This window comes from Diuraphis noxia, unplaced genomic scaffold (genome assembly GCF_037042655.1).
Source record: "Diuraphis noxia isolate RWA-SAM2 unplaced genomic scaffold, SU_Dnox_SAM2 contig0002, whole genome shotgun sequence".
In the NCBI taxonomy this organism is placed as follows: Eukaryota; Metazoa; Arthropoda; class Insecta; order Hemiptera; family Aphididae; genus Diuraphis; species Diuraphis noxia.
The window spans coordinates 67,412,900-67,473,847 of record NW_028301712.1 but is presented as its reverse complement, the minus strand read 5'-3'; the positions used below and the strand labels follow the sequence as shown (position 1 = coordinate 67,473,847).

The 60,948-nt window shown below is 29.9% G+C and overlaps 3 protein-coding genes across 4 annotated transcripts in view; 2 read left to right on the top strand and 1 right to left on the bottom strand.

The window, feature by feature from the left end:
- The first annotated feature begins 576 nt into the window (after nt 1–576).
- LOC107165788 (uncharacterized) lies at nt 577–23,069 on the top strand. Of its 2 annotated transcripts, none has more exons than XM_015514181.2 (6): nt 577–812; nt 3,694–4,159; nt 7,830–7,938; nt 20,585–20,917; nt 20,982–21,250; nt 21,459–23,069. In XM_015514181.2, exons 2-6 carry the CDS (start codon nt 3,705–3,707, stop codon nt 21,952–21,954), a joined length of 1,662 nt encoding a protein of 553 aa, XP_015369667.1. In that variant the 5' UTR covers nt 577–812; nt 3,694–3,704; the 3' UTR covers nt 21,955–23,069. The 2 variants fall into 2 exon arrangements, with proteins under 2 accessions (XP_015369667.1, XP_015369668.1); XM_015514182.2 differs by lacking the exon at nt 577–812 and adding an exon at nt 844–1,121.
- Nucleotides 23,070–25,030: 1,961 nt separating this feature from the next.
- LOC107165784 (uncharacterized) lies at nt 25,031–38,176 on the top strand. Its single transcript, XM_089221118.1, has 9 exons — nt 25,031–25,357; nt 25,740–25,889; nt 26,138–26,344; nt 27,238–27,369; nt 27,669–27,875; nt 27,950–28,216; nt 29,510–29,787; nt 37,653–37,731; nt 38,138–38,176. The coding sequence occupies exons 1-7, from the start codon at nt 25,154–25,156 to the stop codon at nt 29,708–29,710; spliced, it is 1,368 nt and encodes a 455-aa protein (XP_089077244.1). The 5' UTR covers nt 25,031–25,153; the 3' UTR covers nt 29,711–29,787; nt 37,653–37,731; nt 38,138–38,176.
- Nucleotides 38,177–53,044: 14,868 nt separating this feature from the next.
- Nucleotides 53,045–60,948, bottom strand: part of LOC107165783 (proton-coupled amino acid transporter-like protein acs) — a 20,061-nt gene continuing 12,157 nt past the window's right edge. Inside the window, exons 6-10 of the mRNA XM_089218741.1 lie at nt 60,721–60,805; nt 59,079–59,351; nt 57,848–58,026; nt 56,734–56,906; nt 53,045–54,333 (exon numbers count right to left, since the gene is read on the bottom strand). Coding sequence (XP_089074867.1) covers nt 54,092–54,333; nt 56,734–56,906; nt 57,848–58,026; nt 59,079–59,351; nt 60,721–60,805 — 952 coding nt within the window. The 3' untranslated portion in view covers nt 53,045–54,091. The remainder of the gene's footprint in view (nt 54,334–56,733; nt 56,907–57,847; nt 58,027–59,078; nt 59,352–60,720; nt 60,806–60,948) is intronic.

Genomic DNA, 60,948 nt, shown 5'->3' with positions numbered 1-60,948 from the left:
AATAATATTAAAGTTATGACGAGATACAGTGCTTAGGAAACTTGAAAGTTTACGTGGCTTTATGTATCACCGGCGCCATCTTTCGCGATACTAAAATAATAAAATATGAACGAGTATAACGCGACGTCCGTCCGGTGGATGTCGTTTGCTGTGCTACGTTTTCGGCGTGTTGTCGTCGCCGGACAAAATGTCACGGACAACACAACGTGCATGCACGACCATGAACGTAATCGAACGACCCACTCCGCCATGGCGAGTTCCGTTTCTCTTATCAGACATCGCCGTCAAATCGACGTCGCGATATCGCACGATAGTCGCTAACCAAGTCACTGGTCTAGTGGTCTAAATAAAGAAAAAAAAGACAAACGGGAAGATACAATCTAAAACCGTTGAAAAAATATGAAAAAAAAAACAAACGAGTTAAGGTGGTTATTTTAGGGGATGTCAGTGGCCAGTGCAGGGCGACGGTCGTGGATCACAATAATTTATTATTTGACGCGCGCGATTATCGCGAAACAATCGATTATCACGGTGCACGCAGCTCACGGTAACAACAATCTCCGCAGCTGTTCGGGCCCGTGTCGAGTGCTCGTGCGCGTCGTCGTGTCCGTGCAGTGCGTTTCGATTTTGCTAGTCGCGCTGTCGTCTATGCCGTTCGATGTTCGATGTCTCTGAGAAGTGACAACCGATAACACTAATTTTACACGTCCGCCGTGCGAATCCGCGACTCCGTCGTCGTGTAGTTGTGCGCGCATCGTGCTAACCGCGACCATCCATCGACCGGAAGCAGAGTCGTCGTCGCACGTTTGATGGTGAGTAGTTATTACTCGGCTAATAAATTAATATCCGATACCTAGGCGCGGATGATGGACGAGACGCCCCATGTGATAAACCATCTTAATTTACTATGCACCTATCTTTTCTTGTTTGGTGTTTGTCGCACACCGAAGTCATCAATTGCTAATAACATATCACCCGCGATCGGCGGTAATTAAAAACAACGATGAGACATTCGATTTTCATTCTACGCGAATAAAATGTTGGTGGGACCAACATCAAGTACCTACACAATTTACAATTCAGCTGACCAACGGCTAGCTTTCCGCTGGAGGATAACGTTGGTAGGCAGTCCTAGTACATAATTATGTCTTCACTTCAGACAGTTGTTCATTGTTGCACTCCTACTCTAGTAATGGCTAGACATGGAGCTATCGTATTGCTGAACATTTTCACCTTTCAATGATTCAATAGATTGTGCACTACTCAATAACGGTCGAAACACTAGCACTTAAACAAAATAAAACTTAAAAGGTACATAGGTACCTACTCTTAGGAGAATGCTGTAATAGTTTAATGTAGGTTGATCAATCCGAGTATGTGTTTGACTTCCAGATTTGTGGACTGACCAAAATCTACTAAAATTATTTCTAAACAAATTTTTAATGACCACAGTTCTCGAGTTAATATTTAGACACCCATGTTGTATTATTTTTAGTTGAGAAATAAAACTTTTAAATATTATGTTACACTACATCTACCTAATAAGTAGACGGTACTATTATCAGTAATTAAATTATGAAATATAGGTACCTATCTGCTATAATATGTTACTCTGAAATTTGATGTAGGATCATAGTATACTAAGTAAGTTGCTCATCTACCTTTTAAAACTACAGAAATTAAAAATTGCTATGTGCATAGGTACCTACTTAAAGCAAAACATATAAAAAAACAATATACCTATTTAACAGATAATTATAATGATTGTTTTCCCAATTAACCAATTAGGTACTTAGTATTTATTTAGGATATTATGTAAAATATTTTTTACAGTCATAATTTTTCTGGTGTGGGTAGTAATAATTGTTTTAAATAAAAATTATAAATTAGTTAGATCAAAATATCCTTTTATTTCTATTAAGTAGGTATGATAACTTAAAATAGATCTAGTATCTAATATTGACCATTTGAAGTTCTTATATCCATTATAGTAAAAATATTATAGAAAACATGATATTTTATTTCAGAGTAGGTATTAGGTATATACATGTATATACCTATCCTAATTTTTTGAAAAACAAGTATAATTTACCAAGGTATTTGTAAAAAATATTTATATAAATCATTTTCATATAATCTGGGGATTTTTTCCTATGGTTTGAGATTTTTATTCCAGGATTCATGTTTTTCTAGTAAAATATTATCATTTGTAAGTACCTCTCTAGTAATAGTAAAATAATATAATATTAATTAAATAAGAATGATTATAAGTTATTATTACCTTTAAGAAGCACCTATTACAAATAGGCTCTTCCAGTTTTTTAATCACATTTAATTTTAAAATATTAAGTATCAGAGTGTATGTTACCTATACAATATTAGTCCTCTCCCAGAAAAATTTCCCTATTATCAGTATTATCCCTTTGCATATAAATACCTAGCCTACCTAATGGTTTGTTTTTACTATTTATTCTGCATTTATTATACTTATATTCAATTAATCCCATATTGATTTCAGAGTTAATATTTTCATTTGAATTAAGTAAACAAAAATATCACTCTAATGTACAAACTAGATGAAACTTCTAATCTTTTAACAATACCAATACCTATCATACACTTTTTAACCCATTTTATAATGTAGGAAATAAACATCATTATGAAACCATAAAATCAATTCACATTACTCAGAATATTAAATACTTAGGTACCAATATTTATTTTTTGCAAGCTATTTAAAAAAAAAAAAGTTTGTACTTTGTTATAAATTTTAATATGAAAATAAAATGAAATAAAAATAACATTGCATGAAACTTAATAGCTATATATATATATATATATTAATACTTATAAAATACATTTTTAAATATATGAAGTAAATCATTTATGTAAAGTGAAAAGTAAAATCAAAATAACAATGTTCAAAAAAATTAAGAAGATAAACTCGAAATAAATTTACTTTTTTTGTCACTAAACAAATTAATGATTAACTTTTTATCGAGCTTTCTATTATGTCTTTTTAATTTTTATAACATTCAAACTTAAGACATCACACTCACATATTGTGTTGTTGTTTTTTTTTTCATTCATTCGTTCCTTTAGGAACGTGTTCCTTAATAACACTGATTTCTGGTAATCTACCTACCCACCATATTTAAGATGTTATGCCTCTTAGTTCATACTCAACATTCTAGTCGACATTCTAAAATTTAAATATAGGTTATAAATTATTGTAGGTATTTAAAAAAAATTATAAAATTAATTGCTTATTCAAGGTATTCTTTCTCATATTTTATAATTGATATTGACTGGTTATTATATAACAACAGCCCTGTGGACTTACACATTAATCTGAATGACCTAAATTTAGAGAATAATGTTGATAGGTGTGATTTGTAATTTTTATTATTTTATAAACTGAGACATAAAATTATTTTAATTGATAATCATTAATTAGTATCATAATACTTGATATTGTACCTGCTTATTTAAATTGGTAGGTTAGAATTATAGTTTTATGATTTAAACCAATTCAATTGTTATTATTAATAAATACGTTTAATGTATTGTTCATAACTCATACATAGGTAAAACTTTGGTAGAAATTGGTTATAAACTCTTAGCTAAACATTATTTTAGTATTTGTACCTAACTCTATTTTACTACATTACTTACTTTAATTTTATGTTCTAGTGTCCTTCCTTATGAGTTGCAAACGTGATACCATGGCTGATATAATGGTACATTCAGCTGATAACTCGCCTCGGCGTGAGGTGTATCGATGTGGGATGCTCTCTCCAGTACTAGGTCCACGTAGTAGTTTTCGTATGAACAGTGAACTCAAACATAGCCGTAGTGATGATCTAATATTACAAGGTGCTCCTTATACTCCACCTGATATGCAGCACGGTATTAGTGATGCTGCATTTCAAATTCAAAAAGATGCTTGTGTGGTGTATGATGATGAAGTTAATGATCATAGAATATCTGTTGCTTGCTATGAATCACCTATCGTTGCTCCAGAGTCAGATTCAACACCGCTATTGAAGCTCACTGGGGATTTTTCATCAGAGGGTGCTAATAAAAGATGCAGTGTAATTGATCGCATTGACCCAGAAGATAGTATTGGTGACATCATATCTCAAAATGATTTTTACAGGTAATAATAAGCTACAGTTTAATATTTTAAAAAATATAACTTTTTTTGCTTCTTGTATGTATTGCACATTTTTTTTTTTAAGTATGTAGGTAGTTGATTGTTATTAATAATATAACAGTTACAGTATACAAGTATACCTACTCAATAACAATATTTTTAGTATACAAATGTTAAATTAAACATTAATATTCTGTAATAAAATTAACTCATTATTAATAATTTACTATAAGACAATTTTTTTGAAGACATTTGTTTTAAAGGTATTGAATGCTAACTATTATACCATATTTTACCTAGGAGTGATTGTTATATCTACATAATAATATAATATTGCATTGTAATTGAGTTTTAAAATGAGTATAGCAAAAAAGCTACTTATTTAAAAAAAAAAATATGAAGAATTGTGTTTAATTTAATAATTTAATACTATTCTTAATGTATAAACACATGCTTTTACAAAAATTTTTCTATTCATAATTATTATTTAATCTATATAATTATTTTGCTAAGCTTTATAAATTTTACATGTTTTTTTTTTTTTATTAATAGCTTTTAGTAATAAACTATAATAGCTCGACAGTTGATACAGATAAAATTATACAAAAAATAAGACTTAATCTAAATAAAAACAAGAAAGAATTGATAACAAGAAAAAGTAATATAAATTAGGTGACATAAAACTAGATAATGTAACCACCTTAAATAGTAAAACCAGCTTCCAATAGAAAGTTAATTATTTTTTTAATGAGCATTTCAGTCTTAGTATTAAGTATTGAAGGGTGAGTGGGTGGTCGGGTGGAATGCTTAGAGATTTAATATAGTTAATCAGGGACGTACACTTGGTATATAAGGAGGGACAATCGAATAATAAGTGAGATGTCACAGACGCTTTCCGTTGAATGTAAAGTACAAAGTGGAGAATCGTTAAGACCAAGTTTATAAGCATGTTCTGAAAGAAGCGAGTGGCCCACACGAAGTCAGTTAAAGTGGATAATGGTAGACCTTGGTAAATCTAGGTTATAAAACCAAGTTTTTTTACTAGATACACTGGGGACAATGGTTTTGTATTTAGATGCAAAGTGGGCTGGTAGATTATTCCAATGGTTAGACCAAAGGCTGGTGATGTGATGACTTAGTAGAGGGAAAAAAATCAGACCAAAGTATCTGCGCAAGAGGAGGAAGGATAGTATTGGAGGCAGCTTAGGCGAGCCCATCAGCCATTTCGTTCCCGTGTATGCCGATATGGCTAGGGATCCATAAAAATTGAATATGGTGATTGGACTGCTTGAGAATGTATAAAAATGATTTAATTTGAAAAACAAGAGGGGATAATTTAAAATTAAATGGATTAGATATAAGAGGTTATAAGCAGGACATAGAATCAGAAGCAATTAAATAACTATTAGAGGCTAAATCTGAAATGAATAGAGAATGCTTCGAGAATAGCATAATATTCAGCAGTAAAGGAAGAGGACATTTTACATGTTAATGGTTTCTTTTAAATCTTAGTTTAGTATTTAATTTTATACCTATGCTTATAAATGATGGGTAGTACGATATGACATTGCAATACACCTAACTCTAATAATATGTAATATGAATTTCAATATTCGCAAAGCACTCCTAACTATTGTGAAAAATAAATAACAAACGATTAATTATATAATTATATAATATGACTAACATGAGTATTATCCTTGAGGATAATGACAAACGCGTTTATAACCTTAGGGTCTAACTGTGTCTAACTTTACTAGTTTTGAGGTAAGGTGTGCTACTGTTGTTTTTTTTTTTGCATTAATAAAATAAATGTTAATGTTCAAAAATTTGAAAGTAAAAATATTCATCTGAAGATTTGAATTAGATGAATTCAAAACTAGTTCTTCTTATACATACAACAATTTACAAACACCTATTAATTCTATTATCATTCTATTGATCTATTGATTGAATAAATTATTAGGCGAAGGGTACAATTAATGGCAGTTTGATTTAGCTGTTGTATTGTCATAAACTCATAAATATTTACCGCTTAATTTTGTGATATTTTGATGAATTCCATGACACAGACTAACTTAGTTATAACAACCAAGAAATAAGTGTTGGACTTAAAAATTTTAAATTTAATTTTAATTTTAAATTTTAATACGCCATCTTTATTATATTTAGCAACTGGGAATATATTGTTATCTCGAATGTTATAATGTGTTGTATTTATTAATAATTAAAAAAAGAAAATTACTTCGTTATTTTGATTACCTTCATGAGTAATTTTAATTAAAGTATATATGTTAGTATACGTATAATGTTGGTATGAACGTGTTAAGTACCTAATTATTTAAAAAAAAATTGTATATTAGCGTAAAACTACTACAACATAATATTAAAACTGTTATTCTATTATTTTATTTTATGCATTGATATTTATTATGTAATAGTATACTCTTCAAACTATTTAAATTGTTGATAATTATAGAATCGAATATAAAAAATAAGGTTAAATTATTATATAGTATTGTTAGCCTAATTATTTAGTCTCATTTTTATTTGCGTTAACTTACGTAGTCGACATATAAAAAATGTTTTTTCTGCATTATAACATTATAAAACTATATAATAGTACCTAATATTAGAACAAATAGTAAAACACGAAAAATGTTCCTAGTAGCGTACATGCTTACAAATGGATTGATTTAGTGATGTGTAATATGCACTTGATATCATATTTGTATGATTTTTCTATTTAAAACTGTTGGATACACGTACAATAAATCTAAAAATCGAATTTTTACGCTGGACGATGAAAATTGTGACAAGACAATAAGACATGCTCTGTCGAGTTCATTCATGTTACGTGAAATCAAATCACAAGGTTAATTTGATAAGATTTCAGGTAGCTAAATTCCAAAGCAGTTCTATGTAATTTTGCAAATGAACATTGTTCGGTTTCAGAGTAGTTTTGTAGCTTTAAAATATATATTTTAAATTACCATTTTTGAACGGGTGTGAGTACTATATTACAGAAATTAATTTGACACTTGAGTGTATTTACAGTTTATAAAACAAAAATATATTATAGAAATCATTTGTGAACTTTATGAACACAATATTGAACGTAAAGCTTTGTTATGGTTTATACGAAAATAGTTAAAAATTCGTTGAAACTTGAACAAATTCTATTTGAAACTCAAGTTCTGCATAATCATAATAACAAAAAAGTATAATTTACATTTGATTATTTATTTTTATTTCATGGTCGTCAATTTCATAGTGGAGTGTTTTCCTTACTTATAAATTATAATATTTTGAAGTAAGTAAGATGATAGTCTATATTATATTGATAAATCAAATAGCTATAAATGGATGATGGACATACAAAGTAGTGGTTGGTTAGTAGGTTGTAACTCCCCCCCCCCCTATACAATAACAAAATAACACAATTTTCATTGACTTACATTATATTATATTTAATATAGAGTAATTAGTCATTGACTTCGTTGACTATAAATTAACAGCTCAAACAAAATAAATAAATAAATAAACAGCAACAATAATTATATAATGTACCTCATTGTCTGCAATGTATTATTTATAAATATTATTTTTAATGAACGTTCATTTTTTACAATAAATAATAAAGATATTTCATTTGGTTTGTATTTTATTTCAGATTTGTTCTGTTCAAACGTCACTACGAGAAGTACCTGGACATATCGCGGAAATACGAAGAAGCTCGAAGCTTGGCATACTACTTAGAAGAAAAATATCATGAGATCAAGGTGAGTTTTTCTCTTCACATTTACGATTATTGTTCGGGTAATTGCCTAGAATAATACAAAATGAATATAATAATAAATAGGTCAATATACTCGTACATATTGTTTGATTCTTTATTCGTGGCTATAAACACTTTCACTATTCCTGCAGTGTTCGGTTTGAGCTACAACACCCACAATAATTTAAAACCACATTAGGAGGCCAAAGATGATGATTATATTCGTTTAAACTAAGCCTAAAAATCAACTCTACACTCTTCAGAGTGATGGTTTTCGATGACACTAATATAATATTTAGGTCATTGGCTATAATTACGCGTAAGACCAAAACAGGAGAAAGCCTAATACAACGTTATAATTTGATGTCTTCGAGTTGTTTCCAATAAACTTAGGCATCTCCACTAATAATTCTAGATATTAAGACGAGTGCCTAAAAACTTTGATAGCTCGAATACTAATTACTGATGAAGTAGAGGAAAACCAATTTAATTTCTGCTTCCTTAAATATGACTGCTGTTTTTAGTTTTTGAAACAACTAAACTGTTTGTTATTAATTAATTCTCAGCTAAATACAAAAAAACACTGATAAAAGTTAACAGCATCATGGTTTATTTTAAAAAAAAATGTATCATTACGCTCACATAATAATTGACGAAGGCGAGTAGTAATAATTGTTGTCCACAAATTATGTAACTGCGAACGCGAAGTGAGAGTTGTTCATGTACTACCTCTACCGTTATTCATCAGGAAATCCTATAGATCAGTATTTCGTACTCAGCTATAACATTATTATGTGTATGGTTTTGCTGACCTATTCACCCAAGTCATTGTTATTATACAATATCATTAAAAATAACTATTTTCGAATAAATAATAATAATATAACACACAAGTAGTCTTAAATGCATGCGTTTCCAAGGTAAAAACGACGATTGAAACTGTGGGTCTCAAGCTCGATCGTAGAGGAACTATAATGAACGAAAAAATAAATAATTTTATAATCAGTAATGCAGCGCTAAGGCCATTTTCTATGTTTCTAAACAGTCGTGGTGTGTACACTGCCTTTAGGCCATGTACTAGCATGATCGTTTTGTGAGAGATTGGCTTCTTATGTGACCCACATATTTTGACATCGCGTATGCGAAATAGATATCGTATTGAGAAAAGATCAGTAGTACTGATGGTGGTTAGACTGCGTTTCATATAATATGCTCAAATAAAAGTAGGGTAGAAATCTATTTTTTCTGTGCCATTTTGCGTTCCTCGAAGAAAATATTAAATAATGTCAGTCGTTGTGAATAATCTAAAAAATACGATGGGACATGAATTCAATTTTACGATAAGTATTATATCTTTCAAACATATTTAAAACTATGTTCTATTCTAAGCTTATATCTTGAAGCCCATCGACGGATCTACGAGTTTCGGTGCGATTTCCGATTAATTTATGTATCATAAGAAAAATATTTACGTTTACTATAATGTATGGTTATGAATGTAACGTACAAAATAAAATATAAATAGATTTCCAATTTAAATTATTATCTTATAAACTAAAATTATGAAATCTGGTTCTACATATTATATATCTGTACTAGTTCTACGAAGACATTAGGGATTCTATATTAGTATTTCGTAATTATATTTTATTTCAAATTATATATTTAATGCAATTTTCTCTGGTAGACTAGCCGAAGACAACACATGTGGGTATCACATCCTCTTAAGTGACTTACGAGGAACTATTATATGATAATTTTATTATAATTCTAACATTATTCTTTGACGATGCGGCCACTCTAATAATGTTTCACAAACAAAATATAGTAAAATAAAGTAACCAATAACATTATAATAAATAATAATATTATGTCAACTACAAAAATCGAAGATTGTTTAAAATTAAAAATACAATTTTTTAATGTCTATATTTAGATACCGCCTTATTGTCATATTGTGTTAAAATAAGGGTTAAAATTGTTGTTTTAGATATTTACAAAACAAATGGCTTAATAATGTATAAAAGTATACAACTACACAAGTGTAGATTACAAAAATATTAAAATAGATTGTTACTACCAAAATAAATGTTGGATTACAGTGTTAGAAGTTAAAAATATATTGTTCTAACAAAATATGAATATTGAAACTATAATTAGGTATTTATTCTTTTAATTTTAGATATCACGATAATATTGACGGATATTTTGTAGGTCTTAACTTATAAAGTTATAACTTATAATTATTAAATATTGATCTGTCTGTATAATATATTATTACTAGGGCTGGGATTTCGATGCACTTAGCATTGTTTTTCAAAGCTTACTGTGCAATGCTCATCTTGTCACAAATTTGTTTTATGTACATTTGAATAAGAATAAGAAAGTTTATTTTGCATTTTTTAGTTTTTAGGTCATTTTCTTAATTTTTTAGGGCATTTTAGAGTTTTTGGAGCATTTTTTGAGTTTTTGGAAACCAAGTGCATGAATTTGAAATTTTATTTTAAGATTTTTACACCAACATGGTTTTTAAATAAATATAACAGATTATAAGTAGGTACTCGTAATTCGTATTATATTATCGGTTTGTCGCCATTATCGGAGTATTATCGAGTAACCTCTACCCGCATTTCCTGTTAAATAATCTTAAATCGGTAAAATTTTAGTTCATAAAAGCAATTTTTTAAGGGCATTTTCGGGTTTTTTTAGGGCATTATTTAGAGTTTTTAGGTCATAAAAGCATTTTTTTAAGGACATTTTTCGGGGGTTTTTAGGGCATTAAAATCCCAGCCCTAATTATTACTATTTGGTCGGCGTCATTGCTTTTTAATTTTGAATACACTTTAATGAAAATAGACAAATATTCACAATATTCTCAAAGACAATAATCCACATATGACAAGAAAACAATATAAAACATATTATACCGGACTCCGTGTGGATCCTTCGTTATATTCAAATTATATTATTCCTCTTAATGACAAAAATAATATTCCCATATTAATAAAGTTAGTGTTATTGTCTGAAACAAAGTTAAACGCTCTATCCAAATGGTTCCGGAAAACTACAACGTGCTCGTGCGGGAAGTCGGACTAAAGTAATCATTTATCTATTACTAACTAAGGTGGGTCGTTTCTGTTTTTAGTGCGTAGTTTTTTATTTTACAGCGAAAGGACGTATACATGTTCAATAAATAAATCGATTTTTATTGTGGGCGTCTCTGGATATAGTGCTATAATATTTCGTTTGTTCGATAGTCGATCGGATTTAAAACTTAATTAGTGTAATAGAAACGTCAAAAAAAAAATTATGATTTTTAAGATTTAATATTATGTTTGTTTCTTATAAAATGCTTAATATTATTGTTGATTAGTGGCAACTTTGTATATTATACTGAAAAATTACTTATTACTGATTAACTGGTTAATTAATTTATGTTAGAATAAATTCAAATTTAACGTATTATATACCTATGTCCTATATAAGCTATAACATATGTATATTATATTGTATTTTATTTAAAAACTTTATGCAAATGTTCTCTAATATATATATTATTATATATTATTCATAGTTACTCGGCTAATATTGGCCATTAGTTATTAGTAATAACTTATTAGTTTATTACTTATTAGTTATTATTGGGCATTCAAATTGCATTTAACTTACTGTAAGATTTATGCTTAAATTAGGTTGTATAATTAACTTCCTTTAAGAAATTTATAATGTTAATATTTGATTGAATTTCAGGTTGTAAGGTTTCTCCCAATAGATGTAGTTGGGTGTATTTGTTTCTTGAGTCTTCGAACTTCAGGCATTAACTAAATATATGTTCGACTGAGTATTCCACTCCACATAATTCGCATAAAGGAGAGGTTGTTTCTGGCCATGAGAGGTGGTGTGTGTTGTAAATGTGTGCCCTATTCTGAAGCGATTTATTATGGTTTCGTGTTCTCTAATATTATTAATCTTATTAGTTTATTTTTATAGGTAATACAAAATATTGCATTTGTCATTTAGTTTTATTTTTGAATTAATATAACTACAAACTGTCAAGGATTTTGAAAGAAATAATTTACATACATAATGATTATAATAATGTGGCTAGTAGACTACATTGAAAAATTTAATTGGACTAGTATAACACACAGTAAAAATGAGAACCGATCATTATTTATAATGTCGAAATATTATTATTATTTTTTTCTATATTGATTAAGCATCAACTACAGAGGTTATAAGATTTAATATTATTATTACCTACCCTTATATAATTTAATAGTTATTGATTAATTTTTCATAATTATTTGATATCAATATTGGTAATATGACAAAAAACATTCATCGTTAAGTTTTTGCTTTTGTGTCTATGTTTATATATTATATTATATGTTATATTATATATTATCTAAAATTTTATAATGAATAGGGCCCGAAATTGTATGCATTTGAATATTTTTATTTATTAAATAAAAAGTAGTTGGTGTAGGTCCAAATTTAAATCTTAACCTAATGTGTTGGTATTCTAAATTAAATGTTGCATATTTTTGTATATTCAAGCATTTTTCTAAGATATGATACAAATTTATGAAAAAAATAGTATTAACTTATTAATACTAATACTTAAAGTTATGTTCTATGTAAAACCTGCAAATGTGATATTAAAAACTTTGCTAAAAATCTACGTTAATTTTTATTTAAAAATGTATCCAAATCTTTAGAAGTACTATAACTCTCCAGGTAACTTTAAAATATTGTATTATGTGGATGAGTGGATATTCAAAATGCAACACGCAATTGAATACATCATACAAAATACAATTAAATTATATCAACTAGTCATTTAATACATTTTTTTGTTCAATATTAATTATTTAATGAATTATATACATTTTTAAACTATAAATAAATTTAATTAAAATATTTTTATTGTTCACATACTTATTTGAATGAAAATCAGTGCATATATACATGCATATTTTGTACATTTTTAATGGGCCCTAATTATAAAATAGATACATGAAAAATGTTCTTGTAGTTAGCTCACAAAAATTGTTAAGTAAGTGCTGCATGAAAATGAAGAGTAATTGTTTGAAATCATTTATTTGATACAAAACGTCTCACACGTGAAATGTAAGTTCAGTACCTTTTGGGGTACCTATAGTTTTTTGTGTAAACAATTTTTTTTCGATAATCCATGTACTTCGTCTGCTATTAAAACTTTTTGATTGAATTTTATGTATTCATATATTTTTGGTTTTCGATATTATAACCTGTAATTTAACCTGCTGGTATGTTTTTATTTTCAATTTGAATCCGGTGAAATTTGCATTCATATTAAAAGTTTAAAAAAAATAACCTATTTGTTATATTTTTATGTTGCTATACAGATTCCAGTAAAATAACTAAATTTTGAAAAGTGTTTCAATTGTGGGTAAAATATAACATATAATGGATTACATATGCTTCGATTCGAAATCAATACGTTCTTAATTCAACCCAATACCAAATAAAGTAATAAATAATAATTATTAACAATAACATCGGAAACATTTCAAATTTTAGACCATTTATTTTGTATCACGGTGTATCGTGCACGAACTCTCCATGGTCAACTTTAATAAGTAATGACGTACCTACATTATATTAATATTTTTGCTGCATGATAAATCGTGTAAGGATATCCTATAAATCCTATAGCGATATTTTAAAATATATATATAATTTGTATGCACTTATGTTAAATTATTTAAATATTCGGTGTGCATCCGTAACGGGAAATCGTGTAAGTACTTCCGTTTTTTTTTTCAAACGCTCTTATGGTAATCAGTATATAATATTAAACGAACAATAGACAAGTGCAAGATGATTCTGTGTTTAAACAAAATGAAAACATTTTAACATAAGATAAATATAAGATTTAAGCATGTTGTTTAAAGTACAAAGTACGGTACGGTACTATATTATACTATTGTAATAAAGGTTGTAATAGCTGTAATATTTAAGGTTATTGTATTCAAATAATGGTATATTGTATGGTTTTTAGCTTGGAAGTGTTGTTAGGGATTTCTATTATATTATTATTTATTGTATTATCAGTTATATTATGTTGTTGTCAATTAATGAAGCCAAAAATAAAAATTACTGCTTTTAAACATTATACTCAAGGGCATTTTTTAATCACTCTCCTCATTTTAGAAAAATGCATACGTAACGATAAAAGTTACATATTATACAAAAATAATAGTGTATTTCGACTGCACACACAACATACGTAAATATTGTCTACGTATACAAATATAATATGGAGTACGTCATCCGCTCATTCATATCTATATGTTTGTTTGAACTTTGCTACAAAAGTTAATGTATTATTTTCATCGATTGTATTTTTCTTCACGATTCTTAAACATTTTTTTGTAAACCGAGGAACCGTTGATTTCTGTTTTACCGATGCTGACAAAATTCTGTTCCAAAATCTTCGTAATTTAATAAATATAAAACCTAATTTTGAATAAATTTACTATCTATCCTTTGAAAAAAAAAAAATTCAAACAGTGCATATCATCATAATATATTAGTATACATTCCAAACATTAATAGCAGTAGTTTGTTTTGTGTTAAAATGCGTAGAAATTCTATTCAAAATGATTTATTACATTTAAGTTTATCTTAGTGTTCCTACTATTGCAGCAAAGTTCAATAACTTCAATTAACTTTGCATGTATAACTGGAGAATTGCAGCTATAGACGTCGATTGTTCAATGGTTGATCGATGTACATACAAATATCGTAGATAATTATAATACAATAATAGCAAATCGAGAAAATATGCGAACGCCTTGGTGGTAATGCGGCAGATTTGACCAAGATTATAGAAATAACGATCAATCAGAAAACTTTCGAGAAAAAAAGTTTTAAAACACATTTCTTGATCAACCGTCGTACTTGTACATTTGTTTGAATTTGTGCAGTGCGATCAACCAGGCGATCCGAGCGTTACGTATATTGTACACGGATTTTGTCTGTTATGCGACATAGTATTGTATATCAAACTGTGATGAACTCATCAAATCATATATTTATACAATTATAGTGAATTATGTATAATATATAATACTAATGATGACGAGATTTTTCACTCGCAACCTATAAAACATATAAATCTTTTCAACTATGACACAACTTTCTCGATTATCTTGATAGTTATAAATGTTATAATAATTCAAATATACTACAATTAAATGTATGTTATTTTATTTTTGTCTTATATCTACCTTTTGTTGCTTGAAATTATTTATGTTAAACAGGACAGCTATAGATCATTTAAATTAATATATTACGTAATCACTCATGGTTAAAATATACAGGTTATTGCATACAGTCTCAGATTGTTGTCATCAGATACAAAATGACCACGTAAAGTGATTACAAATATAACTTTTTCTTATCATCTAATGTTTGATTAATAAAGGGTACAATAACCTTAGTATTTTCCAACTATATAATTAGTAATTACCTACATTTTAAAAGGGATGTAAGTACCTTGTTTTTGATCTTCAGGTTTAATAATATTATGATATTTATGAGACCCCAATATCTTAAATTAGGGTGAGTCAGCCGCTAAGAGTTTTTGTCAAATTTTCTTTGAATATTAGTATACTCTATTTTATGTTTTGTTTTACGTCGAAACAGTAATTCTGCCTATCGTCGTCTATAAATTAATGTCAGTTTCGGTTGCCTATTGAAAACGAAACAAATATTATATCCTCCGTAAAATAATAATACGCTGCACTGCATGAAAAAATAATATGTAAAACATTATAATGTTTTCGACACTGTACAATAAACACGTTATAATAATATTTTTTGCCTAGCCCACCGGTGTGACGCAGTAGCGGTGTGTATAAATACATAATACCTGTATCTATACCGGACATAATTGCAATAACGTGTTTACCAAGGCCACAGAATAATGTACATTTGAATACGTTGTACCCGGTACGCCAATGTTACCGCAAATTTGTATACACAAACACGAATATTATTTGTATTTTATAGGTATCTATATATATCTTATATTATATTATATTTATTATATACGGGTAATAATAATAATAATAATAATGCGATTTTGCAATTCGCGTCCTTTCGCGAAAAGGACACGCACAGCGCCGCTGCGATGGCGACCCGCGTGCTGTGTCAATTGTGTGGTGTGTGTGTGTGTGTGTGTGTGGTGTGTATTAGAAAGTCATGATAACAAAAAAAAAAAAAAGAAGAAACAATATAATAAAAAATATAATAAAACCATCTAATCGTCGTCGTTTACGCTGACATCACGATATAATATACCACGTTGATGTAACGTTAAATGTATATGGATGGACGAGGTGCGCATGAAACGGAAAGTAGCTACCTACCTACTTCTATGTATACATGTTATGCTGAAAATATTCAGAAAAAAAAACAAAACTTTTGTTTTTTTGTGTGTCTCATTTGGGCCGTCTCTATACGTATAATATAATAATGATATTTTAGCGTCATGCGTGAGTGCCCGACGATTTTCACATCCTATTTGACTATATATCTACGACCACGACATGACGCTCTTATACAAAACAATATAGATAATATACTCATATTACACATACGATGAAATTAGTGCCAAATTCAATGTACATGATAAAGTAAATATTAATAAATATCTATTAGAAATTAATTACAACTTTGATATGTGATAAAAGAAAAATTTTAAATATTATAAAAACTGAAAAATATTTACATAACATAATTTCTTACCTCTATACAAAGATTATAATAATCATCAGTTATTACTCTGACGCACTCGATCACTTATTTTCGAACCCAGATAGTCATTATACCTCTGGCCTCTGCATACACTGTTGCATAGTAAATAATATATTGTTATATTTAGATAGGTTATTAGGTTGTATTTCATAAATAACATTACGCTCTTCAAATTTATACCTAACCTATAATGTATACGTATAACAACGATAATATCACATAAAAACGACCGCTTTTATTGTTGAAATGAATGATCAAAAAAACAATGAACGACGAAAATGCAGGGAACTGGGCCGTCTAGAGAGTTCGATATACTTTGCGCTCGAGTCGTCTAGACGTCTACGCGACCCGGAAACTCGTGCGCCTACGATACTGCATCAGTCACCGCCTTTATACTTTATACGATATGTGTGGGAAATTCTCATTATATTTTCCAAAATCGTAATTACACACGCTAACGAATGCTTTCCCTTTCGTATAATTTGCGCTTTTATTATTAAGGGAAAAAATTTACATTTAAGAATATGTTTATACACTGATGTGCCCAAACTATAATGACTTATAATATCATCATAAACATCATTATTGGAAACACGAGAGAAAAATCTTATCGATACGACACACGTGGCGATAACTACTATATCTGATTACACGAAGCTGATACCCAATACGGCGACTTCTCCGGTTACGGCGTCACATCGTGTGTATCGCTGGAAGTCGGATAAAAACTCGCACACGTTTCGTGACCGTCCATCCGTCTTATTTCTGTCCCATAATATTGTAGTTAGTGCCGAAAGTAATTTAAAATGAACAATTCGCAGTTCCTTCGGTCGTACGTGTGTAAAAACCGCAAATTGAATAAGCAAAATTTATATTTGAAACCGATAATTATTTTTAATTTAAAAAAAAAAATGATTTAAAAACGCATTTTACATTATAAATAATAAACAAAGATTCATCTCACGATTCTAAACGGTTCTAAACTAGTCTTGGCCAATGCACGATTTAGCCAAGTATAATATAATATGGCACACACGGAACGTTTGGCAGACGCTCTATTTGTGCTACATGTGTGTAGATTGACATTTTGTGGCAGTAAAATTTGAATTCATTCGTTGCAATAGTTGAATTATTTATATTATATTCGAACATAATATATTCGTTGTACCTCAAATACGTCGATTAAAAAAAAATTCTAACGTAAACATCTCGTATTTACGTTATTTTTGTAATTACTTTTTATTTCCGTGATCTTGCGACTCTGCGCCAAATTTACCAAATCATTTTGCTGACCTACATGTTTTCCCGTCTTATCGAAATTGAATATTTCCAATAAAACCAGTTGACTACTACTCGTAAAGGTCGGTGTTAGATACCGAATGTATAATAATATAAAAGGGCAACGTACTGCAGAATATAATATACTAAAAATACTTTTTTCGTGGTGTTTCGTGTTCAACATACATTTCTGTTCTGAACTGAACACCTGCACAGAGAATTTCAATATAAGTTATAAGTACTTATAATAATATAAATACCTATTGTAATGTATCAATTTTATCGCAAATGAAATTTCCAATTTGCTTTTTATTTCGATATACCGATAAAACTTATTCCTATACAATATCTATACTATTGCTATACTCATATATTATGAATACAATCGTTTATTGGAGTTTAATACACGCTCCGTGCTAAGTACGATATTGCACTAGGGATTTTGTTTACCATTTTTATTCGCATGCGGTAGATAATATAAAATACTTACAATGTAGATCTTACATACATATATAGTTTGTTTGGCTCCGTTCGATCTATTCTCAATGAACGCTTTTAATAATTCGATAACGACGAGACGAAAAGAAGGCCTCCATTATATTCTTCATTTATTTGTCTCGTATTTCGTTTTAAATAATATGTTTTATTGTACAACGATGGCAAGTTTTACGATTTGTAGGTTATAACTTATAACACTTGTTAGCTATGAGTATAATGTTCGGGAAGAGTCAAGAGTATATATTAAGTATATCGAACGATAGGTCGCGGTGTCCCGTGAAGCGTGTATAATATTATAAACTGACTCGAGGTAGCGGTGTTGTGCGCTCGCTTGCGGTAAAAACGAACCCGTATTTCATCGATTTTTTTTATTCCATATAATATATAGGCGTTCGTCGTCGTTTAATTGTGGTTAGAGCAAATAATCAACAGAATAGCTCTCGAAATTTAAAAAAAAAAACTAATCAATTGTATAGAAAACGTACGTACGTTTTCTATAAACATAGATAGTTGAACAGTTATATATTTCAAACTTCTTTATGAGTTCTGTATTCTAAGCAAAGAAAACTTTTTACAATAATAATAATTATAGTCTTCGTCATTCTTCTTTATATCATCAGATAATGATATACAATAATATTATAGTCATATAATACTACTTCCTGAAAACGGTTATATTTGTAAGACGTGTTTGTACTGCGTGCGTTGTCTTCTTTTCTATACTATAGTACCTATTATAGTATATGCACTTTCCGAATTGAGATTCAAAATTGCATTTCTGTTCCTATTATACTGTGTACACAGGAGAAAGGCAAATGTTCAATGATATATCTGATATCTCTAGTAGTCTTTAGTTCAAAAATTAAAAAGCAAATTCAAACTTAATCACCGTATAATGTAATAATATTTTTTCGTGGGTGAATAATTTATAGTTAATATAGGTACTAAATATATTATTATATATTACATACATAGGTAGATTAAATGTTATGATTTTGATAACCTACATATTACTAAAATTATATCACCAACGCAGAAATGTTATATAGGTAATACCGTAGGTTCTCATAAACTATATTGCCTTCAGCGCAGTTGTATAACATAATTGTATATAAGTACGTAAAACATTTATGAACGGTATGAATAAATCGTTTGTGGTCATTGGAGCAAACATACACATCACATAAACATTTCGAGCATGACGTTTAAACGATTTAAGAATCGTTTGGCAGAAAAACAGAATTCCTAGTATTGCATTAAAAAAAATAATAAATCATCATTGGCGAGGTCAAAAGTTGTGTTCGGTTTAGTAGTGTGCACAATGGTATAGTATGAAAAATCTCAACGTATATAGAGATTCGATCCGACGTGATGTTGACGATATTGGTAGCCGATGTAACGGTACTCTGTCATCGGATGGCGAACAATCTCATACAATTTGGGAATTACCTGAATGAATGTTTAGTATACAGGATGTAACAGAAATAGCTGAACTATGTAATTACTTTTATATTTAAACTTTAAATTACTTTTGATTTATTTTTTTAAATATTTAGTTGACAATTATTATAATATGATCTTTAAATTAAAAAATAAATTATTATGAGAATAAAAGTAATTACATAGGTTAATTATTTCTAACAGTTCTTTCTGTTACACCCACTATACAATATAAAATCGAAATAATAGTAACTACAGTCTACGATATTAATAATTATTATTATTATAAAATTTTTTTTTTTAAAAGACTGTAACCAATTGAAATTGTCTCGTATATTATTTGATCAGATTATCTACGAAGCTGGTTTCGCGCACAATAGGCACGAATACGTGACGTATATAATATGATTTTAAACCCGCTATCGATGCTTTTATTTTATTGTTGTGTATTGTGACTATTGCTTGGTGAATGGTGGCAGCGTTACGCCATTAGTCCGTGTCCGTTGTTGACCTGATTATATTATGTAGATTCATGGGGAGTATGGTTAAAACGGATATTGAAAATATCATAATAGTTTTCTATATATTTTAACGTTGGTGGTATTTTTTTTCGCTTTGTTTTGCAGGCAGAACGTGACAGTCTGATTGACACGCACCATGAACTAGAAAAACAGCTGGTGACCCGGGACCTGGAACTGCACGAAAAAGAAGAAGAACTATTTCTGCAGCTAGAAAAGGTGATCCGGCTGGAAGAGGACTGCGAGAAACTGCGCAATGAAAAAGACAAGATGGTCAAGTGGAAGGATCGCCTGGAGCGCGAGAAAAACGAAGCTTACAGGCAGCTGCGGCTCCAGGCCGAATCGTCAGAGAACACTAGGCGCAACTTGGAAAGAGCCCGTTTGGACGCGTACAGACAGTTTTCGGAGATCGCAGCCGAAAAGGACAACCTCGAAAAAGAGGTGTGTACCTATATTTTTTACGTTTGAAATTGTATTAATATATTTTGTTGGTTTTTGTTTTCAGAACTCGAGACTTAAAGAAGTATTGGAGGATCTCGGGAGGAAAGCCGATTTGTACCACACCAACAGCAAACAGGCGAGTCAAAAGGCCAAGCGTGTATCTGGTCTGGAACGCGAAGTAAACGAATTGAAATTGATGGCCAAACAGTCAGCCACTCTAAACAGTCAGCTGCAGAAAGGTATGAAGCACTTGGCCACGTGCAGGCGCAAGAAGTGTTCCGTTTGTTCATACACAAGAGCCACTTTCGGAGAGTACACATCTAGTAGACACGGGTAAGTCCAAACATTGATACTATTTACTAAATATGATAAGATATATATTTTTTTTTTCGAAATAATTTTAACTATTCGGCTGCGCGTTTACGTTAAAAACTTTTTTTGTTCTTAGATCGCTCTCAATCCTCATATAAAACACACTCTTTTAATCAACCCCTAAATTACATAATGTTAATATTTTTTTGTTGCCTGTTAAAACCTACAGGGAGAAAACCTCGAGGTTCATCGGAGGTTGTTTCCCGCTCGACGAGCTTCGCCGTTCCTCCGATCGGATGTCCACGTCTGACCTCGAACACGAGTGTGCAAAACTGGCCGAACGCCTGTCGGCCTGCTCATTCCCACACACGCCACCGTCGACACCCGAACGGTCCGTGGCCAGTGGGTCACTGTCCCGGTTCGTATCGTACATCGACGACGCGTTTTCTTCGGCCAGCGACGACGACGACGTCTGCGGTGAGATCGGCGGCCGAACAGCCAAGGGCACCGGAAGCGGAAGCCGCCGTCAGTTTTCTTCCGATTCGGGAATCTCTTCGTCGTCGGCCACACCGACCGACCCGAACAAGTTAACTCCGACCTGTGGTGGTGGCGGTCATCGCCCTTCATCCACCACGTCGTTCAACCGCTCCGCCAAGTGGACTTCATCGTTCAGAAAGCTCATCAGACGCGTGTCTACCAAGAAGCACGTCGACGAGTCTCAGTAATAGTATGAATCTAATATTATGTACTCGCAACCAGAGAAGTTCGGAATAGTTTTCCATCAAAAGTGTCATCATCACGTGTATTGTTATTTTATTTTTTTATTTTTAGTTTGTTTACATCATTATTATTATTATCATTATAAATTCAAGGGAAGTTATTACTGTCGATATACTTTACTAGTGTATCGGATATCTCGTTTATTATTACAGGGGGGAGGGGGGTTGATAAGAAGACGTGCCCGTTCTCACGAAAACTATTTTTACGAAATTGTCTCAACGCCGTCGTTGTTCACTCAGATGTTGTTTGCGTTGCTTACACGAAGTACGTCATAGATGTATAATATATAATAATATTATATTTGTAGACTAGCCGGTAGTTACGTAGGGTTAGTTAATGAAGTCTTGATTTTTCGTAGTGTTGTGCCTACGTTACAATTTATTAATATCATACTTATCTCTCGCTATTTTTCATTGTTTTTATTACGATTTTTAATTTTATTTTTTAACTTACGATAATAATTGCAGTATTAATATATTTACTTTATCATATCGTTAATATTCAAGAAAACTCATCATTCCTATTTAACGATGTTATGTTATTCCTATATATTTTTAATAATAAATAATGAATTCTTCAAATTTTTTTTAGTTATTAATTCTATACGCTTACTCGTTGTTTAACAATATTTTATTTATGGAAGTGTTGCATTTATATTATTTTACGATAATCTATTGAGAAGATGTTTATATACTGACGGGGATCAGGAGTATAACGAATGTTTGTTAAAAAGACATAAAAAAAAATATTAGTGTATTAATGGTCCTATATACAAACGATGTAATAGTTAATTTAATAATTAATATATTTTACTGCAGATTGTTTTGTTTTGTTTTAGACCTATAACGTTATTTGCCTTAGGTTTTACTTTTATAAATAAACATTTTTAATGTCGTTAAAGATGTACCTACTAAATATTATTGTAATTTAATAATGTTTAGTTTTCTTTTTTTATCATGTAAACAAAAAATATTACTAATGTGTCGTATACTGTATACTTGTTCGTTGTATAATTAAAATTAATATGAATATATCAAACAGATTTGAAAGCAATAGAAAACTATTATATCGTCTTTTGCGCGCGTACGCTACACCTCTCCAAAGTTGAAGCTGACGGATTCACATCCCCTTTTTAAGTAGACACTTAAAAAGGACGAATTATCAGAAGCGTATTGAAAATATTCTCATACATGATGGTGATTCTTACGAAAGCCGTCGACGGAGGCGCATGGTATCCGCTGAGCTCGGAACAAATATTTCGTTCAATAACAATTGAAACAGTAAAGTTATCATTATAAATTATAATGGTTGTTCAGTACTGCAGTGTTACTCGATTATACCATAGAATACGTATCCGACAGCCGACTGTTGTGAGTGTTGTGACAACGAAACGAGTCATTGGTCGTCGCGACATTATAAACAACGATAATGCCTACACCGAATTTTTTCGGCGTAATATCAACAGCAGTCGACTCGTAAAAAAACTGAGTGTTTAGGTAAGTATAAGATAAACATTTAATTCGTTAACTACAAAATTGTATGGGGTTCTGAATTTAAATGAATTCGGTCGATTTTCTGAAAATTATTTTTAAATTAATGCGTAAAAGTTAACTTAGCAGGTTGTTGCCCTATCATTGAAATTTACATATTGTGTTTCTAAATATTGCATTTTAGAAGGTTTTATAAATTATAATATATACAATTTTTTTTTTTTTTTTAAATTTGATTTTTTTCGTAAATTTATTTTCATTAAATGCTTTTGCTATGCTGAGTGCATGTATGTTCCGTGAGTGTTAAGGTGGATTGTATACACTACTTCATGATGAGTTTAATAGTCATAGTGCTTACTGCTTTATGAAACGTGTCACATGCTGGTTGAAGCTCTCTACTGATTAAGTATGAGTTCGTGAGGAGAGGGGTGTTATATATTGATGGTGATTTTTTGTCGATTGAAATTAGTTGTAGTATAGTAGTGTTCCATTTTTTATTATTTAAAAAAAAGATATTTTCGAGTTTGTTACAGGTATTGAATTCCAGCGATTTTTCCAAGATGAGAGAATTTATTTATTAATAGAGTTTTTAATGTCATATGTGGGTATGTTATTTATTGTTGGATTTGAAATAGTTTTCGCGTTATATTGCCGACATATTATATACTGCAATGATTATATTTGTCTGCTTTTTCGTATCTTCTTGATGTACCAATGTGTGATGGTATACCCACACGAATTCGATGTTTTTTTTTTTTTTTTTGAAATTTGTATTTCATATCGTGAAAATCGATATTTTTTTCATCGACAATATAGAACAAAAACACACAAAAATACAAAATGCGTCGACTTCTACGATATCGTTTGGTGGTATGAAAGTGAAATAACAATCGACGGATGACATAATATTATTCCGTCAGATTTTTTTGTCATGGTGAACGAATGACGATGAATTTTAATCGCACTCCATCGTATTATTTGTTCGACTACATGTGTTTACTTTGGTAACTCGTGTGGGTTTCGCTTACTTATTTTCATTAATATTTATCGTTGTACCGTTTAGCGAGGTTATTCATTGATTTTAGATAAAAAATAAATGAAAATACCGTGTACGTGCTTCATATAGTCATATGTGGTCAAAGGAATTTTAAATTTAGTTAGTGAAGTATTTAACACAAAACAGGTATATAGAGTTATATTTTAAAAATGATTTTGTTTTATTACACTGATGATCTAGTAAATTATATTAATACGTTTGTTCTTTATGAACTATATAATGACTAAATTTTCAACTGTAGAGGAATTTCGTACCTATTAGAAAGTGACCCTTAAGTAGTTGATTGATTCTCTGTTTATTTAGTTTATTCAAATAGTACGTACAATAATCTGTAGGACAGCAAATAAATTTCACGTAAGAATAATGTAATGAATTGATTTTGACGCGGTTTCTTAGTTTCTTACGTTATTAATTTTCGGTATTAGCAAACAAAATACGCTGGCTAATATGTTATTTAATTCCGAAAGACTCCTGTCAACTACAGTTGATTATACGATATTCAACATTGGTTTTTTTTTTATGTTATTATACCTAAGCAGCCTTGAGTTTTACATATTTTTTATCTCTGCACGATATATTCATAAGTAAATTTTCACGATGAACATTCCGGTCGATCCTCATAACAACCATTTCACTCTAAAAATGTTGCTGACCAACAACATACACGGGGTAATCAACTGGTTGCAGAATTCTGCCAATTTCGGGCCTACCCGACTGGACGGGCCCCCCTTCAACCGGATGATGTCAACAAGATCATGGTTTGACGTTTACGCCACGACAGGAATCGGCAAAACCGAATATGTACGGATAGAGTATAGTCTCGTAATTTTTTAAAGCCGGGGGGAAATTCGAATAATAATAGGAAAAATATATCTTTAGGATAATATCGACACGGCGTGGTGCGTGCGATAATATAATATTCCGCTGTAATAAAATTATTTTAATATTATAACTTATGTATTGTAGTAATAAATAATAATGTAATGATGTGATATTATGATACTATGATTATTATATTGTTTTTGTGTTAGTAGATAGTAGTTAGTTCGTCTCGACGACCCATCGTGTGCGGAGTAGCCCGATGTCGAGTTCTTATTTATATGTGTCTTTGATATATTTTTATATTTTGTCATACGTTAATTTTTTATGTATTTTTATTTTTTATTTTTTATTTACAAAACAGGCGTCTAGAATGGACTGTCTGATCCAAATCACGCAGATGATGAAAGAAAATTTCGGTATTTCGCGTTTGGGTTCGCACAAATTGTCGACAAACACGAAATGTTTTGATGATTTGCCGAATGCCATCTACTCTGCAGAAAATGCGTTCATGGTAAATAAGTCAATGCAATCGACCACGATTACCGCGCCCCCTAACTGTGACTCGTTTGCGGATCGAAATATTATTATCATTATTAACATCGTATCACAGTTACTATTAATTTTTATAGAAAATCAACTGTTCTAGATTTAAAATTGTGACGGGGTGAACCATAACATGTTTTTGGGAAAATGTTTTTAACTATTTATATTATTAACCATTTTTATTTTTTATTTTCCCCCAAATAATATACTTCACAGTTTTCGAAGGAACAAATTGAGAAACTCAGTATCTTAGGATATTTCTTGGACACAGGCGATTCGAAATCGCCTTTAGAAATGCTTTACGACATTTCCAATATATTGATTACGCGGCCAAGAGGGAACATGACGATCAAAAGCGGTATGCATATTTACAAGCATTACCTGAATTTGTACTGTTCGACGGGAGTGGGGCTGACCGTCGAAGTGCGTATATATATAAGACGTGATTAATTAAGTACCTAATTGTATGTTAAAATATAACGATTAGTAATGGGTATTTGAACCATCAAACTTTGAATAGATTTCTGAACAATTCAAACAAAGTTGGTTAGTCTTATATCCTCGAAATATTTGATTATGTTATATCAGCTGATTAGTTTTAATTTTCTTGTTAACTGCACTGCATACTGTTTATTTTTATTACCAATTTCCAAGTTTATTTTACTGCTATAATCTTAAGTATTTTAAAATTTGTTGAATTCTTAAAAGTTCAAATAAGTTTCAAGTTTGAGAAAAATATAAAGTTCGGATTCGAGTTTGTAAAAATGTAAGTTCAACCCATTTCTAATATAAATATAGGACACATGCATTATTCGAGTGTATACATAATAATATACATAAAACACTAACTACAATTAATATGAAATGAATTATAATTTTAATTTAAAATATGAATAATTATGAGAATTGTTTGTATTTTTAAGTGATTTCTTTAAATCTAGTTTCAGAATCATTATTTGTGCTAAAACAATGTAATTTGACAGAATATGTGTTGTGTTTGCATATATAATAATTAATAGATAGATACTTGTATTTCCTCTGAATAATAAATTTATGAAAATAATATTATTATATATTTATACGACTTAAATAGTATAATATATAATGAATACAATGCGATCGATATCGGCCGTAGTCAGCTGATTTTAATATGTTTCCCTATTTTATTTTCTGTTTTTTTAAATCCGACTATAAATTTCAACGCTGTATAATTATGCAGTTTACACTGCAGCGATAAAAAAAAAAAAAACAATGCGTCCTAATATTTGATGATATTTTAATATTTACAATTTCACGTGTGTACCAACATGCTGCAGGATGCCAAAACGAGGTCCGCTGAACAAATGCTAAACACGCTACGAAGACTATGCGGTTTCGCACCTGCATTTAAATTACCGTACATGGGTGACCCGGAAAATAACGAAAATGGACATCGAATGTGGTTGTGCGTAAGTCAAACTAATATGTTTAATTATTATAGTCGCAAAAATATGTAAAGGTACAGTACATATTATGTAATATCGTCGATTTATAGTTCGTATAAAGCAGTTCTAACGAAGAAGAAGCGTCCGAAAAATAAAACTTAAATCAATCGTAAACGTATATTTTACGTATATTTTTGTAATATTATTCACGCATAACAATGTTAAATAGACATACGCTCTGAATAATTTTTCAAACTGTTACCTACTAAACAGCAGCAACAGCAGTTAATCGCGTTTGTCCATTTGTTTTTATTTCGTCGCAGTTGCCAATCGACGACCAGTATAAAATAAAACTGATCAAATACTTTTTGGAGTCGTCTCACTTGGTGGCGCACAACGTGCAAATCAAAGAGCTCGCAGCCATGTTGAAAGTGGACGTGAAATATTGGGATTCGGAAAACAATTTCTGTCTTGGGGTGGCTTGCGAATTTGGACCTCACGTCACGGTCGGCACGGGTTCTACAAGAATGGTACTATTGAAATATAAACGACATATTGATAACGATTTATGTGACTATACCGTAAGTTGTTTGGTCCGCTGCAGATAAGCGTGATCAGGGCTCGGACGGCGATGTTGAACAAGCTGAGACTGGAGTGTGGGTATACGCAATATTCGCGACCGTTCGTGCCGTTTGACTGCTTAAATTCTACGATGCCCAAAAACCGTGTGAAGAACTCCAACGTCAGACAAAATGTTCCCTTCCCGAGCTTGGTGCAGCAGTCCGATCAAACGTCGAACGAAGTGATCTCGACCGGACCCTTAGAGTATACTGACCCGGCGATGTTCAATACCGCACAAACGTCTGCTATCGTTAGTATATAATAACAATATATTCTATTATTTCAGGTATATATATAGGTTACTTCATCGGTTTGCATCAGTGGCGTCTTTCAAAGATCTTGTTTGGCCATCGTACGATATTAATTTGTTCTATACACTGTTTTATATAAGAATATAGATTTCTGACCTACAACATATATAATTCTGCAAAAAATATTGTATCTGTCTTTATGTAGGAACAGCACTGCAGTTGCTGCATACATAGGGAGAGGGGATGAAATTTCGGGTTCCAATAAAGCGTATTTCACGATTATTATACCCCTCGACCCATTCAAAGAAGTGTAGTAATGCTGTGCCACGTAGAGGAAATAATCACTGTGTGGGAGTAACAATTAAGTGTACATATTATTTTCTTCTTAAGAGAGGACGCCACACCCGCAAGTGTTGTCTTCGTCGTACAAGTGCGTAGCATAGAAAATTTTACGCTCAGCAAATATCATTTATCTCCTTCAATTTAAAATTTAGAGTGAGTTGACCCATTATAAAAATTAACGGAAAGATTATTACCGAGGACATCTGATGGGCTTTTTATTATATTTTAATTTTAAATCTAGTTATGAGTATCTTTAGACATAAAAATAATTTACAATTTTAAAATACTCATCACTCGCTTTAAAATTAAAATATAATAAAAAGCCCATGAAATGCCCTCGGTAATAATCTTAACTTTAATTTTTATTATAGGTCAATTCATTCTAAATTTTAAATTAACGGAGATAAACGAGATTTGCTGAGCGTAAAATTTGCTATGCTACGCACTTGTACGACGGAGACAACACATGCGGGTGTGGCGTCCTCTTAAAGCTGATCATTAAATAAACGAGAAACACTATTTTACGGAATTTCGAATTATTACCTATATATTAGAGTCTCCGAACCCGATGAATGTGTATTTTGTTTTTAATATTTTTGTTGTGTGATATGCCTGACGTCATCTTTAGGAACTATTTCCATAATAATGCTTCAATCTTCAACTATGTAGGCAGTTTATGGTAGCAATTTGGATGTAGGTGTATACACAACTGATAGAATTTCCTGTTTGTTTGCTTTTTATTTACAAAGTTTCGATTCTTGCTGGTGTTTTGAAAACAGTGTGCAGTGATTGATGATAAATATTATTAAAAAATTTTTTATAAGTTACATACCTATATCACGAGAAAATTTTAATGTTTAACCACATATAATAATATGTATTGACGTATTGTATTTAATTCAAAAGTGCATATTATTATAAGTGCGAACATAACGTCTACAAATTTACAGCCCACTGTTTTAAACATCGGAGAAACAATAGACATCTTCATGCGGGACGGCGTGACTATGAGAGGTGTGTTTAATCCAAACGTCAGGCCGGGCCTTAACTACGGTCCCATCGGACCTATCCGACCAACGCACAACCGTTGTGGGATTCGGATAATAACGTCGACGGAAAACAATAATTCGGATCGAGAGAACTACACGTAGGACAGTGAACACAATTTTAAAATTTTAAAAACATAACCTATCAACTCGCGTCCGACTGTGTTTAATGTGTGTGTGATGTGAGTAATATATATTGTTTAGTTCATTTGTTTTTAAGGATTGAATTTGATTAGGTATATTGTAAATTGTATAATTATACATAAATACGATTAAACTTTATCCGTGATCTATGGTCAATATTGTTGTTTAGGTATTTCAAATTTAAAGGCCGAAGGGAGTATTATGACTAACAATAAGTTAATAAATGAGTAGATAATAAATATAAATTTTTAAGGATTAGTCGATTTTAAAAGTCGTCAAATAAACCGACAGCAGTACGTTGAGATAATATGTCATATTTGAGTTTGATAATAAAACAGTTAAATGTACCTAAAATGATATGAAATAAATCTGTCATGAAAATCCTGAAGCTGTCGGTACGACTGCGATATAAGTGGTGTGCCTAACTATTTATTCCTTCGACGAGTGTGCACGACCAATAATATGCGTAAAAAGACCATCTCGTATGATGTATTACGCATATTACGCTCAAGATTCGATCGTGACCAATTAACTAAATTAATTTACTTTTATACACTATTATATTTATATAGTACAAGACGTTAGTCTCGTCGATGACCGATATCGGTTTACTATTATTGCTATTATTTATTATATCATAATATGGATCATATAGGTAGATTATAGAAACTTTAGAAACTATAATACACGAATAGCTTTTAAACGCAGGATCTGACTCGGCCGGTTTTGGGCGGTGTAAGGACGTGGGGCGTAACTGATGTAACTTTAACTGTGTAACTTACACAAAGTGCGATAATATATTACATAAATTATTAATATATAACTATTATAAATTTCTAATATGTATATAATATACGATCACGGTGTAAATAACTCTAATACTTTTGAACGAATATAAATGGGTATAAAATATAACACAGTGCAGTCACAGAATTCCAGATCAATAAACGTCTTAAACACTTGAAATTTCGTTCGAAATAAACGAGCGTATTTAGTTCAGAGGATGTCTGGTCGGCCTGTTTCTTCATCGTAATCTCATTACATGCACATCGCGCACACGTATAATATCGCAGCAATCGTAAATTGAAAACAATTTTAAATCCAAACAAGTATACATAAATACTTAATTCTCACTATAAGTTAACTCGTAACTTCCCGGTTTACATGACGTGCACATCATTTATCAAATGAATCTTAGGTATAATCAGCAATAAACGTTCATTAAACATTTAATAGGTAGGTCGTAAGTATGTGTTGAAAATTAAAACCATTACTAGAACGGCGACTATAACATCTATACGCATCTATAACACGTAATATAAGTAAGTGATGAAATTCGTAGCATATACGTATACACATAAATATTACGAGTCTTAAATGATTTGATTACTCAATGACGTGATGAAGGCGAAAAAAAACTCTTACGTCTCACATAATAATATGCAATAAAGTACAAACAAGAATAGGACCACATTAATATGTAATGGCCAAAAAGGGTCAAATATTTACTATTTAGTAAATACGCGGAGGAAAAATGAAGTTTTTAAGCATAATAGGTAGTTTTGAACTCGAGAAAAACTATTTTACATTTAAACTCAATATTTTCATAAAAATATTAATTCGTTTCGTTCCATCAAATAAGGCATTCGGATATATGATAACATCAATAACAAAAACAAAAAAATTAATTAATACTATCACTTACTGTTGGATACAGACACAAATAATTCATTACATAACTTAATATTACGTCCATCGTCCATGCACTAAAAATAAAGGCTTCGGTTGCCGGCGAACCTAATACCGCCTGACCGCACACCACCAACCAGTCTTGTCCGACCAACGGTGCGGACGTGCCGTATTGTGGTTGTGCGTGTCATAAAATTATTAGTGTGCATTTTCTACCGCAACCCGTCTACACATACCAACGACATCATCCTGGAGTATGGACCACCATATTCAACCTCCGATGGTTTTGTGAGTCGGCTGTGTCGCCTGTCAGACACATACCCTTTATTATTTACTGTACCTATATTTTATAACTTATTGTTTTTCGGCTGTCAGCCACTTATATAATATTTATATTATTGTCATATTATAATTATTTACATATATATACCTTATTCCCATATTGGTCGCGACCGCCCCCAGTAATGTTATACTTTGTGTTGTGTTTAATATAATCCATACGAGTAGTTCAAAGTAAAAAATATCTTGTATTTACGCAAACCTCCTGTCCGATAATAATTAACACGCTGAGTAACTCCCGCAATTTTTGATCGACGGCTGCTCACGTAACACTTACCAATAGTACCTATATAGCTATAAAAATATAATGCAAATCGTCATCAAAACAAAATTGGAATCTAAGCGTGTGCGATAAAAGTACGATTTAACATTTTAACTTGTTAATCAGTTAACAGCCAAAAATGGTAATACATTTGAATAAATTGTTACTCTTCCTCGTAATATAAAATACAATATGTACATGTAAAGTGTTTGTTTGTGTGAGATATTATTATTATTGTGTTTTGAAGATGACATATGTCTCCACTTTTTTCATCTTATTCCACCGCCGATTTTCAGTTATTTTGGATTTTTAGTACGTGGAAGGCAGAACTTATAACAACGACAAAAAAACTATTTAAACCAGTTTAATCACAAATTCACATTATCGTTAAAAAAAAGAAACCACGTGACTTTTTCATAAAAATACTGAACTTGCCCACTTGGTACACTTAGAATTATCATATGCTATAGTTTATTATAATTTTAATAACAACTACCAAATTATTACTATAATTACAACTCTATAAACATTTTAGTACTCATTCATTCGTGTATATTCATAAAATATTTGTAAAATAGAATTGGACTAATAATTTTTTTTTTAAATTAATTAATCCGCGGCAACATAGGCCATTGGGTGGTTATTTTTGTAGGGTTTTTAACTGTAAAGGAGTATACGATTGGCTTTGGAACACGTATATGTGTGGCAAGGTTTTTGTCACTTAGAACCCGGGTGGTCACCCATCCGGGAGGCGTATTTACAGACCGTAACTGCACCGCGTGTTGCCACTAGCTCAGTTCCGTGAATGAATGCAGCAACCACGCCATACCAAGCCATGATGAACTAATAATATTAAAAACTAAAGTTGATAAAACCATTAAAAAGTTTCTTCGATACATAATTATATATTTCGTTGGAGTGTAAATCGTTGAAATATTAGAAACTTTTATGTCGTTACCTACGTCCTATAATATTTTACTTTATTATTACTTTTACGTATTGATAATTGTATTTTAGCCTTTTGGTATATTAGTATCGTATTGTTTTCCTATTAGGCATACACCAAATTTTCGATTTCTGCACATATAACATTATTAGTTAAGTATATTATTTTACATAATATTATCATCATTAGCTACAATACATGCCTATTTTCATAATATTTAGAGAAAATACTACTGTACACTTACTAAGAAATTATTGTCATAGTTATAAATTGATGAGTTATAATAGTTGGAATATATTTATTATTTATATTTAGAGATTTAGACGTATGCGGCAACGAACATGAATTTGGTATGTATATGTGTATTATGTGTGTATACTGTTTTGAGAAAGAAAAGGCACATAAAACACTGTTGTGTGCACAGCAATAATAATAATTAATATAATGAATAATTATGATTGATCACATAATTTATTTTTAAAATCTACAATCAAACGAATTCTAAAATCAACAAACGATCGGCACTCTGATTCGTTGTTGATTTCAGATTCCTTTATGACAGGCATGTAGTACCTACTATTCTCTATAATTGAGTTGAATTTAGTTTAGTATATTAAAATTAAAAGTTTTTGACGTGTTAATACGTGTTTTAATAATCAATAAAAATTGTCATAGTAGTTTATAGAGTTTTTTATTTGTAAGTTTAATTCCTTACATAAAATATCGGCTATCTTATATTTGTGGTCGAGTGTTACCGCTGGGTTGCTACTCACCTCACGCATTCACAACAACTGTAAATTCAGCCCATATGCTTATTGTAACCATTATTACAGATTGTATATATTCTAATAAATGTTAAAAAAAAAAAAAAAAAAAATCTTATATTTGTAAATTATGTTGTAACTTAATTAACTAGAAGGATTGTGAAATTTAAAGTAAAGTTTATAACATATTATGTAAAGTGGGAAGGGTAATTTGATAAAAATGTAAGATTAGAGTAGGCGAATGAAGCGAGTGAATTTTATTTTTTATATTTTTTTCCCATTTGGACAAGTCAAAACTATCTCTCTAAATTTAAAACTGAAATAATGGCACTGCAGAGTAGGGTATATACAATGTGTGTATAATGTATATATATATACTTATAAATTATATATGTATATATAATGGTTAGGGCGGTTTAGGCGTCCTAACAGGTTGTGCCAAGTTTGCCGTGACAGTGACAACCTGTGGCCCATGACTATGTGTATTATTGAACGACTTTTATTCATTCTATAGACTTCTAGAGCTTTGTTTAATATTTAAAATAAATAGTTACAAATGATACCCATAAGTATGAGGTATAAACAAATTTCTATAACTATCGTAATATTGATAATATTAATTTTTATTCCAAATCATGTATTTCTACTTTTAATTTGAAAAAAAATTATCAATTCATATGATTAAAAATTTGGTTTCAATTGAGGTATGTAATGATTTCATTTAATGTTCTTATGTAGGTTTATTATTTTTATTTTTATTTATTGTTCTTATAAACATCGGCGACAAAGGCCATTAGTTACAATTATTTATAAATAATTTTTTTTTTTTTTAGATTTAAATTTTATTATACAGATTTGTTTTACTTAGTAATTTAAGGATTTGTGTGGTGGTTGTTGCGTTGGGTCCGAGGGCTGCATCTAGTGTGTGTTGGGTATTTCGAAATTTCATTGTTCATCTGCGTATTGGAGACATTCGGTAATTACATGGTTAACTGGGAGTTCAGTTCCACAAGAAGTGTATTGTGGTTTTTATCCTTTGTCCATGTCTCCATGAGGTATCCATGCGTCAGACGGGTGTGGTCGATGCGTATGGTCTGTTCATAATTATCTTGTCCCTTCTATTCAGAGGGAAATTTGGCCAGTTGAAGATTGAGTTTTTTATTCTTCTTAGTTTGGAGATCTTCTGATTGAACCAGTGCGTTTGCCATTTTAATTGTATGCGTTCCTTGATTAGAATTTTTTTATCTGCGTATGTTGTTATATGTTTAGATATCTGTATAAATATAAGTTATTTGTTGAAACGTATAAGGATGTTTTTATTTAAAAAAAGTAGGTACTTACCAATATAAGTTTTTATGAATTTGTATTTTGCATTAAATTTTTTCTAATTTTTATTTCTTGGGGGAAAGTATTATGATTGTTAATGTCCATTTAATAAAAAGACGCTCATTTACTTCATAAATCATATCTCATTCCATTTCAAATTCCTGCGCAAAACAATGTATATTGTATATAATACATATATTAATTAGAGTTTTGGGTATCAGTAAAAATTACTTTGTTATTTTAATTTACATAAAAAAAAACCTCAAATAAGCATTAAATTAAGTATCTACTTAATAATTATTATGACAAAATATGTCTAATAGAAAAATATCAATAATATATTGCACAATAGTTGCTGGCATAAATTTCACTAGCTTTAAGTTTAAGCTTTTTCAGTAGAAACTTATACAACTTATAAGTAGAAGTTACAAACTCACAGCTACCTGCCTATACAATAAAGGCAACTTACAACTAAAATCAGTGGCGAACCCAGGGTTTTAGTACTGTGGATCTGCCTCACTTACAAGAGGCCAGTGTATAGAAGAGATAAAACACAAGTCATAACTATTTTTTTAATACAATTTAAAACTTACTTACAAACTTTGATATTATTAATTAATTCAAATTCAATGTTTTTTTTTATTTGTTACATTCAAATTGAAATTCATTTAACAAACTTACCTGGAATATTTAAATAATTTTGAGTACCTATTTTAGATTTTGAAAAGAGATTATACATATTTATTATTATATTTGTATACATATAGTTGCAGTATATTTATTTTATCTTAATGTCCAATAACTGCATAACTGCTTTCAATTTCACAGTAAAATGTAGTTAAAATCCAATACAAAAATAATTCATATACAAAATTATGTTTTTATTATAACATACCTATAAAAAATAAATATAATATTACAATAATTTTCTATATTAATAATTCCTCTTTTACGAAAGAAGCTGGAGGTAGAATGTCATATTCTGTTATAATATCTATAAAATAGGTATAGGTTAGGTATAATCAAGACTTACTTTATTATATATAATTATATAATAATTAGAGAAAAGTGAAACTAACAATTTTATAATGACACACAAAACTTTTGTATTTCAATTCATTTTTTTTGAAATAGTAAATATAAATTTAAATAATGCATTTATAAATATAATATTATATTGCATTTTAAAATTCGTAGTTTATCTTATTACTAGGGCTAGGATTTTGTAGCATTTGCATTTTCTTTCGTAGTACTCCAGGACATGGCTAATCAAAAACAAAATTCGATTCATTCATCACAGAGTTCAAATATGCAATTTTGTTTTTGCTTTTTTTGTTTTTTCTTGTGATATTCGTAAATAAATGCTTTATTGGTACTTTTTTGTCAGTTTATTAGCTTTTTAATTGGTTTTTGTTAATTATATGCATATTTTAACATTTACGTACATAATATTTATCTAAATTATTATTTTTTCATTTATTTTAATTGTATAATTATATATATTTTGTGAATTCGTAGTGAAATATTATCGCCTTATCGGAAAATATTTCTGAAAATAGATTCTTAGATTTTGTGATTACTGATTACCGAGTGGGGAGTAGTGGTTACGTAAAACGACGTCTGTAATATCGTCGTAATATTATGTCTGGACTTCAGACGCAATGAGAACGATATTTATTGACTTGTTTACTATATCTAAATTTACAATAATATTATTTAGCATTTCCTAATTATAGGAATTTCTATGGGGGTTTATATCCGAGTGCTAGCGTACGGAGTATTGTCGCGACTCGCGGAACCACGATATCAGTGATCGACAATACGTTAAGCCGACAATCATAACTAAACTAATCAGCTTAACTTAAAAATGTTTAAGTCTTTTTTAGTTGCATTTTCCTGGTTAAATGCTTTTTTTTGTGGCATTATTGGCAATTTTTTAATTCCTTTATTGCAGGTTTTTAGTGCTTCATTTTCCTAGCCCTACTTATTACCTAGGAACCTATAAGATCATTTTTCTTTTTAATAATTGATAAATCTTTCTTTTATAATTTAATTATAATTTAATATGAATCAGGTATTTAATATTAAAAAAAAATCAAACAGTAGAATTTTAAGTACCTCATATCCTTATCTAATTATCATACAAGGTCTATAAAAAAAAGTAATATTTATATTATAATATTTGTTGATACGCGCTGGCCGTACGATTTCGTATGCGCTATTTATACTTCAATACCCAGTATTCATATCTTTCTATACATCATAATATTCATAATATATTTATACATTTATGAATTATAATTATATTTTCATAGAAATGTTCTCAAACCTGTGTACTCGTATAAATGACTTATAACACCCATATTACTATTTAATATTATTTCTATTTTGATTATTGTAGTTGTACATATTTATGTAGTTTGTCATTTACATTTACCGAGGAAAAAATTGTGGGTCAGCTGACCTCCCAAACCCCCCCTGGGTCCGCCCCTGACTAAAATAATCAAAGACACAATAGGGGCTTTATAAAATTAAATATAACGATTAATGACAATTCGTATGCTTTTAATCATATAGAAAGTTACCTACCTATCACTCGAGTGTTCAGTATGCGTGCTTTCTGTGACAAAGCAAATAACAACTCCAAGTCTGCAAAGTAAGTCATCATGTCTTGATTTTGCAAAAATCTAGGCTAAATACTAATTATTTAAGAAAATAATTTTAGATATTGACAATCGACATATTGATTAAATTGTATGATATATATTCGATGCGAACTCGTATACTGCAATTCTTCATACAATGCATATCAAAATTTCTTCAAGCATTTTTTTTTTTTTTTTATATGATTTTAAAGAAATATTATAGTTACTTTTTAAGCTCTTTTAACCAATTAATACAACTATTATTATTATATAAACATTATTTAGAAATTATATAAACATTTTAACAAGTATTTTTATTTATTAAAATGTTTTTGTTAAAGATACAACTCTTAAAATATTTTTCCGCTCTTTTCAATCGATCATATAACAAAAACCATAGCACGTAATTCCAAACAGTTTTACAGTGTGCAGGAAACAGTAAAATCAAAACAATTCAATAAACTTCGACTGGCTAGAAAAGCGTTGCTAATATCGACAAGCGCATAAACAATTATTTATGACGGACTGGATCCCTTCGTTCAAATCAATTGCATTGTATATTTTCCAAAGTGTGTTATTTCAAATTCGAAATACAATTTTGAGATCAAACGCAAAATGGCAGAATTTAACCTCAAGTCGCAACTGGATCTACTCAATGGTAAGACTTACACAGTATATTATAGCAATTTGTTGTGATTAATAATCGAAAATAACTTATGATAATAACACTGACGAGTTATGCTTAATATTATAACCGTTAACGTAGAAAATAAATATAAAGTTCTTCATTAATTGTTGTGCCGAAATTTTTCCCTTATTATAAACAATAATATAAACTTTGCCGCATCGCACGTATATAAATTGTATTATCGACTACCTACGATACTTATAATAAGGGCTGGGATTTTAATACCCTAAAAAACCAAAAAAATGCATATTTTACACAATAACACCAATCCGTCGATAGGAAAAATATTTATGTCCAAATTCTTGTACAAACGCATGCAGTCCACTCGTTGTCGAATATTTTACTTTTGGCATTTTTATATTAAATTATCAAAAATAATTAACTAGTGATAAAACGGTGTTTACGACGACAAAACTCGTACTGAACGTCGAAGATATCATCGAACGTCGATTATACCGATTTAAGATTATTTAACAGGAAATGCGGGTAGAGGTTACTCAAACCTTGTCCGATAATATAATACGAATTACGAGTTACCTACTTATAATCTATTATATTTGTATAAAACCCATGTTGGAGTAAAAATCTTATAATAAAATTTCAAATTCATATTTGGTTTTCAAAAACTCAAAAAATGCCTCCAAAAACTCTAAAATGCCCCAAAAAATTAAGAAAATTACCTAAAAACTAAAAAATCCCAAAAATACAAAACAAACTTTCTTATTCTTATTCATAAGTACCTACATAAAACAAAATGTTTGACCAGACGAGCATCGCACAGTAAGCTTTGGAAAAACAATGCAAAGTGCATAAAAATCCCAGCCCTACTTATAAATAATACAGCCGACTTGATTAACTCGGAGTCAAAATACCCCCCAAAAAAGTGGTTCAAATATTCTGAAGATAATGATACAAACCCTAGGGACCGGAAATGAAATGTTCAAGGTATCAACGATTTCGAATTAAAAAAGCTTGAGTTAAACAAGTTCGACTTTATAACATTAAATATTATTCGGTGTACGGTATAATACGCGCCACACGAGCTCTGCCGTGACGAAAAAATATATACACACTTTCTACGGCCCTGGTACCGGAACTGTTTACTTCCAATGGGTACCAATGAGACGCTGTTTTTCACGACCGGCATTTTCGGTGTTTTCACAGATTACTTGGACAGAGAGATGGAAAGCGTCAAAACCGAGTATTACGTCATCAAGCCCGATGGTAAGGGAAACGGCCGCAATCGTCCGGTGAGTTACCAACACTGCAAGTCATTAGTATACCTAAATAAGTGTAAAACTGTACAACAAAAACGATATTGTCTCAGAGTTTATTTCCGGTACAGTATCGCGTTGTCGTTTTATTGCGATGAATGGTGATTATTAAATTATCGCGCAATATTTTAAGTGTCGTCAACTCTCGGGTGGAAATGTCGAAAGCTGTATTCTGGTATTAGAATGAATACAACTTTAAAAATTTTAATAGTTTTAAGTTTAAATACGCGCGACAGATGCCAGTAAAACTGATGAAACAGTGATAATTATTGACGTTCCGTCGATTGTTTTTTATTATTTTCACACATTACGATATATTAGTTTACAACTCATAATAATACTATTATAACTAATAAACGAATTTTAAATGTAATTAAAATACAAAATGATGGAAGTGTAATTAAAAGAATAAACTATGGGAAAAAGATCTAAGTTTTTATGTAGATGCCTATAAAAAGGGACGGAAATACATATTAAATATAAATATAAAAAACTTACAAAACAAAGTACAAAATAATACTATGACCTGGAAACATTCAATTTGGGTAAATTATTATTCAAATTCGATGTAGTGTGAAGCACATAATTAATATATAACATTTTTTAATTGCTTAAATTTCAATGTTGCCTACTAATTATTATATTATTATTATAATTTACTGAGATGAAAATTAATTTAATTAATAAATTAATTTTTGTATAATATTTTGAACTTTTCCAGTTTCTGTAAGGAGTTTCTGGATCTAATTTTGTAACAATGTCTTAAATACTCAAAAAGTTCTCTAAATAATGTAAAATATTATAATAATATAGCTACTAAATAATGTTTGTGTTTTTTTATGTATAAATCTATTCCCTACTTATAACATTTTTATCTTAAATTATTGCGAATTTTCAAAATCTACATAGTATATTATTTTAATTTTTGGGTTTGGTTTTTTTATTGTCTTAGTTTGATATCAATTAAAGCCGCGGGAAATCCAACAATATGATCGTTAACGTGACATCCTAAAAAGGTTTTTAAGACTATTTCTCATTATCATAGGACATAGATATAATATAATATTTTAAATCAGTCTTTCCAAACCTTCAATTTTCTCTACATACATATAAAAAAATTATGTGAACATATGGTCTACATCTTTGGGCTATGTCAAAAAATCCAATCTTAACAAAATACAAACCGTTCAAAACAAAATACTGCGCTCCATCACCAATGCCCCGTTTTATATTTTACTCTCCATTTTTACTTAAAAATCAAAACTGTTCACGAAGAAGCTAAAACGTACTATGAACGTGTTTTCAACAAACTGCATTCTCACCCTAACCCTCTAATATCTGGCCTAGCAACTTATGCGATTCTTGGAAATCCACCACGGCGTAATATAAAAATAAATTGGTATCTTCTTAACAATTAACGAAAAAAATAATTATTATTATTATTTAAAAAAATAAAAAAATTATATTTAAACAAAAGTAAATGTGATCAAATGTTGGTTTCTTCTCTCATCCTATTCATGTTTTCCTAAATTATATTGTAGCACATATTCTTTGAGTATATAATGTATATTCTCGAATAAAAATTTAAAAAAAAAGGCAAATAAAGAATCATTTTAGAATTGCTAAAGTTTTCAACTTGTATGAATATAATATTAACATTGAATATAATAGTAGGTATATATTGTAACTATTCATAACGTTTATTGACTTTTATCGGATCGTTTATAATCGATTAAAAGCGTATCTCTCATAATGTACTCAATGGCATCGTTTAATATATCATTTGGGATTTTTAATCAAATTTTCTACATACCTGCACTGATAATACGCACGACATATAATATTTTTAGACTGTAATGTTTATAGTGTTGGTAAAAAAAATACCTCCGACAATTTCTGCCACATCACATTAATACTTAAGTGCGTTATTCAGTACGTCATATCTTTAATGCATATCAGAATAAAAATCGATTGCTTGATTTTGAATGAGAAAAAGAACGAAATACGTAATGAACTATTATTTTTATCCTATCATTTTTAAAAGTATTTCAGTCCGTAGAAAAAAAAATTTTATTTAAAATTGTACATTTTTGTGGGTGATGAATATTTAACCAGGGACAACATACAAATCAATTCACTCATTAATTGAATGGGTAAAGCCACTCATTTTTTCACCGAAAATCGTGCACATTGTGTAAGCGAGAAATTGTTTTGTTTATTTTGACCTATTTATAAAATGAACAAAGAGATTTAAATACCTAAGAGAAAACACGTTAAATTCTGATCAATATTCATCGGATCTACAGACAAATTTGCATTGCATACGATTGTAAAATATGTATTTATAATTTTGATAAAATACATAGTAAAAATCTGAAAAAATATAATATTATAATAAAATCGTCCATTGGTATTTTACATAGTTAATATAATAGTATACTGATATAATATTATTATCAAAACTATATACAATACACTAATATAATAAAATATAATGACAAATAAAAGAAAAAAAATCCGAAAATAATTTGACTTTAAAAGTGTCTAACTTATATTTCATGAATTAATATGAACTATAACATGATTGGATAAAATTTTAAAATTATATCACTTACTGCTGAAATCATACGGTAACGGTATAGATGTATCTGGGAAAGGAATTAACTGATTATGTTTTATAAATTTATAATATAATTCTTGTCGAGGCCAGACCGCCGAAATAAGTGATTAAGATAAGATAAAATAATTAATACATGGCCGCATGACAATACAATACCTACTGATTCAATTAATGTCAATTATTGTCAAAATCGTTAATATGGGTTCTGAAGTTTCAATGTTAAAATCTTCATTTGTCTATTTTTGTTATTTGAGAAAACTTGTGTTAGCTACACCTATAATCCCATTATAGAAGCCTCGATCCGGGCACGAATAGAGACAACGACCGGGATGGGTTTGTGCCACCTAAAAACAGTATTGTTAACATTTTAGCACGTTCATCATTTGTGGAACAGAAGCACTCTTAATCCCGGACACTAACCTGACTGCGTGTTTCAGATGACCGTCAATGAAAACGTGTCGACGAACAGAACGAATGGATCACCCTACGGCTGTAATGACTTGGATCGTCAGCTGCCACCACCATCACTGCGCACGTGGGAAACGTACAACAGCGACAGCGTGTCATTTCCACGGACAGCCTCCAGTAATAGGACCAAAGCCATGGACATCATCGATCCAGAGACTGGCGAAAAAGTACAATTATGAACGGATGTCGAAAAAAAATGTACATCCGCATGCCCAGAGCGCGTTTGCAGTCGCGCATACCATTGACTTATTTCCATATTTTGCGTTCAATAATAAATAAATTTAAAAAAAAAAACTATAATTTTATTCGTCAAACCATAATAATATGTGATACTACTAGCTGTTTTTATCGGGAAGCCGTCGTTGTTGTGTATTTTAATTAAAAGTATTAAAATATAAAAATGAAAATGTCTGAAATACGGCGTGTCGGATAGGCAATTTCCTGCACCTGAACGCCGATTCTGATGTTGTAATCGTATGCACGGCAAATAAGTTTTCTGGATTTTGTATCTCTCGTCGCCGATACACTTATCGAGTTTACGTCACCAGGCTGAACGGGCGTCACGCGTTTGGACGAATTTTTAAAAATTGCAATGCGTTTGGGCAAGTGATTTTAAAACATTGTAATGCGTTTAGGCGACCATTTTTTTATTATTTATTTTGAATACCCTGAGATGCTGTATTTTATCAATCCATTTTCCCTCTTATTTCGACAGACTTGGGACTGTCCGTGAATTCCACGGGTATGATTAAAAATGGATTGTTTATTAATGTGTGTGCGCGTGTAATTAAAAATTGAAATGATTTAGATTTTTTAAAAATGAAGTTAAAATTGAAAAAATATATTTATTTTTTGTTTTATCTTATAATCATTACAATTTTATCTTTTATATCGTGTCGCACCGTCCGCACTGCACGTCAATCACTTGTTTAATAAGATTGAATCCTCAGTACTACGTGGAACCACGACCTTCGCTCACTAATTATGTCCAACCTAAAGATAAATGATAAACAAAATACAAACAATGATAATCCCGATCACAAAATTCAGGAATAAAAATAATATATTGTCTCGCCCAAACACATTACTTTTATTATACGGGTAAAAAGGCAATTCGCCCAAACGCAAACCGCCCGGCTGAAAGCTGTAGGTTTTCTTCATAAAGGTAGCCAGAGTGGGGTGTTCTGCAGACCTCATCAAGTCCTTAATCAAAATTGTAAAAAAAGTTAGAACTGATATAGCAACATGCACATGACGTGTTGGCTATTGAATGGATTCCAGTTTTCTAGTGCAATGGATGTCATAGAGCAAGAAATTGAGTATAATTTATAGAAGTTGTCCAAAACTTACCAGAGCTCCCATATATTGTATACCTACATTAAAATTTAATTACAATATACGTGAACCACATCAACACTTCTTCATTTGTCCTCATGTACTACGTGTGTCATGCTAGTAGAGCGACGTCCCCTTATCGGGGTCTTGTGGAGTCTTAGGTATATATGCGGTGCTGTGGAGTGTGGTATAAATCATTTTATGATTGTTCTTTAATTTTATTTAAATATAAAATTAATAAAATACAGTTAACATATTATTTTTGGGTGGTATGCTTTTTATTTGCATCCATCTATATGATAATATTGTTATACTAGAAATGAGTACAGTACTCAAACATAAATTAAATACATTTTAAATATTATAACTGTTTATAATTTTAAGCTGAAGCACATATCAATAGGCAATAGCTATAATTTATAATAGTCCGTTGTACATCAATGTCTGATATGGTAATATCTAATAACATCAGATGCGTCATTGTCATGGATCTTAACTGTCAATGTCAATTGTCAGTACTTTTTGATTAAATAGTATAATTTTTAATTAGTACATTGTTAACGATTATCATATTTAACTTGTATAGTATAAGTATAAAACATGAAAACAAAAATTACATTGACAAATACTTCATAAACTATTATGCATAAGCAATACACTTATAGAAATTAGAAGTTAAAAGTTTCATTTCAGATGAAATAGTTAGTAAGCCTTTCTATCGTTAACAGTCAAAAACGATTTACTATGTATCATTAATATATACATCACTTAATACTTAAGCTCAAAAAATCTAGAAATAAATGTTTAAAAATAATTTATTTAAACTTTGAGAGTAGGTAGTATATGTATGTTCTATCCCAGTTTTTTTCATTTACTGCAGGGAGATTTCAAAACGGTTATCCACGACTTTCCCCCTTGATCGTCCAGAATTGTGGGTGCTTACTATCCCAGTTTTTACATTTACAGGGAGATTTTAATCAAACTTTTTTTATTTTCAGTTATTTCAACTTATATGCACGAAATAATAATTAAGTTACTTATAGACTCATGGCCTCGTGGGCTAAGGCGTTGAGTGTAGAGTTTGAATTTAGGGTAAGTAAGTATGTTAATACTATACCCAGTGTCATAGTCAACTAGTCCACGAGTTTACATTTTTTGTTTCCCCCCCCCCCCCCCCGATGTTTTTATTCATAAACTTCAATTACTTTTATTTGTATGATAAATTATGTTTAAATTTTTTAGTAATTAGATTTTGTAATAACCGTTTATAATATATTATAAGGACGCACAACTTAATCTGTTTCAGTTTATTAGTATCAGTTGAATTGTGTGTTGTTGTTCACAATGGTCTTATTAAAAGAAATTGTTATACTCAGCAAGTTGGTAAACAAGATCGACGTATACAGTGAGCAGTATATTCGTGTTATGAATATTTCATTGTGTGTTAATTAATTTATTAAATTAAAATTTTAAAACTTATAATCATTGTATTCATTTTTAACAGAGATGATACCTGATGTCAACCCTTGTAGTGTAATAAGCCACCGACCACAATACGGCACATCGCAAAATATCCGTTTGCTCATAGTGAACGCGAAGTTTATGAATATTTTCGTCAGTGGCATTCAGCTATTGTCGTGAGGGAAATTCGATATTCATTTGATTATAATACCGATGATATATTTTGTTCGTTTGAATATGCTAATCATTTCAGTCGAATATATTTTAGTTCAGATCTTATAAATTTACATTTCGATGCAATCCATATTATGTTCAAGGATATAAATGTGTTACAAACATATTGCCAAAGACGTAGGTGCATAGTATGTCAAAAATACACCACTGTTTGTGATAACCGTAATTTATATGCTGAACCCGATGAGGATTATGTAATACAAGCGTTCTCAATATCCAATTTCACCGACGATCTACTTCAATCAACAGTACATACATAAGTAATTTAATATATTTTATTTTAGTATAGTTTTATATTAATTGTTAAGAATGTTAAAATATAATCGTATTAAAAAAATTAACCGATTAAACACAACTGGAGTGAATTTAGTAGAAGTTGAGAAATTTAAAAATAATCGATCAAAAACTTTTTATTTTGAAAATAACACAAACCTTATTGATGACTTATTATCATTTTTAAATTCTACTTCTTTTTCATTAAAATCTAAACTAAAAGATCTATGTTCCTCATCTAGTATCTACCTATACATTTAATTTATTTGTGGACTTAGTATATGAAAATTTGATTACGGGGGAAGCACGGGATGTTGCTTTTAAAACAAAAAATGTTTTATGTTGTTTTCCTTCAAATTTTTCCACCCTTTTTAAAAACATGTTTGATAAATTATTAAACGAACAGGAATCATTTTTGCTGAAGGGTTCTTCTTGGAGACAAATTAGCTTAGATAGTCTCCAATTAAGAACAAATAAAGTGAATTTATTGGGTGGTTCATCATTTATAAAATTGCCAAAATAAATTTATGACAAAAAGGCAATAATAAATGTTGTGAATTATGATAATAAATGTTTTAAATATGCGATTTTATCAAAATTTAATGAAAAAAAAAAAAAAAATTTATTTTAGTATTAAATATTTTAATTTTTTTAAAAAAAAAAGTGGACTTAATTTTAATTGTATAGATTACCCTACCCCAATCAATCAACTAAAAAAATTTGAAAAAATTAATAACAAATCTGTTAATTTTTATAGTTGTAATGATTAAATAAATATCAAATTTACCCACTTCGTATAAATAATAATGAAAAATCAGATCATTACGATTTGTTTTTTTTCTCAAATGCATCAACAACACATTATTGTTATATAAGTAATTTCTCCCGACTGATCAGATCACAAAGGACTAAACACGAAAGAAAAATAATAATCTGCAAGCGATGTTTTACGACTTTTAGTAATAATCCAAATAAAAATAAGCCATGGGGGTCGAATGGTCTTGATAGTCATAAAGTAATTTACCAAAAACACAAACTTTGTAAGCCCGTTATGATCGATCCACACGATGATGAATTTATATATTATAATAAATATAATAGAGCTGATCGAATTCCTATTGTAATGTATGCTGATTTTGAATGTTTTTTAAAACCAATTAATAATATTATTACAGGCAATACTAAAAACACACATCATCATAAACCCATGAGTTATGGGTTATACGTTAAAATCGATTACAGTATCGTCCCGGAAGAATTAGTAAAAAAAATTGAAATTCCTAGAAATCCGATAATTTATAGAGGTAAAAATCCATCAAAGCATTTTATGACATCAATAATATTGATATTACTACTAAAATGTATTATCTTTATAATACTAATAAATCAATGAATAAATTATAAAAAAGGAAGAAAGTCAATATATTAATTCATCAAAATGTGCACTTTGTTTGAAATTATTTAATAATGAAACCGTATTAAAAGTAAGAGACCACTCACATCTTACCGGTAAATATTTAAGGGCTTTATGCTTAAATTGTAATTTTTTGGCACAAAAACTATCATTTGTGCCAGTATATTTCCATAATTTAGCGTATGACGGTCATTTTATTGTACGTACCTTAGGTTGTAATGATGACATACGCATTATTCCAAACTCAGGTGAAAAATATTTGTCATTTAGTAAACAAATTTTGGATAAATTTTATGTACAATTTGAAGACACTTTTATGTTCATGTCAGGATCACTCTATAATTTAGCTGAAGAAAAACAAAATTCCGTGAAATTATCCATCACTTTCCGTTAAAAAACATTGATTTAGTTATTCGGAAAGGTGTATCTCCGTATGAGTATGTAGACTGTAAATCGAAACTTAAAGACACAGCATTACCACCCAGGATTAAATTTTATAATTCGTTAACAGATGACCATATTTCTAAAAAAGATTATATGCATGCATACAATGTTTGGGAGAAGTTTAATATAAAAACACTAGGAGAGTATAGTGATTTACATTTATTAACTGACATATTGATTCTTGCTGATGTATTTGAAAATTTTAGAGATATTTGTTTGAAAACTTTTAATTTAGACGCCTCTTATTATTTGACAGCACCTGGTTTTGCATTTGACGCAATGTTATATTATACTGGTGTAAAACTTGAAAGGTTAAAAGATTATACAAAACTTCTTATGATATAGAATGGAATAAGAGGGGGGGGGGGTATGTCAATCTGTAAGACGATATGCCAGAGCTAATCTACCCGATGTTGATGGAATTAATTACAACGAAAAAAACCAAATGCTTAAATAGCGTATTTCGATTGTGTTAATCTTTATGGCAAATCAATGCTTGCAAGTTTACCATACAAATATTTTGAGTGGTATAATGATTTGACATTAGACATGCATCTATTGGATATATACTGGATGTGGATGTTGTTTACCCCAAACAATTACATACCAAGCATAGGGACTTATCTTTTTTACCCCACAATAGTTGCCCACCAAATTCTAAGATTAATAAACTACTGAAAACTTTAAATAATAAGACAAATTATGTAGTTCACTATAGATTATTAAAGCAGGTGATTCATAATGGTTTAAAAGTTGTAAAAGTTCATAAAATAATTAAGTTAAATCAAACAAAATGGTTAGCCTCTTATGTTAATAAATGTACCGCTTACAGGTGTAACTGATTATTGTTTATTAATTCACTAGAGAAGTAAGAAAACTTGTGTAATTATAATTCAGAACTAATTTTTTAACATTAAAAAAAAATCATTAATTATTAGTGTATAATATTTTCATGAAATATTATTTCAGTTTTATATAGTAAGATTTGATGAAAAATAATTTTGACTATAGTGTAAAAATTTGGTGTACACTAAGTATTTTTGTGTGTTAAATAAATAGGTGCATGTGTGTAATCACACAGTATAATGTGTAATACAGTAAATCAGTGATCCTGAGGTGTCACTCCATCTTAATCATTGTGTTATTACCCTAGAGTAAATCAATGTACTGTAAACATGGAAAATGTACTAACACAAGATAATCACCGATTTGGTTTATAAAACTAAATACTTGTAATACAAATAATTATGTACAATAAATAAAAATAATTTTATAACACACAATTTCAAATTAAAATGATTAACTATAAAATACAACAATATTCAAAATGTTATTGATGTATAAAAACATAAATGGGATTGTATGTAATATTAACAATTAAAAATCAAATTATAAACATTCCTTATGATATTTTCTAACATTGTTTAACACTTTTTTTTCTCATCTTTAACTGTAAAAGTGCCTTCACTGGAAGGTATCTTTAATCCGTCCTTCACGCCAAAGTCATCTATTTCATCAATTTCACTTATTGTTCAAAATTTATGTAACAGATTGTGGAAATATAAATAAAATAATAATAAAAAAAAAAAAAAATTATAAACATTACACACCATTAGGTTATTTAAACAGTTATAATTCAATTTTAAAATAATTAGTCAATATTACAATATTGCAAATCATAATACTTACAATTTATCGTAAAATTAGATGTAATATAAAAAAAAAAAAACCATGCATGAATGGTAATGTTAATGACAAGGTTTTAAAATATAATCATAATTTTACAAAAGGTTTGTAACCAAATCATCAAATATTTTTTCTATTTTTACAATTTATAAAATGTTTAATACTTAACTTATCAACTACAGATTAATTCAAACAATAAAATATTATGTTGCGTTTAGAAATACTAAATTTTTAAATAATGATTATCATTAATTTATTTTTATTAATATATTATAATATAAAAATTAATCAATTTGTTATATGATTAGGTTTCAATAGCTCACGTAATTAATTTCACTTTATAATAATTTTTTTTTTTAAATTAGATTTTGTATTGGTGATATATTATTGAGATAATTAAAAATGCATTTTGTTAGATTAACATCTAAAACTGGGTCATGTAAATATGTTTTGTTATGGTTCTCTTTACAAATTATATTATGGGTTTCTTCCAAATTGGTGAGTCTACCTATTTTTCTTATTTTGCCAATATATTTCTGTAATAGTGTTTTATTGTATTTATTATTTGTAAATAAAAATTGCCATCATTATATAAATCATAATTAGTAATGTTTAATACTGTAATATTTATTCCGAGTCTTTTTTAAATTTCTTTGTCTGTATTTCCATTCCATGTGATTATTGTGGGTTTTTTATTTTGAAATTTGGAATAATTTAATATGAATTCTTTTGTTAAATTACTATGTTTGGTTAAGAAGCTAACATTTAGTTCGTTTAAAAGGGCATCTTTTTTCTCTGGTTTGTTTTTGAATATTCTGTTGATTGCTCTTATTATTGTGTTTATATTTTCCCTTGGTAATTCAATGTATTGTGATTCTTTTCTTAATAGTAATGGTTGACCTTTGAGTTTAATAGTTGCTGATTTTCTATGTTGATTTGTGATTGCACCTGATACAAGAACTAACGTGTTTTTCTCAATCATAGTAAATTCGAAATCAATAATTATGAACTTCATTTTTATCTTGTGTGTCCTGTAATTTACATATAATTTTTAAATATTTAATTATTTCTTTCATTTTTTAAATTAATTCAATTTATAATGACCGTATGGTAGTCTACAAATACCATCTACACAATCGAAATACGCTAAATAAACATAACCTAACCTATAGATGGGGGGTATGTCAATCTGTAAGACGATATGCCAGAGCTAATCTACCCGATGTTGATGGAATTAATTACAACGAAAAAAAACCACATGTTTATTTAGCGTATTTCGATTGTGTTAATCTTTATGGCAAATCAATGCTTGCAAGTTTACCATACAAACATTTTGAGTGGTATAATAATTTGACATTAGACGTTACTACAATAGACGATGATGCATCTATTGGATATATAATGGATGTGGATGTTGTTACCCCAAACAATTACATACCAAGCATAGGGATTTACCTTTTTTACCCCACAATAGTTGCCCACCAAATTCTAAGATTCATAAACTGCTGACAACTTTAAATAATAAGACAAATTATGTCGTTCACTATAGATTATTAAAGCAGGCGATTCATAATGGTTTAAAAGTTGTAAAAGTTCATAAAATAATTAAGTTTAATCAATCAAAATGGTTAGCCACCTATGTTAATAAATGTACCAGTGTGAGGGTCTTGGCAAAAAACATGTTGGAATATGAATTTTGGAAATTACTCCTGAATAGTGTTTATGGAAAATGTATGGAAAATCCGCGTAAAAGATTGAATATTAGTTATTATGAAAAATTAATAAATACACATTTTCACCTGGTGCACCATAGTCTGTTCGCAATCAATAAAAACAAAAAGCGCTAACTAGTGGTCAATGAAAAGTTGTGGATAAACGTTTTAAAATCTCCCTGTAAATGTAAAAACTGGGATAGTAAGCGCCTACAATTCTGGATGATCAAGGGGGAAAGTCATAGATAACCGTTTTGAAATCTCCCTGTAAATGAAAAAACTGGGATAGAACCTACATATACTACCTACTTTTGAGTACCATTTAAATATATTTTTTAATCAAACATTATAATCTGTATTTTTTTAAATGTTATAATTTTTAATTAAACTTGTAATTTATAAGACTAAACTTTAAGAATTCTGGATGTTTTGGATTTATAAATTGGATTATATATACAAAATATTAAAAGTTGATAATGTCTAAACTTTTTTAGTATGGCCTTACCTATATAGATGGGCTATTTTAAAAGTTGTGCTTAGAACAATATCGGGTTCTGAATTACACATAAAACACAACAAATTATGAGGTTTGCGATTTTGGGTGTTTGTGTGTTACCACCAAATCAAAATAATTTGTTTAACTTTTATAAGAATTGCCACTCTAAAATTAGCCAAAAGAAAAACATAAGAGTTAATTTAATTTAATTTTAAGGTTTGTATTCATATTTCTTAGTATGTAAACTTATCATTACGATTTTTTGTTTGATATTTGCTACTCAACACATTTATCAGTTTACAAGATTAAGGAAATTTAATTAAGTAAAATTTAGTGAATTATATTATTTTATGTTGCTTCCTTAAACATATATAGTTATGCTTTCAGAAAATATAAGCTATAAGGAACCCATAACTATTTAGGAGCATTGTATGGTACATCTAAATTGAAGTTTTTATTTTATTTAGTTTAACTTATAGTTAAGGGGTAATAGGGGTATACATCACATATATTATACTCATGTTATACACAGCAACAAAGGCAAAATAAAAAAATTGCTTTCACCAGTTTGAGTTATGAGTAAATGAAAATTATTATAGTTAAAAATGCTCATACATCGTGGAAAAATTGAAATATGGTAAAAAAGTCAAGGTGCAAACACTACAAACACTTGGTAATATAACTTAGCAACTACACAATATTTTCTACTTTTCTAAGTTTTGCACGAGTCATAGAAAAACAAATAATGGGCCGACATCCTCTCGAATCAAAATATCAATTGTTTAAATATAATGCACAACTTCAATAATACATAATACAAACAATAGTTCAATGGATCAGATTATCAATTATTATATCATGTTCATAATATGCAAATCTCGATATACAAATCAGTTCAACTTCACTGAGTAGCTATTGTTTTTTTTTTTTTTTTTTTAAGTATGTGTCCATAATTATGAACTATAATATACTAAAATAGTAAATAAATACTAGTTTTTTTCAAGACATCAAGTGATCATCATCTGTGTGAAAGAATCTATTGCTAATATTTATTATTTTAAGATATCACTAGTATGATAATAGGTATTTAAATTTTAAATGAGCAATTATAATTAGGAAATTAGTAAAATGTATTTGTCTGCAAATCTGTATGACCTCTATTTACCATTTAACAAGACAAATTCAGGTGCATTTATTGAATATACAGAAATAAAAATAATTCTATTGTTTTAATAGTGTTTATTTACACAATATTTTAAAAAATCTTAACTTACAGTATTTAAAAATAATCAGCTTTACTATGGACACATTTGCCCGAACATAACAATGTCATTGCGATATTAACAAAAATATTATTATTATTTATTACTAATAGAGTCTCAGTCACTAAATCAAACTTACAATATAATGTGGTTCTTACAACAGAAGATGTTATTAACTACACATAACATTGTTATCATCTTTTAATTATGATGTATATTTAAGAAATTATTACAATGTAAAACTATGTATAACACTTTTTAAACAATATTTAATATTCATTAAGTTTAACATTATTATTATTATTATTTATAGTCTAGAGGCACTAGAAAATCCGCATTTTGTATAAAAATAAAATATTGCCATTGTTCAAAATGATAACCACGTGCTTTTAACGTATTTTATATTATTATTGTTTTATCAAAAAATTTAAAAATTGAGCTACTCTCGCCCTATATTATAGTGTCAGACGCCTACACACGACGGAGGCAAACATAAGAACAATCGTCGAAAAAAAAATAATGACAATAGAAAAACAATTCTGGTGGGAAACATAATATTATAATGGTACTGTTCCTTTCGATGAACACAAAGAACAATATTGATTGAATCGGTGCGAATTCCGTTTTCGAGCTGTACCTCTAACACGAAGAGTCCGGACGGATTTTTCACTACCGAAAACAACCTAATGCGCTACGACAGACGTGTCCGAAGACTTTTAAGGATAAAAAATTACTAGGCGTAACGTAAACCTCGTCGTTTTTTGACAAACGCCGAAACGACGAAGACGACCCTGTGAACACGCGCGCGATTTACGTTCACGCACATAAATTAAATACTTTAAAAAAAAAAAAATAAACTGAGACAAAAATATGCTCGCAATCGTAATAATAATAATAATAAAACATTATGGGCACGGTTGGTAAATATATGTTTCTTCGTTATATGTATATAATAGGGAATAACTTAATACAGGCTAAGATAATAATATTAAATCGTATTCGCGTTACAACTTATTGGCGATGTCCTGCAAGCTGATGTACGTGCCCAGCACCAGGGCAAGGATGCCGATGATGATCAATATGATGTCCTTGATGAGTACATAATAGAAGCGGCCGAAGTTACGTTCGGGCCACAGGACACAGATCTCGATGAGCGCCGGGAAACCGATGCCCAACACGGACAGACACAGTGCGCCGAACAGCGATATGAACAGCTCCAACAGCGGAATGGCGACGGCCAGCAGGACTGCAGACATTCGTTTGTAAAAAAAAAAAAACGATATCAGGTAGGTATACGGTATATGCTATAGAGTTTGATTAACGATGATTTGTTTGATTCAAGAACACGACGTTGTCGTCTTAGCGTGTAGTTATATCAGAGTTTTATTTTTCAGCGAATATATACACGTCTTATATAGTGGATATTTTGTAAAAGTGAATTTTAAATTACTTAAACTAAAATGGTTGGTTAAAAGTAAATGCATATTATTATGAAATTGAATTCGTTTAAAAAGAAATTATTATTATTAGACATACTAATACATTAAAACGTTATTCATTTTAATGTTGTTATTTTTTGAGGATAAAATTCACCTCCTCCCACAATCTCAAATTGAACACCTCCACTGCCATTGTAATCAATAAATCACTATCTAGAGTAATGCATACAGGTAAATTGAAAAAAAACCAACAGAAGGATTGTAAATAATGTGAACATTTCCATGTTGTTGAAAGTATGACAAAAATAGAAATTCGATCACTCTAGAAACCCGTGTACTGATTGAGGCCAATGTACATCCGCCGTCTACCACAACATTATAACCTAACTAACGGGGTAAACAAACGTCTTTAGAGTCATAGCCAAAGCAATAAACATTTAAAAGAGGATATTATAAATTCAGCTTTTTTGTTTGACTCCATATTTTGCATCACATTAACTTATTGGATTAAAACTTGTATAGCTGATTTTTCGATGTACTACACGTATTTTATAGTCCTATTCAAATTATTATAAAGTTTTGAAGACAGCTAAGCTAGACATATCATGTTATACACTTGTAAACCATTTGCTTGTTGGCAATCGGTAAAAATAAAATATACACATTATTGACGACGACATTTGGCGTTACTTCAAAGTGAATGTTTGGCAAATAACAATACTGAATACATGCCGAAGGTATGAGTATTTTTCTGTGTCTAATCATTATGTTATACAATACTATACACTATTATTCTAAACTACGAAGTTATCGTAATAGTATATTATGATAATAACTACCATATTATTAAGATAACATATTGCAGTGCTCATCGATATACAACACTTGTCTGAAACTAAAATGTTATTGTTAACAATTAAAAAAATACATTTGGGTTGGACCGAAATTAGAGATAAATGTTTTAAAATTGTTTAGATAAACACGTACACATTTACTGCAATATTTTGTTGGAAAAAATTGTTTATAAAATGTGTAAAACATTTATGATGATTTAACTATAAACATAACACAATATACAAGTCTATTTTTTTCAGATTTATTAATTCATTTCACTTAAGATATTTACATTTTCTCAATGGTTTTGATTTATAGGCGATGACGGGTAGGTTCGAAATAAATCTTCTATGCCAAAAATTAATTTAAAATAATACTATAAATAGAAAACGTGATCTTAAAATAAACCGAGCTACCTATAGGTCTGTTATAAAATTGTAGACTGTATAACTACAAAACTACAAACGAAATATTATATATTATAGATTATATTTATATACATAGGTATCAATGGGTCTAGGACTTATGCTTTATTTATGATTGATATGGAACGCTTTATGCTTTATATTAACAAGTAATTTATACGAGATATTATCAAACAGAGAATTTGAATACTTTATTTATCAAGTCAAGTATAAATTATAAAGTGAGTACTGAGTATACTCAAAAACAAAAAAACTGAGAGCTAAATGACTGAAAGTCACGAAATGAAGACCACGTAAAACACAAAACGAAGAAAAACAACCTAGACGCCTATAAACAACCATATAGAGAGGAGGTCGAGCTAAAGAAGATCTAAAAACCATTGAAATCTGAATGAAGGAGAGCTAGAATCTGGCAAGATACATCTTGGAAGCGAAAATATACCTACATTGCCTAAAATAAATGATAACTAACAATAATCATAAAAGTAATCATATTAAATAATTGGTTAATTGTAGTTACATATATGTTAGTGTTAGTCATTTTTGTTACGCCACATTATCTATAATATACTATTTAAACTAAATGCAGAAAAAGTCATATACAAAACTTGATGATAAATTCTAATGATCCATGTCATACGCATATTAGTAAAATCTTTGGGTAGTTGGGAATAGGGACTCCGTGAAATAGACTTATAAGCGACCTAGCTTTAGTATATCGCAACTTGCTGCAGTTAAACTGAATCTTTAAAATTGTTACATTTATATAATTATCTCCCCCCCCCTCCCATATACATCCAGAGAATAAAAATGGACTAAATCATAAAAACAGATTCAAAACAAGTGAACTGATATTTTGGACTTAGAGCCATTATTAAAAAATATAATATAGTTAGCCACGGTAACATAAGCCATTGGGGCAGTCGTTTCGTGCGTTATTATACTTACACGTAACGACCACGACGGAGATACGGAGCAGATATTCCATGGTCGTCTTGTCCCAGTTTTGAATCCTCTTCTTCATGTACGTATTCCAGATAATATCCACCGGTACGTAAGCTTGGAGCGCGTACGTGATGAATATGGCGAACGCGAAGATGAGTTTGACCACTTGGGAGAGGCTATAGAACAAACAAAAGTTTAAAATGACAATGTAATATCATCCAACGGACAGCGGTGCCCAGAAAAGAGGCTGCTATGACTTAATATTCAAATCTTTTCGAGTCGGTTCGAAAACCTCCTCCCCAACAGGAAATGTCTGGAATAAAATGAAGTGTATTTTTACAAGTGAAAATCGTAAAAAAAAAATAACCGGAATAGGCACGCGGACACCTGTTGCAGTAACTGTTTTTATTTCCTTTTATTAATTTCACTCCCCACTCCACAACCGACAACAACATTTGATTACAATAAGCACGCATATCTGTGTTGATTGCAAAAGAATAGATCAAATACGAATTATTTGGTATGTAAGCCGAGTAACCTGAATATTATTCTGCCAATAAATACTTTTAGACTTCCTTAACCACAGTCCATAAGATATTTCAAATAAATAGTAGAGCTGTAGTAATTTATTCTTATTTATATATATTTTAAAATTTCAAATAATAATAAAGAAATTAATATTAGGCATATCATTTTTTCTTTAATCTCTATGTTCAACTTCTTGTAATCACTGTTATTTTTATTGGATGAAAAAATTTCAAAAAATCCAAGAGCAAAAAATGTTCGTCCACCTGAACGAAGTTAAAAAAATTAATACTATAATATTGGACAGAATTATATTTTACATAACAATAAGCATTTTATTTTTCTGAACAATTTACAATGCTTGTACAATACACCAAATGTTACGCTTTATATCGATTTTTTTTTTTTAACCGTGGATTACAGTATGCCGGTTTTCAAACGGTAACCTATATACTTTTAATCTCCGGAATCTGAAGCATAACTTTCAATACCTATTTTTAATTGAAAAACGTCGATGAACAAATACATTTTCATAAATAATATGAAGAAAATGCGAAAGAAAAAAAATCTGTGAATGAGTATTAAAACTTACTAGTCTTTTTCTGGAAGGTTGAGCGTGACACTGCCCTTAGCGTCTGAGCCGTACTTGACGTACCCAAAGAAACCCATCCCAACGTACATAATTGTGATGATGGTCATACCGACGTTAAGTACGCCAGTTGTGCCACCGAAGGACGCCGGAGTTTTCATATTGTTTTCCAACGCCAGTACCTACATAACATAATATATTAAGCTTTATTATTTATTACTCAGGCAGAGGACTTGTATCATTTGCATATTTGATTCACACAATCACAAAATTAGCAGAGTACGAAAAAAATATGTTTCACACTCTCACTAAGTTGATTTTGAAATTTTATATTGCATATAAATGCATTTTTGTATCTTAAGGGCATGCTGGTTTTAAAAAAAATTGAGACATATTTTAACTTCATTAATATTTTTATAAATTGTTTCTTACCTGACTTTTTTATTTGAATAAATAACCCAAAACAAAACAATTTATTTTTAATTTTGGTCGTATTATGGTCCTAGCACACGATTTTCGTAAAAGCCTGATCATTTTATAAATTATAATTTATAATACACATTTTTACTGAAAGTTGTAACAAATGAATAAATGAATAATTGAATAAATAAGACTAATTCAAAATAATAAATTCAGTTGAATAAAATACAAACAAATAAATAAATGAAAATATTCTTGTTTTCATTTTTATTTTTAAAATACATATTTGGTGATTTTTTATGACTATAAGTTCTCTGCTCTCCTTATTACATATTATTAAAACTAGTATATTGCTATTTCAAGTGGTCGAATCTTGAGAAGGGTAAGTCGAAATATTAAAAAAAGTCACTTGAAACCTTGATAATCATTTTATTAGGTTTGCACGTGTTGAAATAACGTCTTCGTAAAATATTGAAAGTACAGCGAGAGAACGCGCACTGAGCCGACCGAAATCAGTTTTTCTGTGCACCCAATTTAAAACCCAGCCAAAAAGAACCAGTTTCGATAGCAGGGTTTCACTGTGGTTGCGCAGAATCGACTCGTTCTATCGCCGGACAAAGTATTTAAAAACATTTTTATCAAAATCCAAACACGATACAAGTGCCGTCTACATCTGCACGTAAAATTATATCGATCAATCGAATATTGACACTTTCGCAAGAAAAAAGTTGAATTACTGTGCATTATTATATTATACAGTAAGGCTCGAGGATTTCGGAACTATTTTTACGTATACCGGAAGCCGGAAACTTACAACGCCGACGGCTTCCAACGCGAACAGGGTTGTGCCCACGAACAGGGTGTATTTTCTTGGTTCACCGATCAACGGTCTTGAAGATATGGGCGGCAGATCGGTGAATATGTACCAGAGCACAATGGCAAGTCCAGCGAACGTGATAATGTTAGCTCCCTGCGAGAAGGGTGCCAAGAGCTTCAAGTTTCTGATGAGAATGATGGCCACTAATGGGATCAGCATCATCAACATGTAGTACCGCTCATTCAACGGTTGGATGTAAATATCCAACACCTGCGAAGAAGAAAAAAATGGTAGTTAATAATGATAAAAGTTTAAATAATAAACATAATAAATTATCTATCGGTGCCATTCGTTCCAGAGTCGAAATCGGAACGACTCGCAATGACGTCATTGTTAAATGCCACCGCTAAATAGGCGATCTTTCATGATGTCATGATAAAAAAGCGCAAATCTATTCTCAGTTCGCACACGATTAATTAATTCACAGATCATACAAATTTCATCAATATCATCAGATGACATCTTTCACTCGACAAGTTTTTAGTGTAGGGCGACATAATTTTTTCATTAGATTACGAATTCACTATTTTTCAATTAATCGTTGTGTTTGTAACTTGTAACTTACAACTGCATAATCAGTTGAATATAAAACAATCACGGAACATGTATTAATAACCTCACTAATTTATATTAAGACATCGTAATCAATATATGCGTTAAGAGGACGTTTCGCCCGCATGTGTTGTCTCCGTCTTACAAGTGCGTAACATTGCAAAAACTGTTTCGCGCGGGAAAGAACCGAGAAAGATACAGTTATAACTAAGAAACGATATTTTCACCACATAAAGAGGAGAATTTTGTCTGTGCAATATCGTTTTTATTTTTTCGATATCAGAACCACAAAAAAAGTTATTCATGCTTAAAAAACACAAAATTAATGTATTATAAAACAATAAGAATATCGATGTGATATCGAAAAAATAAAAACGATATTGCACAGACAAAATTATCCTTTTTATGTTGTGAAAATTTCGTTTCTTAGTTATAACTGTATCTTTTCGGTTCTCGGTTCAGTTTTTGCAATGTTACACACTTGTAAGACGGAGACAACACATGCGGGTGAAACGTCCTCTTAATCGAAAACAATTCAGTTATTTACAATCAGTAAGAATAATTATTCTTCTATTTTGTCAATAGTTTTATTACAACAATAATCAATTAAAATAATTATTGTTGTAATAAAACTATTGACAAAATAGAAAATACAAATGACGAATCCTAACACGCGACCACGGTCTTTACTCTATAATATAGTCATGCAAGGTAAGGTCTGGTGACTATAACATTATGCGCTTTTAATATTAAGAATTACTTATTATAATAAAATCAAGAACAAAAACAGCAAACCCCCGTCCGCATAAAAAAAATTATTATTATTATTATTATAAAAGTACATAGATGTAATTCATAAATCGATTTTAGATTCATAATTTTACGTGGGAGGGATAGGGCAAAAGGCTTAGAATTTCGTGTAGCACTCTAACTTTTTAAAATGTCCAAAAACGCCCTTATGATTGACGTCACACACTTTGCTTAAACGATAAATCTACATGTATATCAAAATCACTTAATTACTAACCTGTTTGATGCTGGTCCCGATGAACATGATGTATACGCAACATATTCCTAGTTGGTAGACGATCAAGAACCCGTCAACGATAATCCTGCATAAAAAAAAAAAAAAAAAAAAACAGTAGTTCGTTATAATAATTGCAAACGATAGTGCTAATACTACAAATACGCCACTAAATAATAATGTACCTATACAATTAATAGGGTTATTTACCGTGTTTATTTTTAAACTTTT

What these genes read in the sequence shown, in the direction of transcription:
- LOC107165788 (XM_015514181.2), top strand. Translation starts at nt 3,705, where the DNA reads ATGAGTTGCAAACGTGATACCATGGCTGATATAATGGTACATTCAGCT. An exon ending in AAAAATATCATGAGATCAAG is followed by an intron (nt 7,939 to 20,584) that starts GTGAGTTTTTCT and finishes TTTGTTTTGCAG; the next exon opens with GCAGAACGTGACAGTCTGAT. An exon ending in AGGACAACCTCGAAAAAGAG is followed by an intron (nt 20,918 to 20,981) that starts GTGTGTACCTAT and finishes TTTTGTTTTCAG; the next exon opens with AACTCGAGACTTAAAGAAGT.
- LOC107165784 (XM_089221118.1), top strand. Translation starts at nt 25,154, where the DNA reads ATGAACATTCCGGTCGATCCTCATAACAACCATTTCACTCTAAAAATG. An exon ending in GCACGGGTTCTACAAGAATG is followed by an intron (nt 27,876 to 27,949) that starts GTACTATTGAAA and finishes GGTCCGCTGCAG; the next exon opens with ATAAGCGTGATCAGGGCTCG. An exon ending in CCGCACAAACGTCTGCTATC is followed by an intron (nt 28,217 to 29,509) that starts GTTAGTATATAA and finishes ACAAATTTACAG; the next exon opens with CCCACTGTTTTAAACATCGG.